Here is a 72,089-nt window from a genome sequence, read left to right on the forward strand (position 1 = left end):
CTTCTTGCACAAAGCTACTTGTTGTTTACATTGTGTTATTCCTCTTAGTGAAAACTGAGTTAAAAAAGCAATTACCTGTGTTTTCTTCTAGTTTGCACTCCTTGTTTAAGGCTGAGCCCTGTAAGGGGATAGGCTCCCCTGTGGGGTACTGAGTCCCTTCCATTTCCACTGACTTCAACAGAAGTAAAAAACATTCCGTTTCTAACAGATTACAAAAGATGTCAATGGGATTTATGATGACTTGGCCTATATTTTGACCCTTTTCCTATTTTTCTTCTTGAACCACTAGATGATTACTATAGAGAAACACTGACCAAAGTTATATTACACATTACAAAGTTATATCTAGACTTGGAAAGATTAGATTTTTATTGGTAAATATCAATTTCCCCATATATACATGAACTGTTTATTGTCACTGATAATCAAAATTTACAGATAGCCAAAGTAAAAAAATGCTGCTTGAGAACATATTAGAGTTTGATTGAAGGCTATTTATTTTATATATTTCGACATTTGATGACAATTTTTGTTTTAGCAATTACTATTTTGAATCTCAGCATCAACTATATTAATTTTTGTCTGACCCCTCCATAATTTCCTGCAATATGAAAATTTCAATATATAAATTGAAAATATTTTTAAATAAACATCTACACCTGTGAAAATTCTTAAAAAGCAAATTTTGCCAAGTCTAATTATATCATAATATGAGAAGGATTGAGTAGGCCAGCTACTTGATCACATTGCCAATGTATTCTTTTAAGTGTATTTTTAAGTGCTATATCAAGCTAACAGCAGCAGTTCAAATGTGTCAAGCAATGGTGCTTGCACCACTTCCCTTAGGAGACTATTTCAAAAATCTAATAGATCTTACTGTCAAAAAGACATCACTGATATTTAGTCAATACATTCCCTTTCTTATTGCACCTGTTTCTCCTAGTTATAATAATTGTAACTCTATAAGATTATCTCCCTCTTCTGGCATTTCCCTTTCAAATATTGAAAGACTCTTATATCTTCAAGTCACCATTTAACCTTGCAACTACTGTGTGTTCATTACATATGTAGCCCATTAGTAAGTGTGTTACAGGTTCCTACAGTGTCCAGTCAACATGTTTTTGCAGCCTGCCTATTATACAGCATTCACTCTTAACCTCATACTGTCTGTAACAGCTTATTCTTCTATCTCTAGAGGTCTCAAATTCAGTTGCTGTTGTCAGTTAAGATGCTGATCATCACATAAACGGACCCATCTGAGATTTGAACCACTGTAGGCTTCAGATCCTCAAAGCCAGTTTTATTTTTAAGCAGCGGAAGTATGGAAGCAACTGGTGAATGTGTTACAAATTCAAAAAAGGTTTGAGCTGTTACAACCTCAAGGTAGCAAGTCCTGACTCTTTGACTCCAGCTGTAGCAACTCATGCTTTTAGTTCTGATGGTTCCCAGTTCCATCCTTGGTGTGTTGGCCAACATGATGGCTATCACACATGCAATAATATATAAATAAAAGTATAATGTATATATAGTTACTATAGTATGTTAGTTCCTGATTATGAATTGAAGTGACTAAATTTCATGACATCCGGGTTTGAAATTGTTGGACTATGGATCAACAACAACACTGCATACATATAAATTACACACACAAAAATCTACATTACATGGATATTAAACTTGCAAAGTCGAGCACTCAAAAGTTAGGAAATACCAGAATGAAGTCTCCCCATGCAACCTTAATTTGACTACCTTGGGCAACTGCATTTTAACAGTTTGAAATTATGTGATCTTATTTTATATTTTTTCCACGGGACCCTTGTCTTCTTCCGTACACAGTATGGAAGAATCACTGAATAAGAAGCTATACATATTTCATTTTATCCCTATAGAATCATAGAATATTAGGGTTGGAAGAGACCTCAGGAGGTCATCTAGTCCAATCCCCTGCTCAAAGCAGGACTAACACCAACTAAATCATCCTAGCCAAGGCTTTGTCAAGCCGGGCCTTAAAAACCTCTAAGAATGGAGATTCCACCACCTCCCGAGATAACCCATTCCAGTGCTTCACCACCCTCCTAGTGAAATAGCGTTTCCTAATATCCAATGTAAACCTCCCGCACTGCAACTTGAGACCATTGCTTCATATTCTGTCATCTGCCACCACTTTGAACAACCAATATCCATCGTCTTTGGAACCCCCCTTCAAGTAGTTGAAGGCGTCTATCAAATCCCCCCTTACTCTTCTCTTCTGCAGACTAAATAACACCGGTTCCCTCAAACTCTCCTCATAAGCCATGTGCTCCAGCCCCCTAATCATTTTTCGTTGCCCTCTGCTGGACTGTCTCCAATTTGTCCACATCCCTTCTGTAGTGGGGGGAACAAAACTGGATGCAGTACTCCAGGTTTGGCCTCACCAGTGCCGAATAGAGGGGAATAATCACTTCTCTTGATCTGCTGGCAACGCTCCTACTAATACAGCCCAATATGCCATTAGCCTTCTTGGCAACAAGGGCACACTGCTGACTAATATCCTGTTTCTCATCCACTGTAATCCCCAGGTCCTTTTCTGCAGAACCGCTGCTTAGCCAGTAGGTCCCCCAGCGTGTAGCAGTGCATGGGATTCTTCCTTCCTAAGTGCAGGACTCTGCACTTGTCCTTGTTGAACCTCATCAGATTTTTTTCGCCCAATCCTCCAAGTTGTCTAGGTCACTCTGGACCCTACCCCTACCCTCCAGCGTATCTACCTCTCCCCCAAGCTTAGTGTCATCTGCAAACTTGCTGAGGGTGCAATTCATCCCATCATCGAGATCATTAATAAAGATGTTGAACAAACATCTTATTGTTCAGTGTGACACCACAGGCCTTGTTTACTGCACACTACTCAAAAACACTATTTTGGAGACAGAATTATTCATTTCTTCAGGGACATTTCTATCACACTCCTTACTATAACATCCGAGGGTTAGAACCACAGAGGGACTTAGGCACCTAAATTGTCAGTTAGGTGTCTAAATCCAACAATTAGATGCCACATACATTTTTAAAGCTTCTAATCACTTGCTACTTAACTCTGCAAACATCTAAATTCCACTATTAAATTTCCCTAAGTTTCTGACGGTGAGCATGCACATGGCTACCTCAGTCTAATCCAGGGGTTCCCAAACTTGGTTCACAGGTTGTTCAGGGTAAGCCCCGTGAGACGCTTTGTTTACCTGAGCGTCCGCAGGTATGGCCGCTCGCAGCTCCCAGTGGCCGCAGTTTGCCGTTCCAGGCCAATGGGAGCTGTGGGAAGTAGTGGCCCGGCCCACGCCACTTCCTGCAGTTCCCATTGGCTGGGAATGGCAAACTGTGGCCAATGGGAGCTACAAGCTGCTGTACCTGTGGATGCTCAGGTAAACAAAGCGTCTCATGGCCCACAAGGGGCTTACTCTGAACAAGCCGCAAACCAAGTTTGGGAACCCCTGGTGTAATCCATCATGTTCAGTAAGATCGGTCCTGTGGGAAAATATTATGGGATGTAATTAAATATTGTATTATGTATATGCACTTGGGGGCTGAACTAAGATTTCTCAGGCAACCATAATTCTGGCACTTTTTAACTTCTGAGTGCTTAGCTTTTCCAGTAAATGTCCCTTGGCTCCCAGTCCTTAGCCCATCGCCATACCTCTCTTCTGGCTCCTAGTCTCCTTGCCCCCTCCCTACTGAGTCCAAGTCCGCTTTGACCTCCCATTCCAACTCTCTTCCCCACACCCTTCAGCTGGGTCCCCTGTCTCCCTGCACTCCCTCACAGGTTCTTTGTTCCAATCTACTCTCTTGGCTGCTTTCCCATACTGTTCTTGTCCTCTCTGAATTAATTTGAATTAGGTCACTTCCTTCTCCTCACTGCTGGGCTCAGAGCACTAAGGGTACAGATGAGATAGTCTCATTGCTCTCAGAGCCACAGCAGATGGTAGCACCATTTTCATTGAAAGTCCTGCTTCGTTCCTCTGGTCCTGGGCTGGAGTATGCCCAATAAAGATAGAATCTTCATAAAACTTAGCTGCCAAACTCTAACAAGCCTCCACTGAGCATGTGAAAACTGAAATTTTTCAGATGCTTATAACTTGGCCAAATTTTGTGATTTTTTCCCATGGAACAGAACAAAGCACATCTGTAACCTTCTGACAAATTTCAGGACCTTGCTCCACAGCATGGATGTACTAGCACGTCTCAATTAAATGGTTGTAAGAATTTATTTAACATACTCAAACAATGTATTTTCCCCTCATCTTATTTCCAGAAATGTCTGAAGTACTTTTTCCTTAAACATAAAAGCCTGAGGCAGACATGCAGCACGGGAAATTTCAGCCTGAATGGTTAAAGTTTGGCAAAGTTATCAGCAACTGGAAATAGTCTTATTGTGGGAAGTGTCAGGCAACCTTAGTTACTTACTACCACCTCTGCCTCTAATAACATTGGGTAAACGTTGCAAAACTGGGTTTACGTTCTGAAAATAGGCATTTAAATTCATAGTTATGAATCTTAAACATCATTTTTAGAAGTATTGAGGATTTTCTACTGCCTTAAATTCAAAGAAAGCTGCAATTGCTCATTAGACTTGTCAAGGCACTTACATGTAAATTGAATACCCTAACTTTAAGTTTGGAAATGTAGACCTTAGCCCTTTACTCAGAAATTTGCAGCTGGATGTTCCTCAGTGTTGTTCCTCTGAACTCTTTTCAACTTGTAAATGGTAATCAAGTATCCAGAAGCCAATGCTGTATTCCAGGTATGCTGAGACCAGAGCTATAGAGAGGAAATCTTAGCTTGCTGGCTTCCATGTGATACATCTTTGCCTATGCAATCCAAACACTGATTGATGCTTATGGATGCCACATCACAGTGCAAACACATCTAACTTACTGTCCACCAGTACTCTTACGTCTCTCTTACTATTGCCATTTTCCTGTTTTTTGCCTTCTCGTGAATATCTGTGTTCCGTTAGTATACTAACTTGCATTTTTTTAGCTGAATCTCATTTTGCTCCAGTATTACTGATCTTTCTGCATCTTTGTATATTTTGTTCCCTCCCATCTTCGCAGTTGCTCATATTTCCCAAATCAGTACTTAGAGGTGATAGTGGCATTTGATCTGATTACATTACATAAGTGATAATAAATGAGATTGTTGCTGACTGTGGATTAACGTTTCACTTTTGGCAAATTTATTAAGTCATGTACATTACTGGGAAAGTGTCCTAATTTCAGCTATATACAGTGTAGCAAATGTTTTGTTTCAACAGTGTACCATAGAGGGCTGTTTTTCAGGTGGGAAGAATCTGGTCTTTAAGTATAGGTCATTAATGTCATTTGGGAAATTGCACAGTTTAGTGCTCTGTATTAAACATTTGTAAAATGCTGTGCTGAAATGCATATAAAGACAACATTGACTCACAGCTCATTGAACTTATTGGTATTTGTCCATGGGTCATTGCTAGTAAGGCCATTTACATCTAATGTGATCTTTAAGTGCAGACATACAGTATATTTAACTCATATTTATTGCCATTATTAAATTGAAAAGAAATGTAGTGAAATAACTTCAGGTCTGGCTTAAGCTAAAACAAGTTTAAAAAACCTCTTATCTTTAGCCTGACCCATTGTGCTTAGGTATTTCAGAGGTCTTTCTGATAAACTCAGTCTGCCCTATTCTTCTGGGTGAGGTGCTTGCTTTGCCTTATGAATGTGTCAACATGCAGCATGTTATGGGAAAACCCCCACAGTTGAAGCAGACTTATGTCTGCAGTGAAGAGGCAGCCCCACCCATTTTTTTTTGAGGCTTGTCTAATTAAGCCTCACTCATGGTATTATTTTGTCATCTTTTTTCCATTTGATCATTATCATTGTACATTATCCTCACAGGCTGCTATTTGACAACTATAAAAGTTAATTGACAAAATTAATTGTTCATTGTGATGTTCATAGTGGACATCTGAGTCCTACCGGAGCTTCCTTCTAGGTTTGGAGAGACTATCACCTCATCTTAATATCAGAAGATCGGACTCTGTTCCCAGATTTGCCACAGGCGGCCTTTGTAATTGGATTATAATCGTAATTATGCCTTTAATTGTAAAGTGGATTATGAGTCATTCAGGGCAAGATTATGCCACTTTTTAAAAAAAAATATAGAAAAGAGCTCAAAAGAAATAAATCTTTAGTACTTTTAAGTTAATGTTGCTATTGCTCATGTATACCAAGGAATAGTGCAGTTTGTTTAAAACAGTGGTTCTCAACTAGGGGTACGCATACGTCTGGGTGTACACAGAGATTTTCCAGGGGGTACATCAACTCATCTAAATATTTGCTTACTTTTACAGAAGGTACATGAAAAGCACTAGTAAAGTCAGTACAAACTAAAATTCCATACAGGTAATGACCTGTTTATACTGCTCTATATATTATACACTGAAATGTAAGAGCAACATTTATATTCCAATTGGTAAAAATGAGAAAGTAAGCAATTTTTCAGTAGTAGTTGTGGCATTGTGTTCCATATTCTTCATAGTAATATTATTATGATATGATTATGGCATAACTATGATGTATTTTATGCAAGATAGGTCATGTAAGATATCATTGAAAAAGTTATGATTCATTGACTATGATTATACTATTTGTATGCATGCATCATTTTGGTATCTGAAGTTAGGAATATTGTCTATGCATCTATTATGAATGTGTTTACACCTGGCGAATGCCCACTAGACAGAATGCAATCAGTCTAGATGTCTGGCTGGGGAAGGCCATTAGGAAGAACAATAGGTCTTAGAAGATGCTAATCTCCCACAGGGGAGCCTTCCTGAGGACGCTACAAACAGCCTCTGACTCATGGCTGCTATGGCCCTACAGAGGCCTGTAACCAAGTCACCTCGTACCTGGACTCCATTATAGAATATCAGTGTTTTTCCACTGAAAGGAGTGGGAACTAAAGTTGGACCCAAACCGTTCCCTCCATATTCAAAAGCTATTTAAGGAAGGGGAATGACATCATCATGGTTCTTCTTCACAGACTCCCCACCCAAAAGAGACTGTTGGAAACACCTGAGAAACAAGGACTGAACTGGGGAGAAGGGCTGAACCCAGGCTAGAGGAATTTTAAGCCTGTGAAAGGAGTAGCTGGGGCCTTAAACTGCAAGAAAATGCAGCTTGCCTTCAGGAATCTCTACAAACTGCCTAAACCAACAATTAGGGTGAGAAATTGCCACTCATATCCAATTCCTTTTGTATATTAAGTTTAGAATGCATTTTTGTTTTATTTGCTAGATAATCTGCTTTGATCTGTTTGCTATTCCTTATAATCAATTAAAATCTATCTTTTGTGGTTAATAAATGTATTTTTGCTTTGTCTAAAACCAGTATGTGAGGGACTCATTACTTGGAGTAGAAAGCTGTGTTATTCCTCTCCAAATTGAGGGAGGGGGTGAATTTCATGAGCTTGTGCTGTACAGATCTCTGTGCAGCGCAAGATGGTATAATTTTGGGCTTACCCTCCAGAAGGTGTGTGTGCCTGAGAAGCTGGTAAGTGCCCTAGCCTTCACATGCCGGGGCTGGTGTCTGCATGTTACAATAGTTGGCTGTGCCCCTACCTATTTGTATGCCGATTGAAAGAGCAAGCTTGGAGAGCTTAGCAACTTGTCACAGCAGCACAGTGTGAGCGGGAACCCAGGCTGGTGGGTTGGGGGGCTCAGTGGTACCCCATTTCCAGGTGGCACCCTGGGGAGAACCTGTCACAATAGTGTGTTGTGACACATTTGTATTTGTGCCTGATTTTGTAAGCAAGTAGTTTTTAAGTGAGGTGAAACTTTGGGGTATGCAAGACAAATCAGACTCCTGAAAGAGGTACAGTAGTCTAGAAAGGTTGAGAGTCTCTGGTTTAAAAAAACAAAACAAAACAATCCCTCAGTGCATTTAAAACTTTAGTAAATCAGCAATTATAAAAAGGTAGATGAATATGCAAATACCCTCACAGCTCATACAGTCACATAAAATATCACTTCTCACAAATCCTACTCTTAAAAGAGAGTCAAAAACTCAACTCTATAAACAGAAACCTACCATCAATCTCACATGGGTACACTAATATAACAACCACAGCTTTAGAAAATGTGTAAATTGACTACAAATAAACATGCAATGGCTTTTATAAACATAAAGTGTGATCAAAAGTCCACGAAAGTCAATGAAAAGGAACTCACTAACTTCAATGGGTTTTGGATATAGCCTATACTGACTCCCTCCTTTCCTCTATAAGAAAATAAATAATGTAATAGTTAATTGTTGAATGGGCCTCTGAGGTCTTTGGCCTAAATAAGCAGAGTGGATTGGATGAAGATGGTTATAATGAAGTCAGGAATCTCTTCCAGGATGAAGGATACTTGCTCAAGTTGTGTTTAGGTCATGGCTCTGTAGTTCATAGACTAAGATCTACAGGGTTTCTTTGTGCTCAGCAGCCCGAATGAAGAATCACTCTTGTATTCAGTACAACTGTCATGTCTGGACCCAGGTGTCTCTGACACAGGTGGGTGAATAGGGAATGTATAATGGGAATTTCAAGTCTGAAAAGTGAGGGTGGATAGAGTAGACTTTATTTTCTGCTTTGTAGTAGAATGAAGGAAATATTGTTTCTATAAGGTATATTGAGAATAAGATGTGATATTGTGGTCTGTGGACTATAGTAGGTAGTTGTGATGGGTAAAGACTATCTTCTATACTGTATATGTAGGGTGTTATCTCTGGTTAAAACTAGGTCAGTGAACTGGAAGAGTGTCTCTAGCTGTCTGTAGTTCATATACTTTTCGTGTGGGTTTTTGAGAATTGCCAGCCCATATAGGAAAAGTATACAAAACCATGTGCATGGGTATAAGACGGTTCTGATCTATGGGTTGAGGCTGGGTGGGGTTATGTAGGCAGAATTAGGGGCGCTTTAAAAATAGGGGAAATGCGGTGTTGTACAATGTACAATTATGCATTGGATTGTTTAAACTGTTAATGTATTTGAATATTCATCTACTAGTAACTCTTCATGTTCATGCTTTAAAATACTTAGGTTCTTTAAACACTAACATTGTTTGGTATATAATCGTAATACCATGCAACCTTAAGTTAAATTTAGTATTTTTTATCTGTTAATAGAAATAATGGATCACATCCTCAGCTGGTACAGATCAGTTTAGTTCCACTGAAATCAATGTACTCCTGAGTATGATCTGGCCTATACAATCTAAGAACAAACATATTTTTTTGCTTGGGGGGTATAAGAATATCACAGCAATTTCACTTTGAACAGGTTGAGGTTTGTAATTTTTTATAAAAATGGAACAATTAATTCGGATTAAAGAATAACCATGATAGTATAGCAAAGTTCACTTGTACACTTGACTATACAATCAGAAATAATATTCTCAACGTGTGTGTTTCATTTCTCCTTTGCAGGATTAAAGGAGAAGAATTCTGAAATCTAAATAAGTCTATAAATATTTTAGCTGCTGGTAACTTATGGCAGAGTGTATGAAAGACAATATTGAAAAGGTAGCATATGAAAGGGTACGTTTTATGGCAAATCAGGGTCTCATCCATTAATACTGTACCAAAATCAAAGAAACAGTTCTGAATAAGCTTTTTATATTTGTGAGTATATCCTAATTTATCTCTGTCTGAAAATTCTCATTCACAGACACATTCTCAGAAAGGTTGTCTGTCCACACATACATTTGTACCCAGAAACACAAGTAAATACTAACATGCATAACTATGATAATGCATATAGGTAAGATATTAAATGCACAAATAGCTTCTAAAATAGCTAATGGCTATTTGCATAGAGAAACATGAAATCTATGCAAGCAGCCATGGTAATTTCACTCTCATATGTAGGTGTAAACTTACACATCCCTTTCTGAAAAACAAAGCTCTAAGAATAAAGTGCTCATTTTCAACACTTCACCGAAGACATTTGTTCTCCTGTTAATAGCTGCACATTTCATATCAGTAGTATTATTCAATATTTTGAAAAGAGAAAAGATCCCTATTTTGTCAATACAGTATTAACAAAGCCAAACTGAACAAAGAAATAAGAGTGATGGCTTTACCAAAGGACATGTTACCAGTGTTAAGCACCCAAAGAAACACATTTCAGACGGGACTGGAAGAACCATAAACTTCAGTAGTGAAATCCAATTCCACTTCATTAGTGACTCATCTTTACTCAGATTTGGATAAAATGGTACTGTGATCCTCTGCCACGGATCTAGCAATTGGCTCAGTGTATTTACTCCTAATTCTTCCTGTGAAACTGCTTACATGTTCTGCCTACTCATTTGTTATGTTTACCTTTCTTATCAGACCTAATTAAAAGTAATAGGATGATTTGGCTTATTCAGTATGGAAAGTGGTCTCCATGGGTATATCTTTCAAGATTTGACCCCAACAAACAGTTCAATATAAGCCATCTTCCAAATTAAAATGCATCTGTATCTATTCACAATGTATCAGGGAGAATGAGTAAATGACTTGTATGACAAAAGTTCTGAATCTTCAAATATATCTCAAGCTAAATCTTGAAAAAAAACACACTTCCAAAAGTCAATGGCCCATCCCTGTAAAAGAAAAGGAGATTGTACATTCCTGATAGGATGCTTTTTTCCACCTGGGTCTATCAATCCCCTTGGGGACCTACAGCCCATTTAATGGCCCTGCCCATTCTATCAATGGTTGAATTGTGGGTCACAAAACACTTGGAAATCTCTTTTGGGTTCTGACTGATATCAAAGCCAAGTCTTGTGTGATCTGTGATCTCAGAGCATCTGAATTTTTACTTCAACGGCAGTGAAAGCAGAAGAGAGGCTTCTAGAGATATTGAGCCAAATAGCTGCCATTACAACAAATTGGAAAAAGATGTCACTGTGACACTATGTATCTCGGGGAAACACCCTGCACCCCCATGTTCATCCTTATAACAGGATGTGGTATCCAAAGCAAAGTTTGTTATGTCGGGTGTCTTCGGAAGGCTCATGATGCACTGAGCATTGTTGTTATAATGTTACAGGTTGTAATTTCATTTATGTAGTTATGAGGCTGAAAATGTGTCCTCGTGGCTTAAAACAAGTCCAGGCAAAACTCTCCAGGAACAGAGAGGCAGTTCACACCTCATCAGGGCATGTCTGAGACAAACCCAACTCAGCCTCACAGGAACAAAGGACACTGGCTTAGGCAGCAAAAAAGGATCTGTTGGACTCTTGAATGAGTCACTCCCCTTCCCTTGGTCAGTTTGGGACTATGATGAGGTAACGTTCACCTGACCCTGAAGTGGGGGGGGAAAGGGGAAGCCAAGAGGAAAGAAAGAACATGATAAAAGGGAAAGATGTTTGCCATGCTCTTCCTCTCTCTTCCACCTAAGTCTACAGACACCAGCACCAAGCAACTGAAGCGCTGATCAAAGGGGAGAGCCTGGCTGAAGTGCAACCAGCCAGCCTGTGGTGAGAAGCATCTAAGTTTATGAGGGCACTGCAAATGTTAAGATCAGCTTAGAATGTGTTTTTCTTTTATTTCATTTGACCAAATCTGACTCCTTGTGCTTTGACTTATAATCACTTACAATCTGTCTTTTATAGTTAATAAATGTGTTTGTTTATTCTACCTGAAGCAGTGAGTTTGTTTTGAAGCATGTCAGAGACTCCCCTTGGGATAACAAGCCTGGAACATATCAATTTCTTTATTAGGTTGACATACTCATATAAGCTTGCAGTGTCCAGTGGGCATAACTGGACACTGCAAGATGGAGGTTCATTGGGCTGTGTCTGGGCCCGGAGATATTGGCCAGTGTCATTCAGCTGAACAATCCAAGCAGCGGCTGGCCAAAAGTGCTCACTCACGTAACTGGTAGCAGCTTACATGCTAGACGCAGTGCGTGAACAGCCCAGGAGTGTGGGTTCTCACAGCAGAGCAGGGTAAGTCTGGCTTCCAGAGTCGAGGATTGGAGTGAACTAGCAGATCACTGGTCCAGATAACACCAGAGGGGAACGTCACAGTCATCCCTTGAACAATAATTTGGTGCAAAATTATTAAATTAATATTCTGAGACAAATGTTCACAGACAGCTCAGGAGTTCAGTGATGTGGCAGAAAACTACAAAACAGAAAATGTGCCCGATATTGTAATATTTTCCACAAAGGACTCTTCTCAGACATCTCTCCAATATTCTCCAGTCCCACATCTCCCTGGAACTGAGCCCTTAGTCTTTCTACATTAATTGTTACAATTAAAGATTGAGAAGTGAGTTCTAGAAGGTATTGGTATAATATAATTTCATAATCAAGGAGTGTTATATAGTGCCTTTATATGTACAATAGGTGAAACCTGGAACAGATATCAGATTGGTGAACTCAGACAGGCATTAGCTGTGGAATCTTATGTTTATTTATTTTCAGTTTTCTCCGTTCATTAACTTTGTAGTATTAAGTTCCATGCAACATACTTCTGCCGTAATTGATTGATATTTATCTTGAGATAATTACTAATCACACAGAGGTATATCAATTATTTTTTTCAGTCTTAAATTACTTTTAAATGTATGAAACATAAGCCATCTTTCCTGATCCACAAGCTGCTGTTTCTAAAACTATTCTTAGACTGACACAATTAAATTACTGTCACTGTCTGTTAGAGCTGGGGAGGAATTGGGTTTCCCCATCTTCAAAAAATTGATATAATAAACTTTCCCATCCCAAATCAGAATAAAAAGTCATTCTCAAATTTCATAAACTAGAAATTCTCCCCAAATTTTTGGAATTTTGTTTCACTTTCAATCTTTATTTCAAAGTTTACTAAAATCAGCTTAATTTTCTAAGTAAAATGGTATTTGAAACTGGAAAACCAGAATTTTTCATTTAGAAAATGTCAAAATGAAATATTAAAAAAGAGCCAAAAAATAATTGAAACTGACCTGTGAAAAATCGGCCTTTTCTGATGAAAAATGTCCAGTTAGAAAATTCCTAATTCTGATCACTATCGCCTGTTGAGGTTACTATGGTAGAGGTGACTATACATAAAATGAGTGTTAGTGTTGCTTTTCCATTTATTGTAAACATCCAACCATGGATACCATAATTCAGAAAAATGTAGAGAGAAACAAATAAAACTAGTCTACCAACTTCTACAAGTGTCTTCAATATGTGAGGTAGTTGCCAGTCATTAATAACCTTAGTGAATGTAATGCTGGCAAACTAGCAAGTATCATAGAATATCAGAGTTGGAAGGGACCTCAGGAGGTCATTTAGTCCAACCCCCTGCTCAAAGCAGGACCAGTCCCCAGTGTTTACCCCAGATCCCTAAATGGCCCCCTCGAGGATTGAACTCAGAACCCTGGGTTTAGCAGGCCAATGCTCAAACCACTGAGCTATCCCCCCTGCCCCCCATCATTGTCACTAATGCTTAGAAGAAATAGTTAATTGTTTTAATCTTGCTTCTTCCTTCTGACAAGTTTCTAAAATACTTAGCCATCCATTCTTCTCACCATGTTAAGCTGAAGTCATCTGTTCCTGCAGATAAGGATATTGCTCTTCCACATAGGTGCCAAATTGAGAAAAGAAACAATGTTCAGTGACAAGGAATTATAATTCATGGGGATATCCATGATCAAAATCATGTAAAATTCCATGCTCTGAGCAACATCTACTCTGGTATTATGGGGCATATCTTCCCATAATCCTGGTCCCATTACACCATCTGAATAACTGGACTAGGTGTGATATCCCGAGTATTGTGGGGACAGGGAGAAATGTATCCTGTTTATAGGTTCTTAAGGAGCACTGAGCCACTCCAGCATTTTACATGCTGCAATGTTTGGTTAGTCCATCCAGTGGTTAACAGAGGATTTATTTTGTCTTCAGCGTACAGGGCTCTGTCACAGTTTCAGGACAAACTGTGCCTTAGCCCCTTTTCGTCCCTCTCAACTGAACCCCTCAGGGAACAGGACTGGCCTCCTGCACTGCTCTCAAGGGTGGACCTCACCCCTTCAATCTCACTGGTAATGGGTCTCTGAGAAGCATCCCCCATTTCCCAAATGTGTTCACATGACAGACCGACTGTGTTTGGTGCCCATAAGTCCTCTTCCTTCAGGGACATCTGACAACAATTTACTAAAGTGACTCAAACAATTTCTTCAAAACAAAGAACTACTTATTTACCCAAAGTTACATAGCATCCAGAGCAAAGTATAATAATGATAGATATACTTCTGTTTTCCTAAAACTCCACTCAGTCTAGTTACGTCCATTTCTCAGCTGGTAGAAACAGACTGCTGTCTGATTGGCTGCTAGCCTGCAGGGGGCGGGCATTAGGGTGTCTGTCTGTTTGCGTCAGGGAAGCCTGGCTGTTTAAAAATAGCCAGAGCCTCGCGAACCAGCTGAGCGGCAGCGAACCAGCTGAGCAGCGGGGACAGCAGAGCAGCTCACAGCAGGAGTTTGCCTGGGAGTTCGCCTGGAGTGAGCCCAGTGAGGCTTACATCTTGCAAACGTCTCTGAGGAAGCTCATAGTAGGTAGGTGATATGGAAGGGGGGGGGTTCAGCTGTTGTGACCTGCACTGGATGTGCCATGTTTGTCTTTCTTCCACAGGACAGAAGCGGCTTTGTCTGTACAAAGTGCAAGCTGGTCTCCATATTGGAAGAGAAGATTGAAGGTCTGGAGCAACAGATAACGACCCTGCGTTGTATACGAGAAACTGAGGATTTTCTGGACAAAACTCAGGATAGGCTTCTAGGGGCACAAAGCTCTAAAGATATAGAGCAGGTTGCACAGAGGAGCCAAGAGGCCAGTGAAGAAGCTTGGCAACATGTGACCTCCAGAATAGGTAAGCAGAATGTCCGGGTTCCAGTAACACAGACACAGGTAACCAACCGCTTTCATGTTCTCTTCACAGGTACCATTGCGGAGAGTGGACCAGATGATATGTCTGGGGGGAGAAAGCAGAAGGAGACTCCACTGGTTGGAAGGCATGAGATGCTATGTCCTGAGGTTGGGGGTTCCACGACCACCACTCCCAAGAGGAGAAGGCGGGTGGTGGTGGTCGGGGACTCTCTCCTCCGGGGGACTGAGTCATCTATCTGCCGCCCTGACCGGGAAAACCGAGAAGTCTGCTGCTTGCCAGGGGCTAAGATTCGCGATGTGATGGAGAGACTGCCGAGACTCATCAAGCCCTCGGATCGCTACCCCTTCCTGCTTCTCCACGTGGGCACCAATGATACTGCCGAGAATGACCTTGAGCGGATCACTGCGGACTACGTGGCTCTGGGAAGAAGGATAAAGGAGTTGGAGGCGCAAGTGGTGTTCTCGTCCATCCTCCCCGTGGAAGGAAAAGGCCTGGGTAGGGACCGTCGAATCGTGGAAGTCAACGAATGGCTACGCAGGTGGTGTCGGAGAGAAGGCTTTGGATTCTTTGACCATGGGATGGTGTTCCATGAAGGAGCAGTGCTGGGCAGAGACGGGCTCCATCTTACGAAGAGAGGGAAGAGCATCTTGCCAGCAGGCTGGCTAACCTAGTGAGGAGGGCTTTAAACTAGGTTCATCGGGGGAAGGAGACCAAAGCCCTGAGGTAAGTGGGAAAGCGGGATACCAGGAGGAAGCACAGGCAGGAACGTCTGTGAGGGGCGGGCTCCTGCCTCATACTGGGAATGAGGGGCGATCAACAGGTTATCTCAAGTGCTTATATACAAATGCACAAAGCCTTGGAAACAAGCAGGGAGAACTGGAGGTCCTGGTGATGTCAAGGAACTATGACGTGATTGGAATAACAGAGACTTGGTGGGATAACTCACATGACTGGAGTACAGTCATGGATGGTTATAAACTGTTCAGGAAGGACAGGCAGGGCAGAAAAGGTGGGGGAGTAGCACTGTATGTAAGGGAGCAGTATGACTGCTCAGAGCTCCGGTACGAAACTGTGGAAAAACCTGAGTGTCTCTGGGTTAAGTTTAGAAGTGTGTGCAACAAGAGTGATGTAGTGGTGGGAGTCTGCTATAGACCACCGGACCAGGGGGATGAGGTGGATGAGGCTTTCTTCCGGCAACTCACGGAAGCTACTAGATCGCATGCCCTGATTCTCATGGGTGACTTTAATTTTCCTGATATCTGCTGGGAGAGCAATACAGCGGTGCATAGACAATCCAGGAAGTTTTTGGAAAGCGTAGGGGACAATTTCCTGGCGCAAGTGCTAGGGGAGCCAACTAGGGGGGGCGCTTTTCTTGACCTGCTGCTCACAAACCGGGTAGAATTAGTGGGGGAAGCAAAAGTGGATGGGAATCTGGGAGGCAGTGACCATGAGTTGGTTGAGTTCAGGATCCTGACGCAGGGAAGAAAGGTAAGCAGCAGGATACGGACCCTGGACTTCAGGAAAGCAGACTTCGACTCCCTCAGGGAACAGATGGCCAGGATCCCCTGGGGGACTAACATGAAGGGGAAGGGAGTCCAGGAGAGCTGGCTGTATTTCAAGGAATCCCTGTTGAGGTTACAGGGACAAACCATCCCGATGAGTCGAAAGAATAGTAAATATGGCAGGCGACCAGCTTGGCTTAATGGTGAAATCCTAGCGGATCTTAAACATAAAAAAGAAGCTTACAAGAAGTGGAAAGTTGGACATATGACCAGGGAAGAGTATAAAAATATTGCTCGGGCATGTAGGAAAGATATCAGGAGGGCCAAATCGCACCTGGAGCTGCAGCTAGCAAGAGATGTCAAGAGTAACAAGAAGGGTTTCTTCAGGTATGTTGGCAACAAGAAGAAAGCCAAGGAAAGTGTGGGCCCCTTACTGAATGAGGGAGGCAACCTAATGACAGAGGATGTGGAAAAAGCTAATGTACTCAATGCTTTTTTTGCCTCTGTTTTCACTAACAAGGTCAGCTCCCAGACTGCTGCGCTGGGCATCACAGAATGGGGAAGAGATGGCCAGCCCTCTGTGGAGATAGAGGTGGTTAGGGACTATTTAGAAAAGCTGGACGTGCACAAGTCCATGGGGCCGGACGAGTTGCATCCGAGAGTGCTGAAGGAATTGGCGGCTGTGATTGCAGAGCCCTTGGCCATTATCTTTGAAAACTCGTGGCGAACGGGGGAAGTCCCGGATGACTGGAAAAAGGCTAATGTAGTGCCAATCTTTAAAAAAGGGAAGAAGGAGGATCCTGGGAACTACAGGCCAGTCAGCCTCACCTCAGTCCCTGGAAAAATCATGGAGCAGGTCCTCAAAGAATCAATCCTGAAGCACTTACATGAGAGGAAAGTGATCAGGAACAGTCAGCATGGATTCACCAAGGGAAGGTCATGCCTGACTAATCTAATCGCCTTTTATGATGAGATTACTGGTTCTGTGGATGAAGGGAAAGCAGTGGATGTATTGTTTCTTGACTTTAGCAAAGCTTTTGACACGGTCTCCCACAGTATTCTTCTCAGCAAGTTAAGGAAGTATGGGCTGGATGAATGCACTATAAGGTGGGTAGAAAGCTGGCTAGATTGTCGGGCTCAACGGGTAGTGATCAATGGCTCCATGTCTAGTTGGCAGCCGGTGTCAAGTGGAGTGCCCCAGGGGTCGGTCCTGGGGCCGGTTTTGTTCAATATCTTCATAAATGATCTGGAGGATGGTGTGGATTGCACTCTCAGCAAATTTGCGGATGATACTAAACTGGGAGGAGTGGTAGATACGCTGGAGGGGAGGGATAGGATACAGAAGGACCTAGACAAATTGGAGGATTGGGCCAAAAGAAATCTGATGAGGTTCAATAAGGATAAGTGCAGGGTCCTGCACTTAGGATGGAAGAATCCAATGCACCGCTACAGACTAGGGACCGAATGGCTAGGCAGCAGTTCTGCGGAAAAGGACCTAGGGGTGACAGTGGACGAGAAGCTGGATATGAGTCAACAGTGTGCCCTTGTTGCCAAGAAGGCCAATGGCATTTTGGGATGTATAAGTAGGGGCATAGCGAGCAGATCGAGGGACGTGATCGTTCCCCTCTATTCGACATTGGTGAGGCCTCATCTGGAGTACTGCGTCCAGTTTTGGGCCCCACACTACAAGAAGGATGTGGATAAATTGGAGAGAGTCCAGCGAAGGGCAACAAAAATGATTAGGGGTCTAGAGCACATGACTTATGAGGAGAGGCTGAGGGAGCTGGGATTGTTTAGTCTGCAGAAGAGAAGAATGAGGGGGGATTTGATAGCTGCTTTCAACTACCTGAAAGGGGGTTCCAAAGAGGATGGCTCTAGACTGTTCTCAATGGTAGCAGATGACAGAACGAGGAGTAATGGTCTCAAGTTGCAATGGGGGAGGTTTAGATTGGATATTAGGAAAAACTTTTTCACTAAGAGGGTGGTGAAACACTGGAATGCGTTACCTAGGGAGGTGGTAGAATCTCCTTCCTTAGAGGTTTTTAAGGTCAGGCTTGACAAAGCCCTGGCTGGGATGATTTAACTGGGAATTGGTCCTGCTTCGAGCAGGGGGTTGGACTAGATGACCTTCTGGGGTCCCTTCCAACCCTGATATTCTATGATTCTATGATTCATGGTCTGTCAGACTCATCTCTAGACACTGCTAACAGCCCAATCACTCTCCCTTTGTTTTCAAGACCTGAGGTTCTTCAATGGCTTAGTATCCTTGCATTGGGGTTACTGGGCCTTTATGTCTAGAGGGGGCCAGAAGACCCTGTTCCAGGAACTTATAATGAAAAAGGCCTAGGAAATAGCTGGAATTGGAAGAGAGAAGCAGACAATTGGAATTAGTGATGGGGAGGGTGGGGGAGCAGGGAAAGGAAAGGATGACTGTCTCTTTAAGAGACCAGGAACCCCATAGTGTAGTGTAAGGAAGTCCTGCCCTCTCTTCCAGGGCATGAGCCCTAGGGAGAAGGGCAGTATATATGCTGCCTTCTCCCTCACAACAAGGGGATGCTAACAGGAGGAAGAAGCTTATCTGCTGACTGCTCCAAGGTAAAGGGGCTGAATATAAAATGGGGTCAGCTTGAGAGATGGTCTTAGCTGGCAGGAACTGCAACCCAGCCCAAGGAAGAAGGAGAGATTTATTATACTTGAACATGGTCCCAAGAGGAGGGGTGTAACCTCCTGGTCCAAGGAGGGAAACTGCTTCTGTTCTAATCCTACTCTGAGAGAGAGTGCTGTGGACTCCTGATGCAAAGGGAAAGAGGCTCATGGACCTGTAACCCAGCTCCAAGAGGAGGATGGTAGTCTACTGCTCTCATGAGAAGGAGTTATTTGAACGTTGACCATGCCAAGGAGGAGGGCTGTAGACTCCTGGTTCCTGCAGTGTGAGACTGATGGAGTTACAACCAGGCAAGGAAGCCTACCTGAAACCTCACAATGACCCCCTAGACCAGTGGACTAAACAGGTAGAAGAGGGTAACTGAGGGAGAGCACCCTAAGGCACTCCCCGTCATCCTATACTCAGGGCTGGGAAGAATAAACCTTGTTGGTCTGGCTGGAGTCCGGCAGAGATTTTCCTCGGTTAATAGCTATCCCCATTGTTCCCTTAAGAAGCCTTATCTCTATCATTTTCATTTCCTGTTTGCTTCTTCCCAACACTCTCCTTTGATTTAACTCTATGTACTCAGGCAGGATAATATCAAAGAGGTAAACTGAGATGCATATGATACTTATATAAAAATACACAACTGTCTCGTTCTTCACATGCTCCTTGTCTGTCAACAGGGGATCTTTCCTTGAACTTACAATGAGGACAGAGTGGTCATCTCAGTGTCTGGCCAGATATTCTCTTGTTCAATAGTGGGGAGCACTACAACCTAAACTTCTTAATTTGCTCTTAGGTAGGTGGCAAGGATGGGTTTCCAGCACATAGCAGAAAAGCAGTGCACCAAACTTAAGGGAATAAGCTGAGTGCCTGGGTTGTGGGTGGAGAGAAGAGCTCAGAAAAATGAATTTTTTATAGGAAATCCCCCTACTGGCTAATGAAGTCCTGCCTTCTCCCCACCCCCAAATTTTTGATATTTGGGGAAGGACTGTAACCAATGGAGGAGTAACACGTTAGTCACTGAACCTTATTTTCCTATTACCCTTTTCCCTGGCATCACCTATACTCCCCCTACCCAGTTCGGCTAGGTACTTAAGCAGATGCCTAAATGTACATGCATGAGTTGTCCCATTGACTCAGTGGGACTACTCATGTAATAAAAATTAGACACCTGCTGAAGTACCTTGATGAAATATGGGCTGAGTGATTACACACATGCAAATTGTAATTGATGTTAACAGCAATGAGAGGATCCCATAGAATCTGGTGCTTTTGGAAACCAGCTGGTTTGCCTATGCCTGAAAGCTGCTTCTGATTATTATCCTCATTCTACAGATGGGGAAACTGAGATTATGGGCTGTGGCCAAGTTCACACAGCTTGTTGGTGAAAATGCAGATCCAGGAATAATTGTGCCCTGACTGTAAGTGTTGACAGTAAATTCTCTATATTCATTTTTATTAAAAGATACCATGCTATAAATATCTCCTGAATGTTAGCAAAACAAACTGTTACAGCAACAATACAGTACCCCAAAATATAAAGAATGGATGTTTTAAAAATCATCATCAATTTCTTCATGAAGTGTACATACCACAGTGTTCTAAGAAACAAGAATTTAGAACAAACCGCAGACCCTACTAATTGAATTATAAGTGCTGCCCAGGGGAACTTGTGAATTTGCAGTGAAATAGCTGTAATTAAAGCAACTTTAGAAGATGGCACCTGGAAAGCTCATCTTCACTTCAATCAAATTATATATTTTGTACTAGAATTTAAGAGGGATAAGAAATGTTTGGATGGCATGCAGAGGTAGGAAGCATGGAATAGTCTACAAACACATGCTGGCTTCACATTCTAACACTCATACTAAGAAATCAGTTGCACATTGTTTTGTCAGTATTGATTATAATTCCAAAGATTTCTTTTAATAATATATTGGAGAGTGGGTTTGTCAAGGTTCCTCCCCCACTCTGAACTCTAGGGTACAGATGTGGGGACCTGCATGAAAACCTCCTAAGCTTACTTTTACCAGCTTAGGTTAAAACTTCCCCAAGGTACAAATTAATTTTATCTTTTGTCCTTGGAATAACCACTGCCACCACCAAACTCTAACTGGGTTTACTGGGAAACGTAGTTTGGACACATCTTTCCCCCCAAAATCCTCCCAACACTTGCACCCACTTCCTGGGAAAGGTTTGGTAAAAATCCTCACCAATTTGCATAGGTGACCACAGACCCAAACCCTTGGATCTGAGAACAATGAAAAAGCATTCAGTTTTCTTACAAGAAGACTTTTAATAGAAATAGAAGTAAATAGGAGTAAAGGAATCACCCCTGTAAAATCAGGATGGTAGGTACCTTACAGGGTAATTAGATTCAAAACATAGAGAATCCCTCTAGGCAAAACCTTAAGTTACAAAAGAGACACACAGACAGAAATAGTCATTCTATTCAGCACAGTTCTTTTCTCAGCCATTTAAAGAAATCATAATCTAACGCATACCTAGCTAGATTACTTACTAAAAGTTCTAAGACTCCATTCCTGTTCTATCCCCGGCAAAACAGCATACCGACAGACACAGACCCTTTGTTTCTCTTCCTCCTCCCAGCTTTTGAAAGTATCTTGTCTCCTCATTGGTCATTTTGGTCAGGTGCCAGCGAGGTTACCTTTAGCTTCTTAACCCTTTACAGGTGAGAGGATTTTTCCTCTGGCCAGGAGGGATTTTAAAGGGGTTTACCCTTCCCTTTATATTTATGACAGGGTTAATGGATTTGCCTTTCACTGCTGAAGACAAGGGCTCATATCTTACAAGTCACAAGTGAAAAATAGTTTTATGCACTTTTGTTTGACCATTATCCAGAGCATAAAGGCACTATACCAATTAGCACAACTGGCTAGCCATGGATCTTGCTATGTGCGTGGGCACTGGTATTCAAATAAACAAATATGCAGATTAGCTGCGTCTTTATGAAAAAACTGAGAATCACACAATGTCTAACATTTAATAGAAACAATAATCTAAGATCCCAGTTCATAACTATTTTCTGTCATCAGTTTGTGTCTGGAGTCAAACCCTGGACCAACTGAAATCAATGAGAGTTTTGCCATAGACTTCAATGAGGCTAGGATTTCACTCCTGATCAATAAACAACAAAATTAGAACATAATATCATAAGAATGGCCATACTGGTTCAGATCAAAGGTCCATCTAGCCCAATCTCCTGTATTCTGACAGTGGCCAATGCCAGGTGCTCCAGAGGGAATGAACAGAACAGGTAATCATCAAGTGATCCATCCCCTGTTGCCCATTCCCAGCTTCTGGTAAACAGAGGCTAGGGTTACCATCCTTGCCCATCCTGGCTAATAGCCATTGATTGACCTATCCTCCATGAATATATCTAGTTCTTTTTTGAACCCTGTTATAGTATATTAGTCCATTCAAAGAGTCATCAGTGATGGTATTATGAAAGTATTAAATGTAGGGAAAAATATGTGAATGGTTGGGTTAACTGAAATGTAGTTATGATCAAACAGAATACCACATATGGACAACCAGAACCCTAAAATTGGTCTCCTGGAATACCAGATATGAAGAGGGGCTGATATATAATCAGATATGGATGTAAGTGGGTGGAATGAAAAAAGGTATATCAAAGGTTGTCAAACCTTTCTTTAGAGGGGACACCTGGACAACAGCATGAGACAACTGTGTAGGAGGCCTGGCTCAGCAACTTCTTCTCATGGTGTACTCCATTGACTGTTTCCTCCATCTGTGTTTCAGTGGTCTCTGTCAGGTTAGGTATGCACAATATAACACTAAGTATAAACAATTCAGGAACCACTTTATTGTATTTTATATTTATTTTGATTTTTCTATTTTAATTTGTCTGTATTAACTACAACTCATAATGTGTGTGTTTGTGTGTGTGTGTGTGTGTGTGTGTGTGTGTGTGTGTCACTATCTGGAGTGGTTCATAACTGATTGTCAAAAAGTTGGGCAGACACCCCAAACTGGTTGTATGTTCTATAATTAGATTTCACCAACCCAGTAAGAAATGTGAATTTTTGAAGTACTATAACGGCCTTACTGTGCAGTCAAAGACAGTTCCCTTGGGCACTCCAGTCTATTTTGCCACCTGGGCAAGCTGGTCTTAGTGGCAGTTCATTGCCGTCAACCCAAGATCACAAAATATTCACATTACTTCCATTCCCAAAAGACCAGTCGCTCAACCCAGGTCAATTTGTACCTCAGATCTCACACCACAGACAACACTTGTAGCAAGTCCTATAATCAACTAAGAAAGGATTTGTTGACTAAGAAAAAGGAGAGTTATTTACAGGTTAAAGCAGGCAACGTATATATACAAATAGTTACCGTCTATGGTTCCAAATGTTGACAGTTCTAGTAATTTGCAGCACTGAATGTCTTTTAGGGCTAACCAAGGTTATCCCTGGCGATCTCTGCTTCTGTTTGCTAGCTCCTGCCCTGTGAGGTTCCAAACAGCAAAAAAGAGAAAATGTTCTTGTGTCCATTTTTTATCCCTTTCTTCCATCATTGAAGTTCAGGGGACAGGCTCTCTTGAACATAGCATCTTCATACATGTGAGAGGGCTATCATCAAAGACTGTATCATGACATTCCACAATGGTGCATTCAGTTTTGATAGTCCTTTGTGATGGGTAGGGGATGCCCCTATATCTGCCTGGTTCACAAGTTCAGAGCATGCATCTTATAAAGCAAAACTTAGATCTTTTATAGCATGGGTTACGAACATTACAAGAAAGATTAATGCATGCAGCAATTTACGAGCATTATAGAGAGTCAAAATACCTAACACATTCTTACAAGTCTTGAACAATACTAACATAGGTGAGTTGATCTGGTTTCCAGCTATGAATTTCAGTGTTCAGCTGGTTTAGAATTTTTTCCAAAATTGTCATAAAACACTTCATATGGGGAATATTTAATAAAGTGCATAGTGTTAACTGTATCCATCTCTTTTTGAATAATGGGCTATATTAGTTCAGGTGGGTAAGTGACTTCATGGCTACACAGCAATATAAGGCAATTTTATTAATTCTTAGTACATAAGTAATTTATTTGATTAATGCTTACACTATCATTTATTCATAAACATAGTTTGGTAAAAATAAAGAGAACACATGTCCCAGTTTTGCCAGGACAAACCCGAGTTTTCATGATTGTAAAAACTTCTTTTAAGACAGCTATGTCTGAAGTTTTTCATTTCAGCAATTGAAATTTTGGTTGTTTTATAACTAGAAGTTACTTGTTGAAGACATATTACTATGCAAAGCAGAATTTGCTCTGTGTTTACCAGGAAAAAAACAGTTCAATGGAATGAGTATTCAGTGTGATGAGTGCTGCCTGGAGTGAAGTGGAGTGAATGGTTTGATACTGTCCAAGCTGATCTTTTGATCACTGTGAAAGCTGACAATGCTTATTCAGTGTTTCATTATAAACTCATTCAGAAAACCAATGTCTGAAAAATTCCTCTACTTTAAGAAATGTCACTTTGAGATAACAATGGCAGCAATGACACTAACACATTTTTAAGGATTACACTTTGTCTTCCAGATGATCATTTTGAAACCTTAAAAAGTGTCTCCAGACAAGATTTCCATGTGTTGATTTTGCAAACATGGTAAAAGTATACACTTTCAATTTACAAATCAAATAAGTTCTCATTTTAACTAAAATACTTAAAGGTTTCTTGTTAAATGGCTGTTTACCAAAATCATCAAGAACGTGTCAGTTATTGTGAGGATAAGAACCTTCCGGGTCCATAAGGTGGGAAGAGAAAGTGAGGACTAGATGATAGAACAAAAATCTTACAATGATTATGCAAATCAAATGCACAGAACTAGACAAAGTGCAGGGAATTGCATGACATGGGGGAAAGGGAGGAACCTCTTCACTTATGCTTTTGTAACAGTTCAGGTCCCTGCACTTTGACTGGTGGTGACAGCTCCATTTCAGTATAATTTTGTTTTAATGCCAGTATATTGAAATTTCTTATAATGATCCTGCATCATTAACTCCCCCTGAAAGACAATTTAGAGAATCAGTTGCAACTCCCCTGAATATGATACATAGGGGAGATGTGGCAAAGGCAGGTTAGTTTAAAAATACTCAGTACAATCAGTGTGAGATGAAATAGAAGATAAAAGAGTAGAGTTGAGCTGACGGAGGATTATTGGCATCTGAAATGCCTTTTCATTCTTCTGGCTTTTCAGTTGTTTTTGGTCTAATGATATCTCATACTCAAAGGAGGACGTAGAAATACTGAGATAGTTTACTGAGGAGTCTCTTGTGATTCTCATTCATATTACATGGGGATTTGATGACAAATTTATATTAATATCAGTGATTGAATCTGGAGCTTGGATTCAATCCTCATACCCTGAACTAAGATAGGTTTGAAATTTATCTCCAAACCCAAATACTTCAGCTCTGGCCCATCTAATTAATATTCAGGATTGCAAACTGGAAGTTATAAAAGTGGACTTCAAAAGGCTGTGTGTTTCATCTGAAAGGATGTTCTTTGATACCACCAACTCCCCAGTCATGCTTCAGATTCCTAGAAGTCACATGGAACTGGCACTCTTGCTATTTCTTGGCAAAACACAAAGAGTTGTGGTCACTCCTTTCTTGAAATGGGTCCAAACTGGAACACGGACTCCAGCCACCTTTGCCCCATCGCCACCTGTCAGACGGCTTCAGGAGCATTTGATTGAAAATATTGATCAGAATTACATGGCCTCTTTATGACTATTCCTATTCTTTCATTTGTTGCTTGCATTAGCTATATTTTAGCATTTGGGCATTTAGCTAGGGGTATCCCAGTGATATGAGAGTCCTGAGTACTACACTTTATAGAATTTATTCCAAAATATTAAACTGTATAAAAATGAACAGCACATTTGGGATTGGAAATAGGAGTAGGCAGCTATCTGTTGACAGGCATCACTAAGTGCTCCATATAGGCCTTTGTAATATCTGGCAGTGGCTTTCTGCAGGTCAGTCTGTGCTATTGTGAGGTGAAATTATGCAGCTTGACACGCACCATTAACACTGTACAAGGTTTTCCAGATGTCCAGGTATCAAAATGATTTGTTAAAAGTCTGTGGCATATAATGCCAAATGTTATTAATAAACTGTAGAGAAGACAGACAAAGACAGTAAATGGTCAGGCTCTCTGGAAACATTTGCTCTTACTTACAAGTGTGCGAGCCCACCGTGTCTATCACAGATGCAAACAACAGTTACAAGTGTCTAAACCTATTGCTTCCTGAAGGAGATGTTTGATTAACTCGCATTCTTAGTGCATACGGAAGATGTAAGCTTTGTTGATCTGACCAAGATATTTGCCTTGTAACAAAGTATTGCAATCCTATGTCCTCTGCAGTCATGTAATGAGAGTATTTCTGTTATAACTCTTCTGCTTTATACATAGTAAAAGGCTAAAACAACAACTTTTGAACAAAAAAAGAAAATCCAAGTCTATCCAGTGTCAAATGGCAAACAAAGAAATGGTTTACTGGCCAAAGAGTAGGTACATGGATGGGAAATGGTTGCATGATCAATACCAGCTATGTTACCTTCTTGTCTAAAAGGAGCTGGATAGCATTAAGGAGGGTGTGAAAAGAAGCAATATTTTGGCAATACAATGAATAAAATGGCTTCTGTTGCTTCTGGATACTAGTGGATAGATCCACAAAAGAATTTAATCTCTTAAACCCAATATTTAGGCACCATTGAGATCCTCAACCCTCCTGCTTAGCTGCTACCTACTGTTGTAGGTGCCTAATATCTAAGTCTCAGTGCCAGTGAGCATGCCTATAGCAGCCTCTCTCATGCCCAAAGCAGGCCTTCCTCCACCCATCTTGCCTACAGGGCCAAATCCAGTAGGCATGCTCTGAGCATTTCTAACCTCAGATGAAATGGCAACTGATCAGCATACTCACCCAGGATGTAAGAGAACCAGGTTCAATTCTGCTGTCTATCTGATGAGGCAAGAATTTGAACTTGGATCTTCCCCTTCTTAGGAGTAGACTTTTCTCAATCTCTTTTGAGCCAGTTCCAGTTTGGATACATAATTAAATGGTCATTGGATCAGTCATTCGAAGCTGGATCTCTAACTGCCTGGGTGAGTGCCCTAGCCATGGGGCTATAGAGTAATTGTCTTGCTCTCTGACCAAATGATTATGGATTGTATATGCCTAACTCTGGGCTGTGGATTCCATCAGGTGCCTAAAAGTTAGATGCTGTAATACTGAGCATTCAACAGCTAACACCCTTTGTAGATTCAGGCTTTGGCACACTCCTCCCTGTGAAGTTGGTGATAAATTTCTTATTTACTCCAGTGATGGAAGATCTGATCCTAGGATCTTCAGGATGTAGCCTACTTATTTTCTGCATTCTGCACTTAAAGTGTTGTAATTAAAATTGTTGTAGGGGTAGAACAAAATTTTTTTTTGAAGTTCTCAAATTCCACTGGTTTTGTAAAGCATATCATATTCCACCAACCACACTGTCTTTGATTGCTATAGTTTACTTGTGCCTTTACTTCATATTATTTTCAGGGAAGAGAATTTATTTTTGTTTTGTATATATTAGTTGTATATATTAAATCATCTCAGATTCATGGACAATATTGTGTTGATCGCCAAAAATACTGTCAAACTATCGAAAATGCTGCGAGAACTAAACACAAAAAGCGGCCAAGTCGGATTGAAAATGAACCACTACAAAACAAAAATTATGTGGTCTGAAACCTTGCCAAAAGCCCAAGTAACAATCAAGGGAGAACAAATAGAAGAAGTTGAGAAATATGTCTGTTTAGGCCAAGAAATTAACATGTGCCATGATCAAGAGGGTTAACTCTTGCAAAGAAAGAAAGCAGGTTGGTGGGCATTCAATTCTATTAAGGATGTCCTCCAAGGAAAAATCAACAAGGCAACATGTGCCAGCCTCTTTAACTCAACAGTACTGCCAGCAATATTGTACGGCAGCGAAACACGGGCGCTGACGAAGTCAGAGGAGCAGCATCTGTGTCACAGAGACGACTATGGGAAGAAGAATTCTGGGAATTTCAATCCGTGACCAAGTCCCCAGTGAAGTGATCAGACAGCAGAGTGGAGTGCAGGACGTTGGTGAGAGCAGGCATAGTAAAATGTGATGGGTTGGGCATATAACGAGGCTCACTGATAATCGATGGACTGCAGCTGTTGCCGAGTGGTACTCACTGGAACTGAAATGACCACTTGTCCAACCTCAAAAGAGATAGGAAGAGGTTTTTTTTGTGAAAAGGCATGTCTGCACATGGCCCGGAAGGCCAGAATATGAGAAGAATGGAAGATGTGTTGTGATCGGTGCAATCTAGACAAGGACCGAAGGACCAGTCGATCAAGGTGATCAAGATGATATATTAGTTCCAAAGTACCTTGTACTATTATAATGCCATATAAATAAATAACTTTCATCCCACAACAGACCTGCTGTAAGTCATTTTTCAGAAAGAAACATTATCTTGTCTTAAACTTATTTGACCTGAATTGAACATAGAAAAAATATTGTTATAGCTTCTGAAATGTCAGACCCTCTATTTGAATGCATTTGCTCATGTGAAATAAAACTATTTATGAATATTGCCTGGCAACAGTATTTTAAGTGTTACATGTAAATTAACAAAGTAGGTGAAAAGGAGCATAATGAATTTGCGTGAGAGGATGATATTCCCATATGCAGAAAATGTCAACAAGAACCTAATCAGCAACTATAGCACATGGTGTATCAATTGCAATTTGTTTATATAGCCTTGAACTTCCCACTAAAAGGAAACCCCTCTCTGAACTATAGACAAAGGAAATATAGTCTAATTATACAATAGAAGTGGCATGTCCTCATCTAGGTTCAGATAGGGCAAGGGGACAATGACAGATGAACCTTCTAAAGAAAGAGTAGCTGTTGTACAATCATAACAGTTATACTCCATATAAACCACTATGTCTTTCATTCATAATATAATATGGGATAAAATGTTTCCTAGTTAAGCAGTGGCAGTTCAGAGTTTGTGGACCTGGACACCCAGTGAGACCCAGACAGAGAGAGACCCCGACACACCCGACACCCCAGAGCTGAATTCAAAACTTCAAAGGCCAGATTCTCAGCTCTTGTTCTGACTCTATATTGCTGGCCTCTGGAGACAGAAGCTGGATTCTGGCCATTACTGGCCAGACAAAAATTTCCCCAGTGCTGGGGAAAGGGATCTTTCAACTTGCAGAGCTGTTTCTTGTGCCAAAACCACCCCTTCCCCATTCCACCCCAACCTAGGTGGTCTGCAGGGAGATAGGTAGTAGTAAGGGATAAGGAAAGGCTAAAGCCCACTGATTCTCAACTGGCCTTAAAGTACCATACACTACTGAGGTATGTCACTACTGTAACAAATGCGAGGGCCAAGACAGATTGACCAAGAGAATCAGAACTATAAGTAGCCACCGATAGTTGCCCCAACTATGCATTGAGAGATTGTTGGATGCAGGAGAGAATCAAGCCCTAAGGAGTGTTGCCAACTCTTGGAATTTTATTTTTAATCTTTTGATTTAGGGTTTGTCTTAAAACTCCAGCTTTTGGGGTCAACTGATTTCATGAGAAACTGCTTTCATTATGTAAATACGTTTTCCTGGATTTTGAAATCTTCAAACTGAAAAGGTTTGTTTTTTCAACAAAACTCACCAAAAATCCCTGATTTATTTTCATTCAACGTTTTCATGGATGGGGTTTTGGGGAAGGCAAACAAACACCAGTTACTGACCAGCCCCTTATAACATGAATAATGGAAAGCCTTTGGCACACTGGCTCTCCAATGATGCTAGTGAGTAAAGAAAGGAGAAAGGGCAAAGCCTCACAACAAAGGTATAATTACAGCACAGTAGTTTGCAAATCAAGCATTGGAAACTATGAGAAGTTCTGTCACCATGAAAAATGCCACTGGTATTGTAGAACATTATTCATCTTTTGCATCCAGAATTCCTGCAGTATTATGTAATATCTTATGGTTGCATTAAGACAACATAGAACATTAGAGCAGTTCTTGCTCGTGCACCATGGTTATAATAAGTAGTCAGTGTCAATGACGACAAGCAAGTTCCTTTTTTCCCCTCCCCCTAACCTCCAGGGTGGGAGGCTATTCTTGGAAATATAATGCAGCTTAACAGCACTCTGCACACTTAGGGATTCTCTGGTTTCCATTTCTTCCATAATCTCACCTTGTGAGAAATAAAAGAGAATCTCTGCCCTGACATACAATTTCTCCTTCAGTGAAATAGGAGAAATATTTGTCCATTCATTAAAAAAATAGAGACTGATTTTTCTTCAAAACACTTTGTGTCTCTGTGTCCATGAATCACTAGATTAAAGCCATTACTAAGTGTATGCCTCCTTCCCTTTAGCAGTTGTTAATGACACACTGATTACTTTCCTCTAGACATATAAGGACTTTTTGGTAATAGCACTGTTAAATGTGCTTTGGATGGTATCTATTAATAGCATTAGTGAAATATAGTGATTAGTTCTTACAAAAGCTATGTAGGCATCTCTGAGGATTGCTCAAGCACTTCCCAAAGGTTTGTTAGCTCTCCATGTGGACATGCAATGGGAACAATACATTTGCAATGTACCCCAAATAGCCCTGCCCAGGAAGCTTATTGACCAGAATTACATTATTCTAAGTGATTTTACAAATATAGAAAAAAATGTTCTCTACCACAATGAGCTTACAATCTAAAGTACAAAACCAAATAAAACCAATTGATACAGACAGATGAGGGACTATAAGGAAACTATAGGATAATATTGACAGCATGACAGGCAGTGGTATTAGCAGGGGATAGGATTTTGAAAGAGAATTTCAAGTCTACAACAGGTTTCAGAGTAGCAGCCGTGTTAGTCTATATCTGCAAAAAGAAAAGGAGCACATGTGGCACCTTAGTCTCTAAGTCTACAACAGTAAGCCAGCCAACCAGTAACTAGATTTAGACTCTCAGTCATCTGATATCTGACATTTTAGTGTCAAACCAAAATGAAAAAATGGGGAAAATAAATGAGTTTAGTTCTCCTTTCTGTTTCTTCCATTCATGCTACTGCCCTCTCGTAGCTCCTATTATTCCCCATAATTGTTTGGGTGTGCAACACACTCATAGAACAGGGTAGGAGACACTAGACACATTACTATCATTGATACGTAGTTGTCTATAAAATGGAACACAGCAGTTTAACAATGTACAATGTACAGCAACTAGAATAGATTAGATTAGATATTGAGAAGGAAAGAAATAAGAGAAAGAGATGACTATGTTATTCATGAATGGTGAAACCATAAATGAGTTAAGCACGTCATCCTAAATGAGAATGGGACGGGTGTGCCCTACTCATTTTTCAACTGGACTTTGAAAATGGTACCTAAATGTAAAAAGTGTCATAGGATCGTTAATGGCCCTAAGAGTTCAGGACCATCATTTTACATCTCATCTGAGAGAAGGTATTTCTAATAGCATAGAATCACATTATGATGGGAGATTGGTTTAATAACAAGTCCAACAGAAGAATGTAATGACTATCATCACTTCCTGGAGCACTCAGGGTTTTTCTTAGGAGGCCTCCCATCCATATATGACCGATTGTGAGGTCTATCTATAATATAGTGTGATATGGTTGTAAAATAAAAGTTACAATCTTCACTATATAGGGAACTCTACTTTGACAATTTTTATGTATAGGGAATTAAAATATGTGACTGGGTATTTGGCATCACATCCAAAAGAGTTGTGAGGTCAATAATTAAACAGATAACTTCAGCATTTGCTCTTAGTATATTTTGTTGTTTCTAGCTACACAAACCATGTGTAGGTAAACAAATGTAAACCGGCTCATTTTTAGCTTTCACAGTAGCCATCTTGAAAATAAAGTATCTTCCCTGAAAGATGGTGTGGTGAGCAGGAAATTCAGGAACTACAGTTGACATGCTCCATTACATCAGAGTACAGTGAAATATACAATCATACATGAAGAAATAATTCACAATAGATTTTGTTCCATATTAAAACAACTGACCTCCCCAAGAAAGGACCACCAAAATGTAAATGAGTAATTCAGTCCAATTCATAACATTGGGCTCTTTTTCAGTACATGTGAATTTAATATCCTCTAAAACTATTATTTAATTAAAAAGTGAATTTAAAGTGCAAGAGAGTGTCTTACCAACCTTCAAAAATATTCCCCACTGATTTACTGTGTATGCCTCTTACACTGTTGTCAAGGTTCCTTCTCCACTTTGAACTCTAGGGTACAGATGTGGGGGACCTGCATGAAAACCTCCTAAGCTTACTTTTACCAGCTTAGGTTAAAACTTCCCCAAGTTACAAACTATTTTACGTTTTGCCCTTGGACTTCCACTGCCACCACCAAAAGTCTGACTGGGTTTATTTTATTAGGAAAGAGCCCATTTGGAAACGTCTTTCCCCTCAAAATCCTCCCAACCCTTGCATCCCACTTCCTGGGGAAGCTTTGGTAAAAAATCCTCACCAATTTGCATAGGTGAACACAGACCCAAACCCTTGGATCTTAAGAACAATAAAAAAAGCATTCAGTTCTTACAAGAAGAATTTTAATAGAAGAAACAGTAAAAAAAGAATCACCTCTGTAAAATCAGGATGGTAAATACCTTACAGGGTAATTAGATTCAAAACATAGAGAATCTCTCTAGACAAAATCTTAAGTTACAAAAAGACACAAAGACTGGAATATCCATTCTATTCAGCACAGCTTATTTTCTCAGCCATTTAAAGAAATCATAATCTAACGCATATCTAGCTAGATTATTTACTAAGTTCTAAGACTCCATTCCTGTTCTGTCCCTGGCAAAAGCATCACACAGACAGACTCTTTGTTTCTCCCTCCCTCCAGCTTTTGAAAGTATCTTGTCTCCTCATTGGTCATTTTGGTCAGGTACCAGCGAGGTTATCCTAGCTTCTTAACCCTTTACAGGTGAAAGGGTTTTTCCTCTGGCCAGGAGGGATTTAAAGGTGTTTACCCTTTCCTTTATATTTATGACAACTGTCCATCATTTTAACTTGTCATAAAACTGCCTCTTATATCCCTATGTCACCCCTTGCCATTTGAGAATCTTTGTTGGTGAGTTATGGGCTGTATATTAGATCTCTCTCTTCAGGAAAGAGTACTTTATTATATAAATGTCACATGATTCCCTTCAGGATCCGTGCAAGCTGACAATGCAGTGGTTTACAGTGTAAATATTTTGCTGCAAGCTAAATTAGTGTTTTATTTTCCTTGTGAGATCAAAAATAAATAAATAAATAGATAAATAAATGTGGGGAAAAGTAGACCACACTCAGCCCAACAAGAAAGCACAAAATGAGTTCAAAAAGATCTTAGCAGGTCTTGTTTCTATCTAAGACTATGACAAATCTGTATTTTTAGGGGATGGTGAACTCCAAATATGATGATCATAATATAACCTCATATTAACCTAACACCAGAAAAGAAGTCTTTCTTAAGGCTTATTCACATTATACCTCATGGAGTATTCATCATTATGGAATACTGGAAAGTTCCAGTTACAAATTGTAAGCCATCTCTGCCCCATTATGGAGACTCAGAGGATGTGCCATTGTTTTACAGAGTTCCTTGCAACCCCTTCCAATGGAGGGCTTGAAGACCTTGTGTTACATACAATAGAACGAGTGGGATTTATGCACCATGTTTCCTTTCTGACCAAATATATACAAATGTGAATCCTTGCACACAAATGTAACTCATCAGTGAAACAATATTCTAAAAACATTATCCCTGTGCTCCTGAGCACATTCAAGTGGGGTGTGTCACCTGCTCAAATCCAGCTCAGAAATGGACAAGGAAAAGGGAGAGGCAATCAAAGATATTTAAGCATAATTCTGGATGCATGCATGACAAGGTTGCTGTAGAGTGAGGTAGTTAACATACTGCAAAGTTAAATTTGTTTAGAAGATATGGCCTGTTACTCGGGTTGAAAGTCCTTTCTGTGTAACATCCCATTTCAGTGATTTATTCTGAACTAGGTTAATGTGGCAAAATGGATTATCTGACTCTTCAGTTCAGACTGTTCCTATACTATCTGAGTGGTTGTCTATAATTGGTTGATCCAAACTCTCTCTCTCCCTCTGCCAGTGGGTCTTTTTCTCTGTTTATTTTTGGATTATAAATTATGTTAAACATAAATACAAAGGTTAAAATCCTGGCACCCTTAAAGTCAATGGGAGTTTTGCATTTTGTAAACTATTTTTGAGAAGCAGCTTTTGATAAAATAGCATGTTAAGTATTATAATGGCATACATAGTACATGGGCTTTGAAAAATAATGGTGCTCAAATCACACAGGGTATACTGACACAGACATGTCACTGTGAAGACAAATAAAATAGGGAAAAATATTGCTTTGTGGGAACTTTTACAAAAGCTCACAAAGCAGGTAAATAAATAACACAAACCACTTTTATAGCATTTTTCATCCATTTGAACTCAAAGTACTTTACAAAGGAATATGAAGATACAGAAGCAGAACTGTTAGAGTGTTTTTCATTCCAATCATAAATGACCAAGCTGCTGATCAAAAGTATTTCTCTCTGTCTTTTGTTTAGCTTACTTTTTTAAAGAATTATAACACAACTCTGAAACAGAGTGTTTTGTATGCTGTGCTATGAAAACTAAAAGTTTCTTCACAATTTACAAATAATGAATATCCATTTTATCCTTGTAAGTTGCATTTCAAGGGCTTTTTTGTTTGTTTTTTCTCGGATAAGTTATTTTGCATGCTATACAATTCATTTAGGTAAAACTACTTAAATTAAGAGGCCTCTTATTCAGTTTATGTCAATTGGCACTTATTTTCCAACAAATACGAAACGATATGGATAAATTCATTATTACTTTGATAGTAAATGGAATAGAACAATTTGGAATAAGGGTCAGGCCTGTAATACCATAATGAGCTCTCTACTAGTTTTTAAAGAGAGAAGCTAAAGGGATTGTGAAGAAAGAGGAAATTAATTCCTAGTCCAAAATTAAAGATACGTGGTTAATTCCTAAATGATATGTATAACAATGTGGATATCTGTCTGTACAAGCTTATGAACTCTGGTTGAGATTATGAAGTGATTATCAAATGTTTCTATTAAAACTGCTGTATCTTGAATGCCTATGTATCTTCACGAAGCTGCAAACTCCATTTTGAATATTCAGCTTTTTACCTTCTCTGCTGGTTGTTTGCCTCCATGTTGGGCTGAAATTCCAAAGACTAGTGACAAAAGAATAACAATAGAGTCATTAAACTTTGATGAGCAGCCACCCAAATGACAAGGGGATGGCTACTGCCAAGGGTGAACCAGTTTCTCAAGTCTGAATTTAAGGGAGATATTGCCTAGCAATGAAGTCACCTGGTAGGACTTAGTGATCAGCCTCTTGAAGCTGGCAGTGGGGTCAACATACAAATGTAAAGGCACTGTTGACCCCTTACTAAAACTCGGTGAGGGTTTTTGGTTGGCTAGGTCCCAGTACCAAAAGGAAGTGGAAGGGTTGATGGGAAACCAGGACTCTGAGACTGAGAGTCCCCAGGGGCAATGGGGAGAGGCCAATGCTTCAGGTCAGTCTGATTGACAGGACAGACAGGCTAGTGATGGAGTCAGGGGGTCAGAAAGGTCCTGTCCTCCGTGTAAGCTGGAAATGCCCAGCGTCAGACAGAGAGAGTGGGGTCGAGCAGAGAGGGAGAGAGCAGACCCCATTCTGGGAGCAGGGCTGCAGCTACAAAGCCAGAGACACAGCCCAGGGAGAGCAGATCCTGTGCTGGGAGCGGGGCTGCAGCCACAGAGCCAAAGGGGCCAGAGAAGCAGCCCAGGGGGTTGGAGGCAGAGCAGCAGCAGCAGTGCTGAGGCAGAGTGGAGCCGTATCTAGAACAGTGGAGGTGGGGCTGGAGGTGGAGCAGTCTGGAACTGGGTGTGGTGAGAAACTGGGGCCAGCCACGGGGGGACCCTGGGCAAAGCACCCAGAACAGAAAGACACCTCCAGCCAAGGGTCCTTGCAGGCCAGACTGGGAGGGGGATCTTAACCTGACGGGGGGGGGGGGGGCTGATGCTGGGAAGAAGGGTCCCACCACCCAAAGCTCGGAGGTGTGTGGACACCACCAGAGCAAGTGTCCAACCCACAGCATCCCTGCAGCACAGCCAGGGCCTGAGAAGAAGGCCTGGGACCTACAAGGAACAGACTGTGAACTTCCCTGACATTCCAGAGACACTGTTTGTGATGTTCCCTGCCACAGAGTGGGGTGATGTGTTTTCCTTTAACCTTTCCCATTTTTCCTTATTCTTTTTTAAATTAATTGCTGATTAAATCAATTGTATTTGCTTTAAATTGTATGTAATGATCAGTGGATCAGGGAAGTGTCCAGTGCAGAGAGAGTACCCCGTAGTGGGGACACGCTAGCCCCTGTCCTAGGTGACCACAGCAAGGTTGGGGGTTGAGCCCCCCAGGAATCCTGGGCCCAGCCTTGTTGGGGTTACAAGGACTCTGCCAGACAGGAGAGTGGAAGGGGAGTCCTCGAGAGCAGGGAGGCCTCTGGGTAAAGAAAGTGGGAGCGAGGACTCAGATCCTTCCACTACCCTATTTCAGTGGGGTAGTGCAGAAGCCAGAAAAGTTCTCCACAATAGGGAGACCATTCCCTCGTTTACATAATGGGAGCTAAAAGTTATGAAGAGGGAAGACCTAATCTTTCTGGGTCTTCTGGCCATTTTGATTCCAGCTGAAGAGGACAGAGAAGCGCATGTAAGGCCTCACATAAGGTAGGGGGCCCTGACAGATTTCCTGACCCAAGAGCGTCTCCCAATGGATGAGTGAACTTGTAAAAAGCATTGTGGTTAGGGAGCTTATTGTTTTCTAAAGGATCTGCATTATTAAGTGCTTTACCTGTTTAAGTAAAGGAGCAAATGTGTTAGACTCGTGCAAGGTTTCTGTGTATTTTACCTGCTTCATGATCCTCTGTATGTGTTACATGCTTCATGATTACTACAAGCCTTCAGAGACAGTTAAATTGTAAGCCAGAATGATCACATCTTTCAGTGGGATTCTGGACAGGTTGTGTTTAAGCAACTTAGGTATCTCAAGTGTCAGCACTAGTCTTGGGGGCCTTGGGCAGGTGTGCAGAGGAGCTCCATTTCTGTGAAGGGATGGCAGACTAAGGCTGCGTCTACACTGGTGAGCATACTCAGCTATTAAAGCATCAGGTTTCCAAACTGTGCAGGAGCCATCTATAGCTCTCACATCCCAATACTTTGCCCACCAAAAGGGGTGAAAGCGTATTTGAACCAAAAAAGGTTGCTATTCACTCATTCTGCAAGGCTTAGTGGACTACACAGGCATGTTCATGAATAACAATGTGGAAAACACTGGAAAAGTTCATGGCCCCAGGATGCTGAGGAGATCGGGTTTGTACTTGAAGGTGGAAGAAGGGATTTGATTCCCCAGAAATGATATGGTTCTCTACTGAGTCTCTGTGCCAACTGTTATTTGGGGAGACCTCATGTATCCATTCCAAACTTGGCTCATGAAACCATACCCCAGCATCAATGACCCTGGAAAAAGGAAATTCAAATACAAACTTAGTAGCTGCAGAATGCTCATGGAGTGCACGTTTGGTAGGCTGAAATCTCATTGGTACTGCCTATGAATCTGTCTGGATTCCAGTGGGGCCAATGCTGTTTGCATAGTCATATCGTGCTGCACACTCCATATTGTTTTCAAGAGTAAGGGGAGTGCTTCTTTCCCAAGTGGGCACAGGAGAAGTCTATCTTACAGACCCTGCACAGGCAGCCAGATCCCACTCATGTGCACACTAGTCTTGGTTCTCATCAGGCCAGGGAAATTGAGGATGTCATATGGACACACATCTTTGCACAGCAGGGAGGCAAAGGATGATGTCTGCCTGTGTCAAGGGACACTTCCACATTCTGTGCAGCTCCTGGAAAAGCACATGATGGAATATTGGTGCCCACTTGTGGGGCTGTATAGTTCTGTGAGGGTTTTCCTGTAGCCAAACATCATTAGCCCTTTTTTCTATGACAATTCACACATTACAGAAAAGTATAACAGGGCACCTCACTGGGTTATCTCCTTAGGGTTCGGTTCATGCTGTGGAAGGTGGTGGTCGAGTTGTAAAGTGGTCATTGTGCAATGCTTTTGTCATAACTTTTACCATTACTTATAATCCTCTTATCAGGATTATCTCTCTTAATGACCTGATCAACATTTGCTTGGGGTGTGTGTGCGCCCATTTTTTTTAATCATTGTTTGAAAGCTGTGCTAACCGCACTTAATGACTGTTATGGAGCATTAATATCAAGGTTGAACTTGGTCACATTTTGGAGGGGCAAGGGAAGAAGGGTCCATTTAATCACTGGGTAGTGGGGCATGCCCATGTTGTTACTTGAATTGTTTTCCAATTTTCTGCATGTGAGCCAAGCCATAAAAACATTTCTCTACGCATTTTCTGTGTTGTGAGTTCTGCTGCTTTTATAACTAACAGTGCTTTCTATAAACCCTAAACGCTAACTACACTTTTCCCATCCCTCCTGTGTATCTTGAGGACTTCGGATTTCTTAACCTGGCAAACAAAGGGTTGTGGGTGTGGGACAATCAGGAAAGTGTCTGCAGTATGACAGCACCAGATAGTTAAACCATTCCAATATGAGTGCTGTGAATTATGGTGCCCAATCTCCACCTGAAAACATCTTACATTCATCTTACTTAGGAAGGAGGGTCCCCACTCAAGTCTAGGAAAGTCTAGAAGTATTATATATTTATTAGAAGTACTATACAGAGCATGCAATTGAAATATTTTAAAAAAGAAATATAAATTAACCAAACAAATGGGACTGAATCCATGAAACAATGGCCAAATGTTAATGTCTCTGCACCATCTCTTTGCATTTCCCATTGCTGAGACAAGGGGAGAATGACAAGTAAAATTGTTTTGGGGGACAATGTGATGTTTCCTGCATGGAGTTTGGGAGAGGGGCACTTGCTGGGCTTCAGGGACTCCTGCAAACTCATTGTTCCCCTCCTATATCCTCGGGAGGGTGGGTCCCCCTGTTTGGGGTCCTAATGGAGGGTGTGGTCATGGAAGCCCTGCAGACTCTTCCCCATCACTTGGATGGGGGGGCGGGGGAGTTGGGTTCTCTGGCTCAGCAGAACCCTGTGGGGCAGATGAAGGAAGAGGAAGACATGGTGGCAGTTCATGGAGAGGTGCAGTGGCCACAGCTGCAGGCAAACTTCTAACTCATTCGGCCACCAGTTCTCTCAGCCTCTCCATTAGGAAATGCTTCCATTCCCTATAGCGTGCCTCCTGCTTCATGAACCAGTTCATCAGGGTCCCTTCCTGCTGAAGAGATTGATTCTCCCATGCCCTGATAAACTCAAATTTCTCCTGGTTCCCCCGTCCATGCCAAGGAGCAGGTCTCTCTGTCTGCCTCTGCTGTCTATGGGGTGCTGCTCCCGACATCCTGAAGGAATGGTTTCCTTCTCCGGAGCCAAATGTCCTTCCGGTTCAAAGACAAGTGTACCATTATGTTTCTTTCCTTCAGAAGAAGCTGAGAAATCCCCTCACATAACATAACTGTGCTGCAGAAAACCAAAATGGATACTTTTCAGTATTCCAGGAATGTGGCTGTTAGACAACTTTTGCAGCCCGTTAGAAAGGAGCTGAGTCTTCTAATAGTACTACATTGATACATGTACTATTTAAAAAAATACATATTCATAGTGATCATGGGGAGAGAAGGTTGTGGAGGTGGCAGTTCCTTCCAGAAGCTGCGTTACCAGTTTGCAATTTCTTCAGGAAGAAAAGGTTCAGAACATTGTAGGAATGGGGATGGAAGACTATTGAAACTGGAAACCTCATACCTTCACCTTGTCCCCATCCACACTGTCACTGTACAGGGTTGCACCACAGCCTGAAGTGTGTACTTACCCTCAGCCCTCAGGTATGCTAGCTTACTCTCCCTGTTCTCACTTTCAGACATGTGCTTCTGTGGTTTAAATGTGGACAATATGGGGGTTACACATGCACATGGAGATTTGTACAGTTGCCAGTTTAGCCTGAGCCAGTCCCCAGGTAATGTTCCAGAGAGACCAGTGGAAGAAACAGGGCAGCAGCCTGCTGCAACCCAGTGAGGCTTGAACTGTTAGGGAATTCAGGGACACAGAAGGTTGGATTCCCCTCACAGCAGTCCAATGGGTGGTCAGCATGGGCACCAGATCTGTGACAATATGTAGGTTTGGTAAAAAAGTTTAAAGAAATCTAGATTTGTGCGATTTTTGGTTGGTATTTTAGATTTGCATTTTAATACGTTATGATGCATAATTGCATAAAAGGCCATAGATTTAAAGAAAATCTTCTAGTTGGCTCAGGATGTTGCCATACAGTTTAATATATAATCATAGAAATATAGGGCTGGAAGGGACCCAAAGAGGTCATCAAGTCCAGCCCCCTGTTCTGAGGCAAGTCCAAGTAAACGTAAACCTTTTTGTCTCACCTGTTCTTAAAAACCTCAAATTATGGGGATTCCACAATAACCCTTGGAATAACCCTCTACTACAAAATTTAACTACTCTTATAGTTAGAAAGCACAGTATTTCCTAATATCTAGCCTAGTTCTCCACTAATGCAGAGTAAGCCCATTACTTTTTGTCCTACCTTCAGTGGACATAGAGAGCAACTGACCACTATCCTCTTCATAACAGCTCTTAACACATTTGAAGACTATCAGATCCCTCCTTAGTCTATTTTTCTCAAAACTAAACACAGATAGGTTTTTTTACCCTAATAAGTCAGATTTTCTAACCCTCTTATTATTTTTGTTGTTCTACTCAGAATTCTCTCCAATTTGTCCACATCTTTCCTAAAATGTGGAACCCAGAATTAGACACAATACTCCAGCTGTGGCCTCCCCAGTGCTGAATAGAGCAGGAGAATCACCTCCTGTGTCTCACATGAAGCACTCCTGTTAATACACACCAGAATGATGTTAGCATGTTTTGCAACTGCATCACATTGTTGACTCAAATTCAATTTGTGATCCAATAGAGCACCCAGATCCTTTTCAGCAGTACTACTGCCTAACCAATTATTCCCACTTTTGTAACTGTTCATTTGATTTTTTCTTCCTAAGTGAAGTACTTTGAACTTGTCTTTATTGAATTTCAGCTTGTTGATTTCAGACCAATTCTCTATTTTTTCAGGTTGTTTTGAATTCTACTCCTGTCCTCCAAAGTGCTTTCAGTTCCTCCGAGCTTGGTGTGATCCACACATTTCATAGGCAAACTTTCCAGTCCATTATCCAAGTTATTAATGAAAATATTCAATAGTACCAGACCCCTGCAGGACTCCACTAGCTACGACCTCTTGGTTTGACAGCAGATAACTCCTCTTTGAGTATGTTCTTTCAACCAGGTGTGCACCCACCTTACAATAATTTCATCTAGATTACATTTTCCTAATTTACTTAGGAGAATGCTATGTAGGACTGTGTCAACAGCCTTACTAAAAATAAAGGCTTACTAAAATCAATATGCTATGATATAAAATTCCAGAAAAGATCACATAGTTAAAGAAAACTATCAGCTTGGACCAGTAACTGGTTAAAAGATAGGCAACAAAGGGTAGGAATAAATGGCCAGTTTTCAGAATGGAGAGAGGTACACAGTGGTGTCCCCTAGGGGTCTGTACTGGGACCAGTACAGTTCAACATCTTCATAAATGATCTGGAGAAAGGGTTAAATAGTGAGGTGGCAAAATGTGCAGATGATACAAAACTACTCAAGATAGTTTAAGTCCAAAGCAGACTCTGAAGAGTTATAAAAGGATCTAACAAAATTGGGTGATTTGGCAATAAAATGGTAGATGAAAATGCAAAGTAATGCACATTGGAAAACATAATCCCAACTATACTTACAAAATGATGGGGTCTAAATTAGCTGTTAACACTCAAGAAAGAGATCTTGTAGTCGTGAATAGTTCTCTGAAAACATCTACTCAATGTGCGGTGGCAATCAAAAAAGCTAACAGAATATTGGGAATCATTAAGAAAGGGACAGATAAGAAGACAGAAAATATCACTTGGACTCTATATAAATCCATGGTACACCCACATCTTGAATACTGTGCGCAGTTCTGGTCACTCCATCTCAAAAAAGATATATTGGATTTGAAAAAGGTTCAGAAAAGGGCAACAAAAATGATTAGAGGTATGAAACAGCTTCCATATAAGGAGAGTTTAATAAGAGTGGGATTTTCATCTTGGAAAAGAGACGACCAAGGGGGGATATGTTAGAGGTCTATAAAATCATGACTGGTGTGGAGAAAATAAATAAGGAAATGTTATTTCCTCCTTCTCATAATACAAGAACTAGGGATCACCAAATGAAATTAATAGACAGCAGGTTTAAAACAAACAAAATGAAGTATTTCTTCACAATACACAGTCAACCTGTGCAACTCTTTGCCAGTGGATGTTGTGAAGGCCAAGACTATAACAGGGTTCAAAAAAGAACTAGATAAGTTCATGGAGGATACTTCCATTAATGGCTATTAGCCAGGGTGGGCACGGATGCAAAACCATGCTCTGAAGTGTCCCTAGCCTCTGTTTACCAAATGCTGGGAATGGGTGACAGCGTAGGGTTGCCAACCCTCCAAGATTGTAGGAATTAATTAAAGATTATGCTATGTGTATCAGGGTGCTAGTGCAAAAGCACCTAATTATCCCCTGCCCAGTCAGCTCTAATCAGGGGAAACAGATCGGGGCTGATGGAAAAGGCCTGATGCCGGCCTGAGGACTGGCAACACCTGCTGGCCTGACAAGCCAAGGGCTATAAAGGCTGGGAGGGAGCCAGAAGGCAGGGGGCAGCCAGGTCAGTCAGTGAGGGAGGGAGGGAGGAAGGAAACTGGAGGCCTCCTAGCTGAAGACTGACTCAGCCTGTAAAGGAGGTGACTAATCCTGTCAAGCTTGTATATAGATAGATACTGGTGGTGGGATAACCTTAAGTAAATAAAGACATGGGTGTTGCACAACCCTGAAACCTCTCTGAGCCTTATTGGGGGCTGCAAGTGGGCCCCAGGAAGAGGGATGGGTTGTGAACCCTGTTACACTATGATATAAAATTGTGATGAAACCTCCAGGAATATGTCCCACCAAAATTGGCAACCCTAGCACTTGATGATTACCTGTCCTGTTCATTCCATTTGAAGCATCTGGCATTGGCCAATGCTGGAAGACAGGATATTGGGCTAGATGAACCATTGGTCTGACCCAGTGTGGCCATTCCTATGTTCTTAACTTTTTATGTTCTTAAAACCTGGTAAATTGGTTGTATCAGCAAATGGAGCATGATTTTTTCTGAAGTCCCAGAACTAGGCTTTCTGTCATTAGGCTTGTGGTGCTCACTGAAGTTAGCTGCTTTCCTCTGGCGATAGATAGAAACACCGACAATCACACTCTTTTTTGGAGAATTCTTAAATGAGGACAATATTTAACATATATTTTTATCTTAAATTATGCTATCAGCTTTGTGAAATGAATTAACTGAGTTTATTCAGAATTGTACTAACTTCATAAAAGAATAGTTTCCTTTAAAGATGAAGAAAATGCATGAAACAAAGAATACTTCCTATTTTTCCTCATCATTAGCCTTTTTGCACTTATTTAATATACCTTATTTAGAATTGTATTATCTATTTTGTGCAATTAGTTCAGGTGTAAATTTATCACTACTCTTTTGCAATTGACTTTACCCTGAATGTTCGCTGCTGATACTGATTAACCCAGGTTTGGTAAGCCTTTTATATGATGTTTGAACATTTTTTGTGAGAACTGCCTTAAAATCAGGTAGCACAGGGAGGCTATTGATTAACAGCCAATTGTATATTTCACTGGCAAGGCAAATGACATTTTAACCTTTTTATTTTTCCTTTACTGCTTTCAAACTGTTGCTCTGATGTTCAAATTTGAAGAGTTGTCACCAGCATTGTAAAAGATAAACATGGCTGTGATGTTTGACATATAAAAATATCAGCACCTATTAGGGATCAACACTGTGCTCTTTCCTCTCCTGATGGATTATATGTACTTTCATTAAACGTAAAGGGAGGGTGACAAGAAGAAGCAATAATCTGTTTTTTTCCTCTTCCAATGTTGCAGGCATCTGAAGTGGCTTTTTATATTTTTCTTAAAGAAAAAGTGTCAGTGGTAATTGATCCTGTTGGAGAAAATATGACAAAAAGTGCCTTTATTCCAGGAGCTAAGGGGACTGTCAAATTGTGATTCTATCAATTCTAACCCTGCCAAACAGAAGTGCTGACAAGAAAAAGGCTAAATAATATAAACATTTTAACTGCTACTTAAGAAAAGAAAGGTTGCAAGTGTCAGTACAGACAGTGCCAATAAGCCAGGAATGATGACTCATTAATTCACACATTTAGAACACCCAACAACAAACATCAAACTGAAAGAAATCACAACTGAGTTTGTCTTAACGATTATAATTGTGAAGATATACATTTACTACCTCATTATCTCTTTTTTGTTGTTGTTATCGCTGTTGTTATCACTGTTGTTGTGGCAGAAGTAGATAATCTTTTGTTTGTTCCTAAGAAAAGTTAGGAAATGCCATTCCTTGGGGGGAAAAAGGGGAGATTATATTTTTCTACTCAAAGCATCTCTGCTAGTTTCATTAAGATAAAGCTTGCACAGCCTGATTTGCAATATCAAGCATAATGAAAAAAAATCTAATTCTTTATACAGCTTTGGCAATTACGATGCACTATAGTACAAAGAAGGTCATCAACAATATTTCTTTTAGTGTAATGGAAGTTTCATTCTACAGTGGCATCATTCACCTCTCTATTTACTCTAATTGAGGGCAGTTTGATTTGAATTAAATTTAGTTTTATGATTGAAGCACTACTGCAGCAGCAAAGACAAGGCGAACAAAGTCATCTGGATTTGTTTACTTGACTAAAGTATGTTCCTGTGCAAATCAGAGATGAAGAATAGATAGAAATGCCTTATTCAGCACATTCCAAAGACAATATTAGTATAGCAGGAACCAATTCCTATTAAAGAAGGAAATCTTAAAGGAACATATTATCACAATGTGGAGATCCTTCCTCAAAGAGTTGAGGCTGTTCGCATAAGCAGAGGAGATGATTTCAAATAAATAATAATAATGATTGGAGCCTATATTAACAGATAGCACTGAAGAATTGCACCTCTTATTTCAGCTGAATTTATATATGGGCCAGATTTTTAAAGTATTTAGTGCCTAACTCCTGCTATTTAACCAATATTTCAAAGTATTATCAAAGTGCCTAAATTAAGTAGCCAAGGACTCCTGTTATTGACAGTCTTTTACTTCCAAACTCCTTGTCCATCTTTGTCTGCTTCTTTGTTATGCACTCTCACTGTGCCATTTCTCAAATTAGATTGTAAGATCTTCATGGCTCTTCTCTTTTCCTTGTTTGGTAAAGCACTTAGCACACACAGGGGCATTAAGAACAATTACACACTTTTGGACAACCATTCCCAGCAGCCCCCAGTTCTCCCAGACACATGGATGAGAGAAAGAAGTATAGGAGTCCCCAAAGGCAAAGCTAAGCTCTGGAAGCAAAGGATTCCTACTCTTTTGCCACCAGGAGCCAGGGAAAGCAGCAGCATGAAAGAAAGGCCCAAGGATAGAGAGACTCTCACGACTCCCATGACACAACTGATGTCATCATACTCTTATCTTTTCAGCTGGAACTCTGGACATGTTTTCCTCTTCCTGTATCTATTACTTCTTATTCACTATCAGCTGCACTTACTCTGTCCTGCATGCTCCTCACCATCCTCCCTTCCTCTTCACTATTCCCCCCCACACACCTTCCTCCCAATTTTTCTCATCCATTCTCTCCTATTCCTTCACCTATCATTCTATTAACTCAACCCTTCCTGTGTCTTTGCACACACCTTTCTTGTACTATCAGTCTTGATCATGTTGTATATTGCATCCCTTTCTGCCACCTTTTTTTGGATTTTAGCTTGCAGGCTCTTTGTGCGGGACACCACTTTTCCCTTACATGTTTGTACAGTGCCTAGCACAATAAAACCCCAATCCTGCTTGAGCCCCATGCATGGTAAAGTAATATGAATAGTAAGGATTTATCTGTGAGATTTTTTTCTGTCCTCATTTACTAGCTGAGTTCTGTACATCATTTTTTTAAAGTTTTACTCCTACTTTTGTTTAAAAAAGTCATAAAATGTTAACATTTTCTGAACTAATTACAGGAACGTGTTACCTTTGGGAACAGAAAGTCCCTGAACACTGTGTTGGGTCATTGGTTCAGTTCTGACGACAAGGGATGCAGGGCCTTCTATTGACTCATCGGTACCACTCCCCATTTTCCTTGCATATGTTCTACTGAAGTAATGACTCAGCCTGACACTGCTTAGTATGAGAGATCTGATAGGACCACAACACAAAAAGTTACAGCTGAAGGTCATGCAGTTAGATGTAAACTTTAATATTTTTTTTTAAGCTAAAGAGCTGGAATATGTATTAAGGGAAGCTGTTATGCACACAATGGACACACGTTCCTCTCATTTGTTAGCCTCAGCCATTGAACAGACAAAATATGGGAACAATCTGTATATTTAATCAAAACACCAGTATCAAAATACCAGGTCCAATATCATTTGTATTGAGTCCTAGAGTATGATCCCAAACCCGCAGATGTCAGTGGACATCTTCCCATGGATTTCAGTGGGCTCTAGTCCTTTAAGACATCCACACACAAAACTCCAATGAGCTGCAGCTTGAGGCCAAGAAATGCTACATCTGCTATATAATGTAGCCAATGATTTTAGTCAATATGGTATATTACATATATTAATTGTATGCTAATTAGAATTAATTTGTAGGATTATAAAAGTATGAGATTGATCAGTATTTAGAGGAACCAAGTTTACCAAGTATTAGGCATGAGTAGGACAAGCTGAAATGGAAGAACCTGTAGGCTGAGGCCTGCAAGACTTTAGCTTAGCTGTTTTAGGAAGAAAAATTTGCTGTCACCCAGAGAGCAATGGAAAGGTGAATGTGTAAGATATCACTTCGTGATCACATACTGAATGAGGTGACTGATGTAGTGCAGGTGATGTATGACACAAAGTGGAGATGGGCGGGTCATGTAGTCCACAAGCAAGACAATAGGTGGTCAACCTGCATCAGTGACTGGATCCCCAGAGACCACAAGCGACCGCTGGGAAAATCAAAAACTCTCTGGGCTGATTACGTGAGAAAACTCTTTGGTCAGAAATAGAAAGAACATACTCGTAACAAAACGGAATGGTGTGGCATCGACTTGTGTTCGTGGAGGGATGGACGAGGACAAGCCAGACAAAGGTATTATTTTAGGCCTTGGAGACAAGAAATAATGACATATGTGACCAGAAAGTAACCCGATGACCTAAGATTATGGGAAAAGTGGTACTAAGTGGTAATATTGTGAAAAATTACCCAGAAGATTAATATTAGATCATAAAAATACTGTAAAGGGGCATCTGTCTCCAACAAGTTGCTTAACCACAGGATACAGGTTGTGCATCAATGTCAATGAAAATAAAGGGAACTTACACAGCCTGTAGAAAATTGCGGTCCCTTAAGTTTCCAGGGGACAGAAACCAATAAGAGAAAAGAGGGTTGACACTTATATGGACATGCACAGAATGTAGGTATAGACAGAATCACATTATGAAAAGGGGATGCCCAGAATGGGAAAATTGAGCTCCCTAAGGGAGACTCCAGAAGGAACCATCTCTGTGCTGATGATCAAGCCATGAGAGACCCTAACACTATTGTTAAGGAAGTGAGTACATAGGTCTGTATGGGATTTCTATATGCTTGGGTAATCATAACCTTAATTGTAACTTTAATAAAAATTGTAAAACAGACTAGACCTTGTACTGGTGAATGTATGTGTGATCACAACCCTTGGTCTTTTGTGTGTTCTAAATCTGAAGCAAGTAGCAGAGGTGACTTTCATTCGGTTAAGCTTGAACCTGTAGCAGCCCGAGCTGAACCCACAGTGGTGTAATACCACATTGTAAAATTCACTTTAAATAAAATAAAAGACTACAATAATAATATCTGTGTTAATACAAAGGTAGATTTAGAGTGTTGTCTCATATGTATGGATACAACATTATCCTTACAAAGACCATTGTTCCTTGCTCCTTTTCTTGTCCTTAAACACAAATATGCTGCTGAAGAAGCTTTTTTGGTCAGATCACTGGAAGGTGACTAGAATGTGCATAATGCTTTCTTGAACACATTGATTTTTTTGATGCCACCATGCACAGAAATTGTTTCAGAGACCAACATGATCAGCATAATGTATACATCAGCTAGCAGTGGTTCTCAACCTTTCCAGCCTATTGTACTCTTTTCAGAGGTCTGATATGTCTTTCATACCCCAAAGTTTCACCTCACTTAAAAACTACTTGCTTACAAAATTAGACGAAATACAAAAAAGTGTCACAGCACATTATTACTTAAAAATTGTTTACTTTCTCATTTTGTCTGTATGAAATTTTAGTTTATACTGACTTTGGTAGTGCTTTTTATGTAGCCTGTTGTAAAACTAGGCAAATAGCTAGATGAGTTGATGTACACCCTGGAAGACCTCTGTGTACCCCCACAGGTACGCGTACTCCTGGTTGAGAACCACTGAGCTACAGTATATCTTATTACAGGTTTCCCCAATGAACTACATGATCCAGGGATGAATTTCCTAGACCTGTTTCTACATCTCTTTGCAAAAAGAAATGGGGCATATTTTATTAACTGTGGCAGTACCCTTAAATGTGGCTGTCCAGTAATAGGCACTGTTAACTGGGACAAGGGATACTAAGAGTCATCAATCCTTCTCCCTGGAAAATAAAAGGTATCTTCAAGACAGTGGTGGTGGAGCGGGGGAAGGAGTGGTATTGTGGTTCCATGTACAGTGAATTACTTCTGGTGTTGAGGATCAAACATATTAATTTTTCCAACAAACTTTCCACTGGTGGAAAACCAGATTCTATTCAGTCACAGCTTTAATCAAAGTAAATTAAAAATGAATATGTGAAGTGTGTGTCTACAATGCATCTAATAAACAGAAGTCTGAGAATTTGCCAGGATTACCTGATTTCTCAATCATTCAGGATAAAGGAAAATCGATATACCAAATCCTTTGATATGATATCAGGGATGTCATGCCTTTTTTCAATGATGCCAGATTCACCCTAGTGCAAAGAGCCAGCAAAAAGGCTGTGATGTGCTGATGGGTATATCCAGAGCTGTGAGCCACTGTGTTACCTCTCTGCCTCAGCAACAGTGAGTTTTGCTGGCAGTTAGACTGTGAGTCAGTTCCCTGCTACACCAGTCTGTCTTCCTCACCAGCATACTCCCCAAGGCTCTTACGGCCCAAACCTTGCCCAGGTGGGAACAATCAGTGAACTCCATCCCCCAAGCTCCTCATAGAAGTTTCTTTGAAGCACACAGTCCCTACCACTGTACATTCACAGAATATATTCAGTTCGCTGCTCTGTTAAAGAGTCAGAACCTAAAATCTTATTAACTTAACTGGGGTAAATATACCCTTCCATTCAAAACCAGCACTGAACTGGTTTATAATAAAAGTAAAACAAATTTATGAACAAAACAGCATAGATTAAGTGATACCAAGTACAATAGATAAAGGTGAGGCGGTTATAAGAAAACAAAAGTGAAAAACTCTTTCCAGTGATTAAGACTTAATAAAACCACAGTCTTGGTTCAAGGTAAGATTCTTACCACACTTCCTTCCAGCAAAATGGCTGACCACCTTCTTGATTAGGATCTCCCACTAAGTACAAAATGCTTAAAGAGAAAGATGGAGCCTCTTTCTGTATTCCCTATAGTCCCAGAGTGATTGCCTTTGTTTTACAATTCAGGATACCTCCTGGGATTCAGTCTCCTGTGTCTCTCTGGTGTGCAGAAGCCATGTGTATTCTCTGACTCTCAAGTTCAAGATCAGGATAACCCCCACTGGTTTAGCTTGATAGCGATATTTACTGTTGATATGTAAATTGAGGTAAACTCACATTCCTTTGTCTAGGACAGACATCTTTATCATCTTTACCTACTCTAGGCTTTCTTATCTTAAATATCATACAGAGAGAATGAATAGCTTCACATATAACATTAACACATGCATTTTATAATGAAATTAATAACTAGTGTATTGTTAACTTTTATATTATACCCCACAAGCCATATTTTGTTCAAATAAAGCAGAGGAAGAAAATGGAGCAGCAATGGAAAGGCGAATGTGGAAAGGAGAATGGAAAGGCTCCATGATCACATACCAAATGAGGAGATCAGAAGGCATACAGAGGTGGCCGATGTAGTGCAGGCAAAGTGAAGATGGGCAGGTCACATAGTCTGAAGGCAAGACAATAGGTGGACAACCCACATCAGTGATTGGATCCCCAGAGACCACAAGCAACTGCTGGGCATACTAAAAATGTGCTGGGCCGATCCCATGAGAAAACTCTTTGGCCAGAAATGGAAAGAACGTGCTTGTAACAAAATTGAATGCTGTAGCTTCCACTAACATTCATGGAGGGATTGATAGGGACAAACTGGACAAATGTGACAAAGTTGATTATTGGAGTAGTGTGCACGGTTTGGATATGGATGCCTGAGGTCCCAGAGACACCAGCTCTCTAAGTCTTGTCCTTGACCTCTGTGTGGACTGAATTTCATCCAGAAAGGTTAATCAAGGATCCTAAAAATTCCTGTGATAACTTGATTCTACTTGGTTGCAGTTTATATTAGTGAATTGTTCATAGAGCCATAAATGTCAGAGATAGAAAATATCTATTAGGTCCAGGATAAGCTACCTGGGACAGAGATTGTGCATTCATTTTATGTTTGTACAGTGCCTAGCACATTGCGGATATTCCAGGAAACAGACACTACATAATAATAACAGTAATAATAATAATAATGAAATAATAATAAAAAATAATATTTAGTATCTATATCCAGTTGGCAGAAACACTTAGTCATCACAGTAGAAACTCATCTTGGGGAGTGATTTAAGTAGGATACAACGGTGGTTTTATGGACCAGATGAGGAAGGTTGCTCCATAGAATCATGGGACTGGAAGAGACCTTAATGTTTAGGCATCTTGCCACTAAGCTGAATCCATACTCTAGAATTAGGTACCCAGGTTCCTTGTACAAGGCATGAGGAGAGTTAGCATTTCAAAATGAGATTCACAAAAGCCAGCAAAGTGATCAGGGAGCCATCTAAGCTAGTCAATAGAAATGCCAAGGACAGGAGTGGGGCTTAGGCCACACCCCTTAACAAGAGTTCAGTACCTAAGTGCAAGCCAGAGGGATGCATTTCCCTCACTCAGGTTTTACAGCTTTGAACTGAGTGCATGCCTAGCTTCAGAAATTTAGACACTAGGAGGAATTTACCAGCAGAAACTAAGGCACCTAGGGACTTTAGGTCTCTAGGGGGTTAAGCAGCAGCTGAGCACAGCTGAGCGGAGGTTTTGAGGAGCTAAATTTTGGATTTAGGTGCCTAAAGTGGCAGTTAGGTACCTAAATCCCTTTGTAGATCTAGCCCATAGGGCATGGTTCAAAGTAGAGCACTGTGTAAGCTGGAAAGCCTGTCTCTTTCACCAACAGCAGTTGATCCAATAAAATATCTCCCCCACCTTGTCTTTCTAATGAAGTTGTCAGTCTTTCCATTGACTTCAATAAGCTTTAGATCAAGCCATTAATCTGCCTGTTCTTCAATTTATCCTTCTGAATAATGATGACTGGGCTCTGGGACTGAGCTACACTCTTTCATTTAGAAGCCTTGCTGCCAGGTCAGGGTCAAGGCTTATGGTTAAAACACTGTGAGGACTTTTATATCATTACTGGAGTACCTGCTCCATATATGGAGGACTTCAGTCCCATGGGTGTTGATCCAGCTGCTTTTAAGACCACTAAATTCACATTAAACTGTTACTCCTTGCTAATGGGCATGATTATACCTAACCTTCATGGCTGTTTTGTAGCTTATTAAAATTTGTAAAACACGTTGAGATCTTTATCTGAAGGGCACAGTATAAATACATTTCCCCCTTTTTTCTCTTCCTTTGTTTTTAATTGCTGAATGCATTTGCATAAGAACTGGATCTTTGTATTTTAAAAGTTCATCTGTTCCTGCTGCTTATTTCCCAAATGAAGTAATAATTCTCTGTTTCTGACCTCATCCTTATTTCCACAGTAACCGATTCTGATGCCTTGAACATAGAGAGAATTATTACCTCACAAGGGAAATAAGCTGCAGGAGCAAGCAAATTGTTTGAGAAACAAATTTCCTGTCTTCATGGAAATGTCCCTAGTAACTAAAAACAGCGCAAGAGAAATACAGGGAATAGAGGATAGATAATCAGGATATCACAGAATAAAGATTTCCCCACCCACCCCCCGTGTGGCATCTGTGGGTTATTAACAGCATAAATGTTACAGTTAGATGTGAGGTTGTTGCTACATCTATAAGGCAGGGGTTCTCAACCTTTTTTATTCTTAACCCCCCTCCCCACTCCCCGTGAAATAAGAACTCCATGGCCCACCTGTGCTCCAACTGTTTTTCTGCATACAAAAGCCCAGTGTCAGTGTTAGGGGATAGCAAGCAGGGCAGTTGCCTGGGGCCCCATGCCACAGGGGGCTCCAGAAAGCTACATTGTTCAGGCTTTGGCTGGAGCCCTGAGTGGCAGGGCTCAGGGCCCTGGGCTTCAGCCCCAGGTGGTGAGGCTTCTGCTTTCTGTCCTGGGCCCCAGCAAGTCTAATTCTGGCCCTGCTTGGGGGACCCCCTGAAACCTGCTCGTGTCCCCCTAGGGGGTCCCGGGCCCCTGGTTGAGAACCACTGCTCTAAGGGACTAATCTTCATGCAAGGGGGAATGATGAGGCAGTGTGTGGAACAATACATATCCCCTTTCTCAACTCCATGGGGAAGTCACCCAGAAGCGAATATAGCCACAGTCAGTATTAACTCCTAAGCAGAGAAAGTTCATGTTACTGAAATTCTAGAGATGATCTCCACTGGTTGTGTGCTGAAAAGGGAACATGGGATGCAGAGTGTCAGCTCAGGTTACTTGAGAATAGTTCTAGTCTCTATCAGACTTTGGGGACAACTCCCACAATTCTTTCTAAGTATCTTAGGTACTTATATGCCCCATCCTCATTACTGTAATATCTGAGTGCCTCACCATTTGTATGTATTTATCCTCACAACGTTCCTGTGTGGTAAGAAAGTACTATTAGTTCCATTTTATAGATGCAGATTGAAGCACAGAGAGACTGAGGGCTGAATCCTCAAAGGAATTTAGGCACCTCCCTCCCATTGATTTCAGTGGGAGTTAGGCACCTAAATACCTTTGTGGATCTGGGCCTTTACGGCATGCCCAAGGTAACATGGCATGTCTGTTGCAGAGCTAGCAACTGAATCTGCATCTCCCAGGTCTCAGGATAGCATCTCAACCACTTCTCCATCCTTCCTCAGAGAAACAAACCCTATCCTCTGCAAAAGAATTTGGAGGAAACTCTCTGACATTCTTTATTCTCCCAGTTCTCTCTCTCATTTCTGGCCTCTTTTCTGTTACCATTTCTCATGTTCCTTCGCTTGTAATACTTTTACTTCATAGTCAACTTGTGATTAATTTAATTCCTGTATCACATACTACAGTGCGTACATAGCTGATGGCATCAATTATAAAGCTACTAATATATAACCTACTAATAAACATTTAAAGGTGATTTAAGCTGTTCTATGTTTAAAAGCTGCTTCAAGACGAATGGTGTGATACAGTGGCAGTGAATTTGACTGGCTTGTTATCCTGTATCTTATTTTTATGAAATGGAGACATATCTAGCTAATTCAAACTATACTTTATTGTATCTGCAACAGCAATTTTTCAGTGTTCTGTGGTTTCTTGATTAATGTGATACACTCTAATGTAACTGAATAAATATATCAGTTTGCTCTTATTAGTGTAGTCATAAACCCATGTTTACAACCCTCCCACAGCAGATAAGTGGCTGGCCCAAATGCTTCAGGGCCTGACTCAGCATGTATTTGTATAGGAGATTATTCACCTCATCTTGCCAGGTACTGCCAGTAGAGACAATCCCACCAATGCAGGGTAAATTTTAGAAGATGAGTCTAGACACTTATGAAATTTCATGAAAGGCTGATTATTTATTTATTTACTTATTTCAGTAGAAGGGTGAGAGGTAGGAGCCAGTTTTTGCAGAAGACTCAGGGAAACCAGCAATCCATATTAATGGGGTATATATCATTATGTAGCGAATCCTGTGAAATGTCACTTTATATGAAAAAGGGAGGATAGAAAGGAGAATATGATGGGAAATAGGATATGAAGATAAACAGCATGAAGAGAATTGAATCAGAGCATCTAGGATTTATAAGGCTCCTTGATATCTAAGCACCACAACTAATATGTATTTACACAAGTTACATCAAAATTGTTCATACTGTTTAGTATTTTGTCTAGATACCTAGACTGATAACTTCATTGTTCCCTCTAACAGGAGAAGTTAGAAATAAAATTCCTAGAGACAAGACAATCTTAGATGAGAATCCCATATCCCATTCAAATGTTTGCTGGAGTTCCCAGAGGAAGTGTAGTTAAGCCATTGCAAACGTGATTGTCTCATGTGGTAACTTTTAGTGAATATTACATTGCAATCCTCAGATTGGAGTCTTCTGGAAATCCAAGAAAAGTCTGACTTAGTCAGACTTCTTGGCAGTGGATATTCCTTTTCTATTGCTTTACCCACTTTTCTGGCAGCACAGTGATGTCAGGAAAAGATTTAGCCAAGGAAGTGTTGAATCAGTTATCTTGCATTTGGAAGTTTAAGGAGTTTATAGGAGACAGGTGAACTCACCATCTCTAGGCCATGACCGCATACCACCTATCCCAATCCTTACATCTCTCTTGATCCAGATGCCCAATAAAAGAAAATTGTCTTTTGACTTTACTTGCTATTTTCTTCTCTCTGGATTACAGCTCACATATAAAAATTGGCCTCAATCCATGTTCATTTAGTGACTATGGTTAGTGAAAGTTCTAGAGTCCTCCACAAAACACCTTCTGTCACAATAGTGAAATATCTCTTTATCCTCAAGTAGAGATATTTCCTGCTAGATGAAGCCCAATTCAGAATTTTTAGCATTCCAGAGGATTTTTTTTTTTTACTAACTGAAGAGATCCCAATAATTATCCCTATGTGCCTACATCAAGTGTTTACTTTTAAGTGGCAGGCATAAATTCAAAATTTGTGGATGATACCAAAATTGAATGAGAAACAAACACACTGCAAACTGCAAACAGGCTGGAGTGACTAGATTAGGAAGTTTCAGTATTAAGTAAAGTAAAATGCCAGAAAATGAATTAAACAGCACATATACAAAATGGGGATATATACTAAAGCAATATCACCCATCAAATGAAGGGCAGTTTATTTAAATCTTGTCTCCTCAATATTTTCCATTACTGTTCTCATGTTGCAAAGCACTGCAATTGCCACAGAGAATTGTGACTTGGAACTGGGAGCAGAGATGACCCTATTTTAAGAAGTAGTCAGCAGTATGAACAAGTTTGAGAACCTCTGGACTAGAGAGTAGTTATTCCTTCCAGCAGGAAAATTTCTCTTCTCAGACAGAACAACTGTAGGAACCCTTCTGTAGACCTTGGGGGACATTGACATCAGGGTTACAAAGGCAGTTTTAGTGATATTTGTTTTCCATCAAATTAGGAAGATTACAATAATAAAGGCAAGAGATTGTCAAGATCTAGCTTCATTTGGCTGGATTATTTTCCCTCTAGGCATTTATTTTCTTTGTTTCTAAAGGCTGACTGTATATATGGGCCCAATGTTAAATGTGTCGGATTCACATTGTAAACATTCACATTGTAAAATCAGTGTGAGAGGAGAACCAGACCCAAGTTTGACTTGTCATTTCCTGTTTTTTGTAGTACTACATCTGAAGAACTGGTTACCCTAAATATAATAATATCCCATTATAGGCAGCCTACATATTATATAAACTATAGGGCTTCTCCACAGAAGCCTTCAGTGGGTTTTGCTTCAGATCCTATATGTATAGCCCTCTCATCCCCTAAAAATTCCATCTTACGCAACATATGAGTGGTAGCTGTGTACCCCAGCTCAGGTATTTGGGACTTGTATTAGAAAGACTTGTTGTTAGTTCATGTAGTTTTTAGGACACTCCTGCAAACAAATGTATTGGTGAGGAAGCTTATGGCTTTGCTTTAGATTTTAATGGGACTGTGTGCAGATGCAAAGGTCTTCACCAGCACAGCTATTTACAGAATTGGGACTGGAGAAAGTGTAGCTAAGAATATCTATGTGGTGCATAGTGTATCATGTGTTAATAAAGCTAGGGAAGCAATACTGACTGGATATATGGGCCCAATGTTAAATGTGGTAACAGTAGAATGTAGTGAATCCAAGTCTGCACACATTTCGGTTAGCTTTGTCGAAGGAGGAGTCTTTTAGTAGAAGCCAAGTAAGGCTGATGATAACTCCTCGTGGTTCCCTCATCCCTCTTATTGATATTTTCATGTGGTTTAATAAGAGATTTTAAAATTTCAATTTCTGATACAATTTTCTCTGACTTATCCAAATGTAAAAATATATGTTATTTTAAACATTGCTTCAGGTCCTATATGTATAGTCCGCTCATCCCCTAAAAACTCCACCTTACACAACATTTGAGTAGTAGGTGTGTCTCCCCAGCACAGGTATTTGGGACTTCTATTAGAAAGACTAGTTGGTAGTTCATGTAGTTTTTAGGCCATTCCTGCAAACAAATTCATTGGTGAAGAACCTTATGCCTTTGCTTTAGATTTTAATGGGGCTCTGTGCAGATGCAAAGGTATAATTATACATATGGAGAGAGACAGAGAGAAAGAGAGGTTCTAATATGAACCATTTCAAAATTACTGTGTGTTTGTCTATTACTGTCCTATATCACCATTATTTATTAAGTACCATGCCTGTCATGCCACAAAATTTCTGATAGCGTCCAAACTACTCTGCCTTCCCCCCACCCTGGCATATTTTTTGCGTTTCACTGTACTTAAGTTTTTACATGTCCAGGACCTCTCAGCCCCCCAGAAATGTAAGGCAGTGGAATTTACTTTTACCTAACTGTCATTAACATTTTTGGAAACAACTAAGTAATTTAACATAATTACTAGATATTTTATGGCTGTCATACTGTCTAGTACATGCACAGTTTGTAAAAGTGAAATTACAGGTGATTTCTGTTGTAATTTTTGATGGTAATAAAAATAACTCTCAAAGACTTTTTTTTCAAAAGGAAGGTGAAAAGTCCCTGAAACTGATAATGCTACTCTGTTTAAATGTATTTATATTGAGGGTATTATTTGGCTAAACAGAAGAATTGCCAGGTATTTTAAAAACATCATTCTTGACAATGCCAACATTTTTAAAGTACTGAAGATGCTGCCTACCTTCTGTCCTTATGAGAGGGACATAAATTACGCCCCAGAATTTCCATGTAGCAGCTACTTTATCATCAGCTCCAGCTTCACTGTTAACAATCAATGTACTAGAAAGACACTTCATTAATAACACAGATATAATCTAGACACAAAAGTGCTATAAAGCATTTTGAAATATTGTCTTAATTGAATGCTTGAGGTTCTGACTTTAGAGGGCCTCAGAGACTGACTGCTTCTGGTGACCACCTGGCTGGAAAATCCCATTTTATGTAAGGATTGTTTAGACAGCAGCCAAGCATGAAGATAAAAACTAGCGGCTGCTGATAGGGCTGATTTAGCTTCCCTTGAGCATGTACCAGGGGATGATCTTAAGTTTTGTGAGTATGATCTGTAAGTAATGACAACTTAGTAGCTCTAAGTTGTGAAGGCCAGGTTATCAATTATCAGAATGGAATCTTATTTTTTATATATCATCGTTTATTATTTTAATGAGTTCAATAAGATGTTTTTGGCTGAACATGTAAATTATTAATAGCATTTTAGCAGAGACTGGTAAAAAAAAAAAAGGTGGGTGTATATACAGCATGTGAATACAAGAGAAAGAAGGGATTTGGTCTGATTTAGTTTATCTAAATTCCAAGTAATGTAAACTGCTATAGCACAGCAACATTAAAAAACAAACAAATAAAAAAAATGTTCTTCTTTTCAAATGCTAAAACTTTTTAATAGATTAAAAATGATGTACTATGTTTCATGTGAGCCAGATTCAAGATAGGATGAAGGGGCTAGAACAGGATTTTTTAAAAAATTGACAAAATGTACTTAATAAATAGCATTCTTTCTTTGTATGGAGGTGGTATATAGACCACTGATCTGGGAGTTAGGAAGAAGAGCTGAATTCTATGCCTGGCTCTTCCATTGACTTACTGTGTGACCCCGAACATGTTATTTCACCTTGCCGTGTCTCCATTTCCCCATCTGTGAAGTGATGATAACAATACTTGCCTTTCTTTGTAAGGTGCTAAGAGCTAAGTAATACTATTATTCCTAGGTACTTCAGGGATCTACCCAGACAGCTGCAGCAGCAGAGGAGCCAGCAAACAAAGTTGTAAACAGGAGAGTTTGAGCGGGAGTTCTGTTGGAGGAGTTTGGGGGGAAGACTAAGAGAGCCAGGCAAAGGAACAGACAGGCTAGTGAAGGGAATGTGTGGTGGTCTGGTAGTGTTTTGGTGCTCGTTGGGGGTTTGTTTTGCTGTGGGTGGTGGTGTTTTGGTGCGGTTTGTGTTTCCCAGACTAATAGGACTTAGGTGGAAAGGCTATGACAGACACAGAGGCAGCAGTGGTAGTGACCCAAGCAGTGGAAGACACATGGAAGATGACTGGATGTAGAAGCTGTGGCATGTACATGATCCTGGAGGGGATACCTGAAAAGAATTTTGTCTGCATGAAGTGCTGCCTGATAGAGTTGATGGAAGAGAAGGTCCGAGGACTGGAGATGCAGGTGGAGACTCTGGTTGAGTTTAGAAGGGGGTTCTTACTTGCCCTCTCACCTTCAGTGACCACCTGCTGTGCCTCATCTTCATTTTCCAACTCCACAAACCTGTTCCTGAGCTCTATTTCTCCTTCATTGCCCCATCTTTTCCTCTACCTGGTTCTCTTAGTAACATGCTTCTACTATCCACTTTCCTCACCCAGCAGTATCCCCTCAGACTTCTTTGGTCCTGCTTCCATCTGCAAGTCTGAGTTTTTCCCTTCAGCCTCCTCATGTCTTTACTCCATCATCTGCTCAAACCCCCTTCTAAACTCAACCAGAGTCTCCACCTGCATCTCCAATCCTCAGATCTTCTCTTCCATCAGCTCTGTCAGGCAGCACTTCATGTAGACAAAATTCTTTTCAGGTACCCCCTCCAGGATCATGTACATGCCACAGCTTCTACATCCAGTCATCTTCATTGTGTCTTCCACTGCTTGGGTCACTACCACTGCTGCCTCTGTGTCTGTCATAGCCTTCCCACCTAAATCCTGTTAGTCTGGGAAACACAAACCACACCAAAACACCACCACCCACAGCAAAACAAACCCCCAACGAGCAACAAAACACTGCCAGACCACCACACACTCCCTTCACTAGCCTGTCTGTTCCTTTGCTTGGCTCTCATTCTTCCTCCCAAACTCCTCCAACAGAACTCCCACTCAAACTCCTCTGTTTACAGCTCTGTTTGCTGGCTCCTCTGCCACTGCAGCTGTCTGTGCTGCTGTCTGACTGGCTGGCTACCTTTATAGGACCCCTAGTCAGAGAAGCCCTGCCCCCTAATCAGGGCTCAGCTTCTCTCCCACCACACTGCTCCTACAAGCCTCTATAAATACCAATACAAATACAAAGACAAATACTTACAAATACCTTCTCCTCAGCAGAACTCCCACTTAGACTACATTTAAATTGAAGATGAGATTGGGCATGAAAATATGTTAGGGAAGATAGATACTGATGGGGTAAATCGCTAAAGTAATGTGTGGGAGCTGTGTATTCCCTAGTAAACTTAATATTAAAGGTACTGGACATGCAAACTGTTTAAAGCAATAAGCCCCAGAAAATGTTTGAAACTAGTCCCATTCTTTATGCTTCCAGTTCTTGACTTTCAAAGCTGAAACACAGAAATCTGGAGAAGCATTACTACTGAAAAATGATGCTTTACAACAAAGAAAAATGCATAGAAGTAATACACACAATTCTCCAATATAGTCTTATGGCTCTGACAGCTCTGACTCTCCCTCAATATACTACCTTTGTAGATGAAAAATATCAAAATTCCATCTCTCCAAACTGAAATTGTTACTACTGTAATACTTGATTTCCCCTTGCTAAACAAGCCAGCAGTTCAAAGAACTTAAAGTTCAAATGATAATTTTAAAGTGACTGGTAAAATACAATTATTATGGCATCCACTGCAGTCTAGTGTCTTTTTGTGCTGATTAACTATAGAGAGATCTAACTAATTATTTGAGAAGATTAGGTACTGAACATAAGAAAACAGATTATTTGCAACAGGGCATGTACAAATTTTATTTAAAACTAGATTCTTTGCCGATCATTGAAACAGTACATTGTGTACTAAACAGTATGTGTAACCTTAGCCTCCCAAAATGGAGAGAGTAGCAGAGAGACATATTGGACGCAAAAGGTTTGCATATAAGAAACAGAGCTCCTTTTACTTGTAATAAGCACAAGTAAAGAGTGTGTAAAACATGAATGTATGTTGCAGATCAATTTATCTCTAGGAGCCTTTATTAAGTAGTTGAATGGTGGATGGATTTCATGCGGCACAGTAACTAGATTCTGCCCTGACCTGAGATATACAGTACTTGAAATCGTATGGCATTGTCCCAAATCATTAGTAATGGCAGCTTGTATGCAACAAATCCAGCATGTAGCAAATGATAGATAAGCTAAAATCTGGGCACCTGTCCATAGCTGAATGGTAAATACAAACCTCCTTCTGCCTTCAGGAAAACCTCATCTGTCTTATACCATCTAACATAGTACAATTAAGAGATGGCTTTTTAATTAATATCTCCCTTGGTATATTAAATTCCATAGCTTTACTGATAAATAGATCCTATAATTGAAGAATTTATGATGAAGTCAAACTGCATCTTAAAAGTGTTTATCATTAATATAGTCTATATTGACATTTCTGAAAGTGAGGTAGCCAGTATTATTCAAAATTACCCTTTTGGCATATATTTCACCAGTTCTCCACTTCAGGTTTTTCCCATGATGAAAACTCTTTTAAAATATTTTACACTAATGGCTGAACCAGCAATAGGCAAATAAAAGTCAGATCTGCAGTTGTTACTTAGGGAAGACTCCTTGACTGGGGCATTTTGTGTGAATAAAGACTATAGCATCAGGCCCTAAATTTGTAAGTGTTATTCACAAAAAAAAAAAAAAAAGAAAGAAAAAAAAGTAAGTTTTGGTGCAATATTATCTTTTTGGGTGATTACATGTGTAGTGAGGCTCCATAGATTTTAGCTGATTATACTGTGCATTGTCATATATTTTTCATAGTTTACAATATTTTACAAAATATATTGCTAATACAATATTACCATTCTATTCATTGCTCTGAGCTGGTTCTTATGCAAGTGATATTCTGTCCAGAAAATTACCCAAGGCTCTCAGTAGCTTCCAAGATCGGGCCGTAGACCTTCTGACCTATATTCAGAAAGGTATCTATATGCGCTAGCCCCAGAGTTAGGTATCTAAATATGGGTTTAGGTGCTTAAATCCCAGCGTTAGGCTTCACTGCAATTCACAAAACTCCCACTGAATCCTGTAGGTGCCTAAACTCACTGAGCAGCTTTTTTGTTTTCAATAAAAAGATCCATCGGTGCTTATGTGTCCTTACTCTAGGTGTCTGGATGCTTACATCCAATCTAAGCCCCAGAGCAATTGACAAACCAAAGGAAGATAGATGTTTGGAAACCTAATTCAACTGCAGAGCCTGATCTGGTAGGCATGCACAGAAGCTGATTACCAGATTGGGCCTGTGAAGTGAGTACACACAAAATGGCTGGGGTGGGGGAAGAAGGGGGCGGGGAAAGAAGGGATAGGGCAGTGGTGGGAGGGAGGACCTCCCTCATAAATGAGTGGGGGACATGGAAGACCAAACAAATATATTCACACTGGCCTGCATGGTATAAAAATAATTCAATCTAGCCCTTTCACCCAAGAGTACTAGCTAACTGTGGAGTAAGAGAACCTCCAAACATCTACTAGCCCAAAGATCTGCAGGAGGCAGTTCAGTTTCCTGTCTGACTGAGGTGTGACTCCTCATGCTTCCTGTCTAAAACATAATCTACAGTGCAACTGAAATCCCCTCCCAGGACAATAATAGCATGAGGGTCACAGCCAAGCATGCTATGGCCAAGTGTCTGCAGAAAGGAGACACGATCTCACCCCAGAGTCAGGGCATAACAGTACCAAGATTGAAAACAATAGTGCCAATATGTGTCTCCACCTGAAGAAGCCGGCCCTGCACAATCTCCTTCACAGAGGGGATCTGTGCCCCTGCATCCTGGGAAAACAGAACAATTACCCCGCAGGGACATTGGAGCCATGGCTCAAGAAAGCTTCCCCTTCCCATTCCTTCAGCCAATTCCCCTGATTATCAGGGTCTGAGTGTGTCTCTTGCAAAAGGACAACATCAGCCCATTTTTGTCTCAGAAATTAAAAAATTTGTTCCCTTTTATGACTATCCCAGCATCTATTAATAGTTAGAGAGCCAAAGTTGAGCAGCACCATAGAGTCTAGAGCAGTGGTCTCCAAAGTGGGGGGTGCACAAGACCATCCGTGGGGGTGCGCGGCAGGAGGAGCACCACCGAAGGAGCACCGCCGGCACGGGGGCAGCAGCGCTCCTGGACCTTTGATCCTTCGGTAGCACGCCGGCGGCAGCTCTTCTTTTTTTTTTTTTTGTTGCTTCCCCAGAGCTGGCCCTGGGGTGAGCGATTCAAAAAGTTTGGAGACCCCTGGTCAAGAGAGAGCCAAGCAGCAGAGAGAAACAATGGAAAGTGGAAGAATTTTGAACAAAACAAGCCATGGGGAGGTCTATATATTTTGAAAATCCCTGCATTCTTCCTCACCTTGTCCAATAACTTTTGAGAAGGAAATGTTTTCTACGATCTGCTGAGGTATCTCTCAAGACAAGGGCAGCTGAGTGAACAAAGTGCTGTAAATCAGGGAAATACGCCTCAACCGTAACTCCCTGCTTCCCTTTAGTGCTATCCAAAAAGTCACTAATCTCCTTCACACTGTACCCGCCTGTTGTGTATTTGGCTGTAGTGGTAATAGAACCTTGTTGCTATGGCAATTAAGTTAGATTATTAGGGGATAGACAGCCAATTTGGGTTGGTTTGGTTAGTTCAGTGTGTGGCAATAAATGGCTGCTTTTAAGGTTTACAGCTCTCCGTGTCTCAAGTGATTTCTTCCTAAAACTGCTGCCCACAAGGATACAACAAAGTGGCGATGAGGATGGGATCCCAGTGCTGCCCTAGCAACAGAAGGAAGTAGAAGTCAAGGTAGAAAAAAAAATTGCTGTTGGCAGGGGGTGAGAACTGTCTTGTTTGCACTGACTGTGCTGGCTTGTTGGAACTGACTGTGCAACCTGAAACTAAAACCATGGCTACACTTACTGGGCTGCTGGAACCTTTTGAGGAGACTATAATGCAATGGCACATGTATACTGAGCGTTTTGAGCTTTTTGTTATTGAAAATGACATTACAGAAGAGAAGAAGGTGCCAATATTCTTAAGTGTTGTAGGGGCTAAGTCCTACTCCAGGCTGCACAGCTTACTACACCCTGTTAAGCCTGAGACCAAATTTTACAGTTACATTGTGGAAATCCTGGGGTCCCATTTTTCTCCAAACCCACTGGTAATTGCTGAAAGGTATAGGTTGTACAAAAGAGACCAAAAAGAAAATGAAAGAGTTGTACAATTTGTAGCAACTTTGAAAAGGCTAGCAGAATACTGTGAATGTAAGGAGTTATTAAATGACGCCCTACATGATAGGTTAGTGTCTGGCCTGCACAGAGAAGCTAAATGGAAACGCCTATTGACAGAGGCTCGGCTTACCTTATAGAAGGCTGTTGATATTGTGGTCTCCATGGAACTGGCAACAAAGGAGGTTCAATACATCAGTGCATCCCCTAGGGTGCATAAGGTGTCACAAGAACCTATTCACAAAACTGTGCGGAGTCAGGAATGTTACCGCTGTGGTAAGCCGGGTCACCATGCATCAGAATGCTGGTGTAAGGAGCTGGTGTGTCAACACTGTGGCAAAAAGGGACACATTGAGTGTGCCTGTAAACAAAAGAAAAAGAGGCCTGTGGTCTGGCCACTGCATGTTTTGTCTTTGGCAGTGGGCTCACATGAATACTGGGTAACCCTGTTGTTGTATGGTAAACCTATACGCATGGAACTGGACACCGGTGCAACCGTCTTGCTGGTCTCTGAGACTGTGTATAAAGAAAAGCTACAGCATCTTCTGCTTAAGGCAACAAAAACTGTTCTGAAGACATATATGGGAGAAGGTGTGCCCATGTTGGGCACTATTGATGTTAAGGTAGAGCTCAATGGACAGGCTGCTAAATTGCCACTGTTTGTGGTGAGAGGTAATTACCCAGCCTTAATGGGTAGGTCTTGGCTTAGGAAGATTCAGCTGAACTGGAGAGATGTGCACCAAATGACTAAAGAAGAAACCGGTCTGACCACTATACTAAGGAAACATTCTGCTGTGTTTGGAGAGCATCTGGGAAGTATGAAGGGAATCACTGTGACATTGAACATTAAACCTGACAGCCAACCAAAATATCTGAAAGCCAGAACTGTGCCATATGCCATCAGGCCGAACGTTGAAGAGGATCTGGAGCACCTGGTTACAAATGGAGTCCTAATACCAGTTACCTATAGTCCATGGGCAACTCCTATCATTCTAATAGTGAAGAAAGATGGCTCCCTCCGGATTTGCGGTGATTTTAAAGTCACTGTCAACCCGGTGTTGTGTGCAGACCAATACCCGCTTCCCCACATCGATGACCTCTTTGCGGGCCTGGCTGGGGGACAAAAGTTCGGTAAGATTGATCTGAGTCAAGCGTATTTACAGATGCACATCGATGAAAAGTCCCAAGAGCTGTTGACTATTATGACTCATAATGGGCTTTATCAATACGGTCACCTACCCTTCAGAATAACGTCTGCTCCCGCCTTGTTCCGCAGGGCTATGGACCAGATCTTGTGTGGCTTGCTAGGAGTCCCGTGCTATCTGGACAACATCCTGGTCACTGAAAGGAATGAGGATCACCTAAAGAATTTAGAGACTACCCTACAAAGACTGGAAGAGTGTGGCCTATGAGTCCGCAAAGACAAGTGTGAATTCTTCAAGCCCTCTGTTGAATATTTGGGACACATCATTGATGCTACGGGTCTTCATAAGGCCCCTGCAAAAGTTAAGACTATTGTGGAGGCTCCCCCTCCTCGAAATGTTAGCCAGCTTCACTTTTGTCTAGGACTATTGAAGTATTATGGAAAGTTCATCTCACAGTTAGCCACACTGCTAAAACCACTTCACGAACTCCTTGGGCAGAACAAGGCCTGGAAGTGGACTGAAGCCTGTGATGTTGCATTTAACAGAGAAAAGGGTGCATTGCTAAATTCTGAAGTTATGACACACTTTGATCCATCCTTACCACTACAGTTGGCCTGCAATACCTCCCCTTATGGAGTGGGATCACTCGTGTCACACATTATGCCTTCAGGAGAAGAGAGACCTATTGCTTTTGCTTTACACACTCTAAGCAAAGCAGAAACTAACTATACCCAAATTGAACGTGAGGCATTGGGAATCATTTTCAGAATTCAGAAGTTTCATTTGTACCTGTTCGGATGGAAGTTTACTCTTCTCACAGACCATCGACCTTTGACTTCAATTTTTGGACCCCACACAGGCATTCCTCCATTAGCTGCTAGTCGTATGCAATGTTGGGCATTGTTGCTTTCCACGCACACATATGAAATCAAATATCGGAAATCCACTCTGCACAGCAATGCGGATGGTCTCCCAAGGTTGCCTTTGTCAGTCAAACATCAAGATATTGCCCAGAAGGAAATCTTTTATTTTGAACAGGTAGAGAATACACCCATCATCGCTACTCAGGTAAAGAAGGCAACTTGCATTGACCCAGTATTGTCCCAAGTTATGGACCTGGTGATGCATGGAACATCTCGACGAACCTCTCCGGTCTCACCCAAGCTTGTTACCTACATGTCCAGGAGGATGGAGTTATTGATCCAATCTGGTTGTTTATTGTGGGGGAGACGTGCCATTATCCCACCACCACTGAGATCACAGATGTTAGAACAGCTACATTCTGGTCACTGTGGAATAGTGTGCATGAAGGATATTGCATGAAGCTATTTTTGGTGGCCTGGATTGGACAGTGCTATTGAAGAGAAGGCAAGAGCTTGCATGTCATGTCAGGGTGTGAGGAATGCACCCCAGTGGGCACCCCTACACCCATGGGACTGGCCTGAAAACCCATGGCAACGTATTCACGTTGACTTCGCTGGCCTCCTTGAAGGAAGCATGTTCTTGATGGTGGTAGATGCCCATTCTAAATGGCCAGAAGTCTCTATAATGCAGTCCACTACTGCAGAGAGTACTATCCAAAAACTACGGGTACTCTTTAATCATTTCGGTCTGCCAGAACAACTTGTGAGCGACAACAGACCGCAGTTAGTCTCTCAGCAGTTTCAAAATTTTATGAAGGCAAATGTGATACACCACATTACTTCAGCACCATATCATCCATCCACCAGTGGATTAGCTGAAAGATTTGTGCAGACAATGAAACAAGCTTTGAAATCAGCAAGGAGACAATTATGCATTCAAAAGCATCTGGACATCTTCTTACATCTTCTTACTACAGAAACACACCTCATGCTACGACCAAGGCATCCCCGGCCTTTCTAATGATGGGATGACAGCTGCACACTTGCTTTGATCTGCTGAAACCTTCTGAACCCCGACAAATTGTGCAACATCAGCAGCAAGATCAAGTCATCAGGCGTGCACCCAGAGCAAAAGACCAAACCTTTAGTCTGCGACAGCCGGTTTTGGCTTGGAATTATACTTCTGGAGCTAAATGGGTCCCTGCCACTGTCATTGCTCAAACAGGGCCTGTCAAGGTTCCTTCCCCACTCTGAACTCTAGGGTACAGATGTGGGGACCTGCATGAAAACCCGCTAAGCTTATTTTTACCAGCTTAGGTTAAAACTTTCCGAAGGTACAAACTATTGTACCTTTAGCCCTTGGACTTTATTGCTGCCACCATCAAGTGTCTAACAAATATATAACAGGGAAAGAGCCCGCTTGGAAATGTCTTTCCCCCCAAAATCCTCTCCAAACCCTACACCCCCTTTCCTGGGGAAGGCTTGATAAAAATCCTCACCAATTTGCATAGGTGAACACAGACCCAAACCCTTGGATCTTAAGAACAATGAAAAAGCAATCAGGTTCTTAAAAGAAGAATTTTAATTGAAGAAAAAGTAAAAGAATCACCTCTGTAAAATCAGGATGGTAAATATCTTACAGGGTAATCAGATTCAAAACATAGAGAATCCCTCTAGGCAAAACCTTAAGTTACAAAAAGACACAAAACTAGGAATATACATTCCATTCAGCACAGCTTATTTTATCAGCCATTTAAACAAAACAGAATCTAACACATATCTAGCTAGATTACTTACTAAGTTCTAAGACTCCATTCCTTTTCTGTTCCCGGGAAAAGCATCACACAGACAGAGAGAATTTTTGTCCCCCCCTCCCCAGCTTTGAAAGTATCTTGTCTCCTCATTGGTCATTTTGATCAGGTGCCAGCGAGGTTATCCTAGCTTCTTAACCCTTTACAGGTGAAAGGGTTTTCCCTCTGGCCAGGAGGGATTTTAAAGGTGTTTACCCTTCCCTTTATATTTATGACAGTGTCTGTTTCCTACACAGTCCAGACTGCAGAGGATCTCACCTGGTGGTAACATGTAGATCAGCTGTTGTCAGGTCATACCAGTCCTCAGAACACATCTTCAGCTGAGTTGCCTGAATTCACCGGTTCCAGCGAGACACCGAATCAAGAGTCACCTGTTCCTAACTGTCCCCCTCCATTACTGCCAGCGGCTGAGATACCCCCTGCCTAGAACGAGCTGATACCACATCCTCACCCATTTGTGCTATGAACCTTGAGCCCATTGTCAGGCCTACGCCCAAGACACTTTCGGGTGCAACAACACCAGAAGTCCGCCGTATTCCACCTAGAGACAGAAGGCCTCCTCAATGGCTGGATCTTTAGCTAGGGCAAATCCCTGGTTATGGGGCAAAATAATCCCTGGGGTTTAGCTGGGAACGGAGGCAGTCTACCCTCCTTCTCTAGTTTTGTGTTTGCTTTATTTAGGGGACATTCTCATTAAGCAGAGAGGAATATGTTGTGTATTTGGTTGTTGCGGTAATAGAACCTTGTTGTTGCTATGGCAACTGAGTTGGATTATTAGGAGATAGCCCAGCCAGTTTTGGCTGGTTTGGTTAGTTCAGTGTATGGCAATAAATGACTACTTTTAAGGTTTACAGCTCTCTGTGCCTCAAGTGATTTCTTCCTAAAACTGCTGCCCCCAAAGATACAACACCACCCTTCCTCTCTGGCTGGGACATCAGGAACCAAAGAGGAGCCAGAGATCATTGTCATCCTTTTCATCTCTCTCACACTCCACCATCTCAGAACATTGAGCTTCCATTGTAACATTCTCATAATTTACGAAGGAGAGAGATTGAGCAGGAGCAGCTGGCATATCTATTTTCCCAAGGCTGGGACCTGTGGCATGCAGAACTGGGGACTTGAGAAATCACTATGCCAGGGAAGACAGTATACCACTCGGAGCTCCAGGCATGGAGCTACCACCCAACACAATGCTATTCTTCTGCTCAGACACTGCTAGCAGCTCAGGGCCCTCCAAAGCCTTACTGCTTTTAGAAATAGTCCCACATAAATCCATAACATCAGTCTGTTCTTCACTCCCATCTCTAGAACCTCTCTCTGCTTCTTCTGCAGTCAGGTGCCCCTCAACCTCCAGGACTCACTTGTCTAGGAACAAGTGATAGGGTCACAACAGAAAGAAAAGGAGTACTTGTGGCACCTTAGAGACTAACCAGTTAATTGGTTAGTCTCTAAGGTGCCACAAGTACTCCTTTTCTTTTTGCAAATACAGACTAACACGGCTGTTACTCTGAAACCGGTCACAACAGACTGTTTCTCCAGGGGGGTCTGAACCCTGGACAATGGCAGACCACATATGGTGAAGTGGGGGAGATAGAATTTGGCCTGATTGAAATTGAAGATGCAGGCTCTGTTTCCTTGATGTCGAAGCCCACTCCCCACTACCCTGGGGTCCCACATTTTTACCAGGGACCACTGAGCCAGCCGTGCATGGGCAGGAGCCCCTCAAATGACCATGGTCACCACACAAGAAACAAATTGTGTTTTCAGAGGTAGCAAATACTGTATAATCTGTCCCAACTATAATCTGTCCCACCTGTCTTTAAAACCAGGTTCAGGGGTTATTCAGGATTATTTAGAACCACATAAAACTGGCATCAGGACAACATAACGTGCCTTGCATCTGTGTTCTCACAGCTAAATGGAATCATCTTAACAACAGAAACTACCTTCCCGCAATGGGAGTTATCAGTCACTAGCAGCTCATTGTGAAGGAAGGTAAGGGACACTGTTAAAAAAACCTACTTTCATAGCAGGAGTAAACAGAGGAAAAACTTGAACAAAAGACTCCTTGATCCAGAGTCCCTCCTTTACCAAACAATTCACAAACTGCTCCTGGGTCAGGAAAATCACTATAGATTCATTCTTTTGAGTGGCAGGTTTTATTTTAGCACAGCCAATAGCTGTACCTACCCAGAGCAACAGAACACATCCTCCAAAGTGCAGGAGACAACAGGTACACACCGAACCCCTATTGCAGGTCAAACCACTGCTAAACCCATCTGAAGTGGTCCCCATGAAAAAACCTCCCCCAGGGGAAAGAAGGAGAGGAAACAATAAAACCCTGTAAAACAAAGAACAACATATAACAACACGGAACCAGAAACCTATCTAGTGCACACAGCACCTAACAAACATAGCATCTCTTTCAGGTGATAGAGAGAGAAACTATAGCCTGGTGATTAGAACACTCATCTACAGTGTGAGAGACTCAAGGTCTAGCCCACTTGATGCAATGACTCTTTATCAATCTGTATTTAGACCCTGGGATTATATGTTGAATAAGGCACTTGTAAAATACCTTTACTAAAAATATTCAAGATTAAAGTTTGCTACTAAACCCTAGTGTGTGTGTGTGTGTGGTGGGGTTGCGGGAGAAGACAGGATATTTATGGAGGATCATGGGCAAGAAATTCCCTTGTATTTAGTGAGATCGGAAGAAAATCCTCATACTTTTTCTGGTAGAGCACTAGATGGCATGACCAAGCATCTCTGGATCAAACTAAAAGGAATTTTCAGCAAGAAAGAACATCATCTTAAAACAATGAGGTGGAGACAAGGGTCATATGCCAAGTAAAAGGAACTGATTATTTCACTTGTCTGTGAAAGAAAGTATAGGTTAGACAGAAAGATAATTCTACAAGTACAAAACATAGTAATGATACAATATAAGGGAAGCTAACGTATTTTGTTCATCTGAAAGAATAAAAAGCACTTAATGGGGCAATGTCAGGATTGGATAATTTACAAAAAAGGAGTCGGGTGGAATGTAAACCGTGATAGCAAAAGTGATGTGTATAACCATGTTCTATGTTCAGGGGTTTTGCAGGTTTAGATATTGGATTATGGAGAAATACTATAATTAGCTTAGAAAGCCTTTTGTGGAAAATGCACTAGCACTTGTTTTTAAGGCAGCCAGCAGTTTTACTGTGATGTCAGCTGCATCTGCTTGCTTGCTTGGTAGCATGTAATGTCAACACTTTATTTTTGGTGGTTGTGGTGGCGACGGAGACTGATTGCTTCAGCAGCATTTAACTCTTTTAATTACAGTTTACAGTATAAAGTCAGATAGAGCAAGAATTTTAGAGGTACCAACTACAACAATTACAAGCCTAAGTAAGCAGAGCTAACAAAATAAAATGGCATACCAGCTGTGTAAAGGCATCAAATGTAGGGATTGTAAGTATTCACCAGAGAATACTGCTGTCCTGGAGAGCTTTTGTGGGAAGTTTTTATTTCTAGTACTAAAGTTTTCTACCAACCAACCAACCAACCACAAAACAAATGTGCTTATGTAGAAACAACAGCTGGAAGGAGCTAAGAGGGTGGATGTCACTGTGAGTGGCTCCTGAAGCACTCCACAGGAGTGATAAGGTAACCTCCACTGTGGTGGTAAAGAGGAGACCTTGGGGAGACAAGGGCTCTGAGTGGAGGCCTTGTGCTTCTGTGGCAGTTCTACAAATCCATGGCATCCCCACAGTACCCAGCAGCTTGATTACAACTGAACTTTACTGCCACAGCCCCCTTAACAGGCTCCAAAACTCCCTGTGTAGAAGGGTTCCCTTATGCAGGCATGAGTACAGAAAAGCTTATACGTACAGGGGTTGTATTACGTATTCTGTGTAAGCTCTTTGGGAGCTTTGGGGGATGATGCAGGCCTTCTAACAATACTCCTACTCACCATGGACTT

This window comes from Natator depressus, chromosome 3 (assembly GCF_965152275.1).
Source record: "Natator depressus isolate rNatDep1 chromosome 3, rNatDep2.hap1, whole genome shotgun sequence".
Lineage (NCBI taxonomy): Eukaryota > Metazoa > Chordata > Testudines > Cheloniidae > Natator > Natator depressus.